At 39.9% G+C, this 72089-nt stretch overlaps 1 protein-coding gene across 1 annotated transcript; it reads right to left on the minus strand.

Annotated features, from left to right (window-relative positions):
- Positions 1–25733: 25733 nt before the first annotated feature.
- CAND1 (cullin associated and neddylation dissociated 1) lies at positions 25734–53400 on the minus strand. Its single transcript, XM_065743298.1, has 15 exons — positions 53227–53400; positions 49881–50024; positions 36833–36987; positions 35325–35448; positions 34663–34919; positions 34476–34581; positions 33816–33961; positions 32948–33240; positions 32137–32278; positions 30056–31549; positions 29189–29284; positions 27800–27969; positions 27542–27706; positions 27242–27349; positions 25734–26289 (listed from the first exon to the last, which is right to left on the minus strand). The coding sequence occupies exons 1-15, from the start codon at positions 53292–53294 to the stop codon at positions 26065–26067; spliced, it is 3693 nt and encodes a 1230-aa protein (XP_065599370.1). The 5' UTR covers positions 53295–53400; the 3' UTR covers positions 25734–26064.
- Between the last annotated feature and the right edge of the window lie 18689 nt (positions 53401–72089).

Below are 72089 nucleotides of genomic sequence, written 5' to 3' on the forward strand. Positions count from 1 at the left end.
ACATTGACCGGTGATGCCCATGGGACCCGGGGTAGCACTGGCCTGATGGATTCATTGGGTACTGGTACATCACCATACACAGAATCATAGGAAAGAATCACAGAATCATTAAGGTTGGAAAAAATCACTAAGATCATCTAGTCCATCAACCCATCACCACCATGTCCACTACCGTGTCCCTTAGTGCCACATCTCCATGTTTCTTGAAGACTTCCATGGACAGTAACTCCACCACCTCCCTGGGCAGCCCGTGCCAGTGCCTCTCTACTCTTTCTGAGAAGAAATTTTACCTGTGTTATTGCTTGAGCTCAGTGTTGGCAGCATGAGCATCTCTGTACTGAAAGCCTGAGCATCCTGCTTTGCACCGGCCACACACAGCCCCTGGGAGCACAGATCTGCACTTACCTGACCTGCTTTCTAACCACCACCAGCCCACACTCCAAACACTTGATAGGTTTTATTTTCCTTCAGAAACAACATCAACTTGATTCTGTAAGGTGGCATGTCCCAGTGCAATACTGTACCTATCTCTTCTAATCAACAGATATTTTCATAGAGGAGGTGAAGCAAATTAGAACAGTAATTAACTGAGAAACATTTTTAGTTGTTCTATCAATTCCCTATGCACTGGACTTAAATTGTTTTCTGTCTCCCTACAAAATTACACGTACTGCATCAAAAGTAAATACGTAATCTAATATTCTAGTTGTGTTTTTAGATAAACATCATAGCTATAAATCATTTTAATGAGTATATAAAAAAGAAGCAAATACCACATTAACTTTTCATTGCCTTTATAACATTCCCCATGGACAAAGCAATTCATTTACGAATATAGCAGCCCCCTCTATTCTATAATGTTGGTACACAGAGGGATAAAATAATGTAGCTTTGGGGATGGTTAAGGTCTTTTAGAGTAAGAAATGGCCATGGATTACCAATCCACTGCTTGTAAAAGTAAAGGTTATGTATTGTAGCAAAGAAGACTGGGAAATAAGTATGAGTAATTTGGTCCACTCATTAAAGGAAGAGGCTTTCTAAATTGCTGTTCTTACACAGTAAAGGTTTCAATCAGAGGAAAAGTGATCAGTAGAAAACTCTGAGGGAAGCAGACTTCTCTTGATGAGCCGTTACTCTAAAGACTCTCCTGTTACAGCCACATACTCAAATACATCCAAAAAATCACACTTAGGCAACCTAAGCATCCCAATGGGTGGCAGCTTCTTAAGCAAGAGTAATTCAGCTGCTATCAGAAGTGTGGCCATATGCTTATATAAAGAACAGAAACATCTGGGGAAAAATCATGCTGTTCTTTAACTCAACAGAATTTCAACCTTGACTTCAAATATAGTCAGGATTTCAGTGGTATTTTCTGTCCTTATTTTATTTTATCTTATTTTATTTTAGATAAAAATTCTTCAGTTACATAGCAATAGCTTAAAAACATAAACTGTTGGTTTTCTGAGCACATGTTGCTAAAAAGCTTCTCTTTCTTTGGAAGGATGTAAATAAATATCCCATGCAGCCTTCCTACAACACTACCTCTGTTGTTTCTGATCTTACATAATTTCACTGCATCCTACTCTACAATTGATGTTGTACTGTCTTATAGGCAATAGGATTTCACACAGAGCTTTGTGGTAGCTGAATCAAACAACAGTGGTGAAGAAAAAACCTTCTTCCAGCGTATCCTAATTTATTACTCTTGACTGAAATGGTTTAGAGCCATCTCTGAGCCACACAACTAGTAATTCTCTGCTTCACAGACAAGACATATTTTCCTAGACATAAACTAAATTATTTATATAATGCATAGAGCGTATGAGCCATCCATTACCTGATACCTCTGAAACAATAGGATGGAAAGAAGCCAACATTAATTGATCATCTAAGTGTCCAGTTACCCTGTGCAGGCAATTTATGTCAGATGCTATTTAATCACACTCTGAAACATTTTCAAGAAATAAATTTTCCATATTAAGGAAGGCGGTTGTCTTTGGGAAAACTATTGATGTGCAGTGATTTTCCAGCTACAGCACTTGCACAGGACACGAGCCAAGTTCCTGTTCCCAACAAAAAAAAATAGGGTGGGTACCCATGCCCAGATGCACTTGGTTATAGTGTTAATAGGACACTGCATAATTTCTATAAAGGTATAGGTCTCTCAGATATATCAGAGCTGCCTTGGCCAGACCCAGAAGAATCAGTAATCAGAATTATTGTTGTTTTGTGGAATCAGTGGCCCAAAACCCACCTTCAGCAGGCTTCTCCACTGCAGCACCTGCCTCCATGGGCAGGTGAGTTTGCTGGCCTTGCTCCCCAGGCTTGGTGGCCACCAGCCAAGCAGAAGCTCCTACAGCTGAACCAATCATAAGCCAGCTGGTCCTGTCCCTTCTGATCTCCTCCCTTGTGTCTCCACCCAGAGCTTCTGGACAAAATGAGCTCCAACAGCACTGAAGTGTCACCTTCCTGTCCTGTGTCATAGAGTCATAGGGTTGTTTGAGTTGGAAGGAACTTTTAAAGTTTGTCTAGTCCAATTCCCCTGTAATGAACAGGTACACCCATAGCCAGAACAGGTTTCTCAGGGCCTAATTCAGCCTGATGCTGAATATCTTCAGGGATGGGGCATCCATCACCTTGCTTGCCAACCTGTCCCAGTGCCTCACCACTCTTCTAGTAAAACACCTTTTCCTTGTATCCAAACTAAATCTCCCCTCTCTTAGTTGAAACTATTTCCCTTTACCACAGCAGATCCTGCTGAAGACTCTGTCCCCTGCCTTCTCATAGCCTTCGTGTAGATACCGACAGGCTGCTCTCAGGTCTCCCCGAGCCTTCTCTTCTCCAGGCTGACCAGCCCCAGCTCTCCCAGCCTGTCCTCACAGGGGAGGTGTTCCATCCCTTGGATCATTTTTGTGGCCCTCTTCTGGACATGCTCTAACAGGTCCACATCTCTCCTGTACTCCTCATCTGGACACAGTGCTCCTGGTGAGGTCTCACCAGTGCAGAGCAGAGATGCAGGATCGCCTCCCTTGCCTTGATGGTCAGGCTTCTTTTGATGAAGCCCAGGATAGAGTTGGCTTTCTGGGCCAAGAGAGCACACTGCTGGCTCATGTCCAGCTTCCCATCCACCAGTACCCCCAAGTCCTTTTCAGCAGGGCTATGCTCTATCCTTTCATCCCCCAGCTTGTACTAATAGTGTCAGTGCAGATCATTTCATCCCATGAAAACATGGTTATTAATCAGTTAATGAGACAGTCAAATTATTTCAGCTGGTTGGAAAATATTTGTTTTTCTCTGGACCCCAGAGAATTTCTCCTCTATCAAATGTCTTGTCTACATTTGAGTATCTGTTTCTCACATGAATGTTCAGGAAATCTTTGTTTTCCATATCTCAACTTCCTAAGGACAAATTGCCTTTTAAGTTTTTGGCCTTCATCTCAATTTTGTTCATCTCAAAAGAATTTTTCCTTTTGAGAAGCCAGCCTTGGAGCATTTGTCAAGCTGCTCAGTAATTAAATGTTCTGCACAATGGAAACTGGGTCATTGGGTCAACACTGTGTGTTTTAATGGGCACTTACAGCATGTCCATGGATTTATCTGGTAAGATGCTACAAATTGTATTTTCTTACTGCATGTAGAAGAATGCAGAAAAGTCTGATCTGTTGCAACTGCAGTGTGCACAGTCAGGTGGCCTCAGCAGGAGTGTCATCCCAAACTATAACACATGAAAAATAATTGCCCTTCTCTGGGTTTTCCTCGCTGCTCCACAGGACACAGCTAACAGGTCACCTTGACAGTCTGAATATTTCCCACTAAGCCTTTGCGTTGACAAACTGGTAATTCCGAGAGTGCTGGTATTCTCAGCTCCACTGTCCCTCAGCACACACTCTTGGCACAGCACAGCAAAGACGTTGGCCATGCTCCAGTGGTGGGCAGCCTATCTCCAGAGCTGCAGGGGTTTGCTGTGAGAACACCACTTCTCTTGCTCAGCCTGATGCTCAGCAGTACACAGGGTACCCCCAAGTGATGCACCTCCTCATCCCCACGTCTCCCTGCTGCTCCCAAAATTTGTACTAACTGAGGATCTGCTTGCAGCTCCTTTCAAGCCTTCCTGATACCAAACTTCACATGTTTCCTGTCATTGTTCTCCAGCAGACAGGCTGGGGGGCTTTCTGTCAAAATGACTTTATTTTCTATTTTTAGCCTGGGTCCCTGGAGACACAGGTCTTGAGCAACCATTGCCCTTGAGTAACTCTGCTATTTTTGCCCGTATGCACTACAGCATCTTTTGAAGCTGTTAGTAGTTTCAACTGCCTTTGACAGGAGAGGCCTTGAAGATATTAAATTCCTGTGAACTTCATGAAAACAGGCAGCCAGGCTGATCCCAGCAGCTGTAAGGCAACAGGAATTCAATTATGGTTGCAAGCACCAGAGGCTGCATGTGGGACATGGTGGCTGTGGCAGCCCCAAGGACTGGGACTCTAAGGACCCCGACTCAGACCTTTCCAGGTGCCCCAGTGCCATGCACAGAGGCAGGGACAGCTGGTGAGCATGGCTCAGCTACCTAAGTAAAAGACAAAAGATTGCACAATACAAAAGCAGAGTACCACAGCTCCAGTATAGAAAAGCTGAGTGTTATTAAAAAGTACCACAGTATGTTGGGTTTGAAGAGGTCTGCAGTGAGTTGAACCCATGTCTGAATTCTTCAGCTCTCTTACTACTTTGCCATGAAGTCAAATGCACAAATGTCCTTGTGCATTTAGTATAAACTAGGTTACCCAGGTGTCAGACAACACTCTGGAGGTAATTTCCTTCCATCTTCCTATCATCTCCAACTGTTTATCAAGGCTTCCAATGACATATAAAAATAAAAAGGTGAAATACTATACCCACTTATACCCACTATTGTTTAACAGTTGACTTTCAGACAGAATTGTAATGGCAGATCATCTATTCAATGGGTACTTTTTCTTCTTATTTAAATGTGAGCTGAAGTTCATGCAGGACTGGTGAAGAGCCATGAGTTGAATCTTCTCACTATGCAGAAATATGAACTGCAGACAGATTCTCATCAAGCAAGCCTGAGCAGCAGCCACCACAGGACACATGAGTGCTTCACAGAAGTCAAGCTAAGGCTCAGGACTCCTAAGCCACTGCAACCCTAGCTTCCCATGGCAAGTTCCAATCTACATTCGAAGTGTGCTTCTACTGGTCCCTACTCTGAGAGGACAAAGTGCAGAACTGCTTAAATTGCTTCTGCATGGGAGAAATCCTAACAAGTTTGTAAAACTGCTATTGAATGTGTGGTGCCTCTGGCTGAGACTTTCTAAGTTGTTTGTTTCCTGCACACGCAGAGAGGGGATGGGTAGGTCAGTTGAAAGCCCTCTCTTTGCCAGAAAGGACATTCTGGACCTGAATTGCCCCTCAGGCATGGTGAGACTCCTCCCTCTCCTTCAGTCTATCAGAGAGATGTGGTGGAGAAGGTGAATGTGAGTATCCTGCCATGTCCCTCTTTGGACACTGAGGCAGGTTGTGCACCCTTCCTCCTATTCCAGTGTCTTACTGTCACTGTGCATCCTCCTGGCAAGGATGCAAACACAAATCCAGCAGGTTTTCAGAAAGGAAACCAGAGTTCACATTCACTGTGGCACCCATGAGCAAGGGGAGGAAGAGTTTAATCTTCACCCCTTTGCTTAGACCTGTCTTTTGCTACCTCCTCATGTCCCATTGAGCACCAGGAAATCCCAGTGAGTGGGTGTCTAACTACGTAACCTACATCTGGTGCAAAATTATTTCTAAATTTTAGTTTTTTCACACTCCTTTCTACAGCAGAGGAATTTTCATAATTTAGCAGGGCCTCCTTATTTTTGCAGGAGAGCCCAGCTACCTAACTGGCAAAATAGAGGGCTGTTATAAAACAGAAGAATAACTGCTTGATTGCTTATCTCAAAGATAATTTACTCTCTAACTAAAGAGGCATATAACTGCAAGATGGGAATTTATTTACAGTTCATGCCTGACCTTTTTAATGTCTGGTAAAATCATGTTACGAAACTGTTTGAAAATTTATTGTCCTCATTTAGCAATGCTGACATTTTGTGATTATTGGCTCTGCAAAACCTACTGACACTGTCAGGAAAACAAAGTTCAGAAATTGCTCCCAGGGAAAAACAAATCCTGATTTTTAGAGTGTGGAACACTAACACATGTCCTTTATAGCATATTTTTAATATCCACAAAAAAAGAAAAACAAGCCGCATAGCAAAGCTGAAAAAGGAAAGGAGAAAAATACCGTTGATTAAATGCAAATCAGAACAGAGCTTCACTCCCAGCTGGTCAAAGTCAATGGTAAAAAGCATCATCACTCCAAAGCAAGGATGATCACGATGATGAACGCTCAAAGACCTGTTCTGTGCCACTTGGGTCTGGTGGCAGGTGGAAAATGGCTCAGAGCAGTCCAGCTGGCAGCAGACCAGCCACACGTCAGCTCCAGGCTCATGTAGGCACTGCAGGCGATGTACCTCAGCCATTAGCACCTGTGACACTTCCTAAGTGTTCCAGACACACTAGTGGCCCCACTTGCACATAAAGGGCTGAGGAGGGACCCACAGGGCTCTTCACATTGCCACTGGCAAATTATGTTTTCTCTACACGAGATGAGGAGGTGCTCCTCAACGGGTATCTAGCAGACAGCACTGATGAGGTTAGGTCACTGCACGAGTAAAATGTCCATAAAACTGGCAGCAGGTAATAGCTTCACTTGGCACTCAGAATGCTGTTCAGAAGGCCTCTGCCAAGATACTTTAGTTGTGTTCATGTAGAGCAGCAAAACATTACTGCAACACAATCACTTGCAATGTTTTTAGAAGGTGTTATGTTTTTTTCCTGACCTCTCATTCTTTATGTGTTACCAACCTTACTTTGAAAATCCTTGCTTTTCCTCTTAAAATTTTCTGCCTAATGCTACAAAAAATGTAGGTTTAAAAACATGAACAAAATTTTGTTCAATAGTAAAAATCTAACAGCTGCATCAAAGTGCCCTTAAAATTTAGCTTGATATTGATTCATAAAACACTTTCCATTGAAGAGACGACGTGCTAGACCTCAGCTCTTAGAATATGTGTGATGGTGATGTATCAGGGATTAGCTATGTAGCCTTGCATGGCTTGTTATGGGCAAAGACATAGTTAGCCAACTAGCTTTGCACTGGAGCTCGTGGATTTTTAAATATGCTTATCTTGCTATAAAACCTTTTAAAAAATCTTTAAGGATTGTTACTACAAAATGAAAAACAGGTAAGAACCTTTCAGTGATTTCATTTCTAGAATCAGTTTGCTATGAGAATTGCAAACAAAAGCACAGGGTACACCGGACACCATGGCAGTACGTGACAAGAAAAATGCAAAACTCCACAAGTAGAAAAACTGTGCTTTACACTGGTGTGGAAGTTCTTAAATACTGTTATTCAGAGCTAGTCAAGCATCTCAGTGATTTCATTGAATTACAGTGGTCTTTACTACAGTTCTTTTGTAATGACTGGTTTAACAGCAATCTTACAAAGTGTATTCACTTATCTGAAGTCCAGTGGTATGGACTCAGCTGTGCAACCAGTTCACTTACAAGCCGAGATGTTTTAAGTTAGGCTGTCCTTGTGTGTCTTCTTCAGGCTTTCAGGAATTCATAGTGACTCTTCAGTTACACTTATTTTTGTGTTGTTACTTGAGATATTATGAGACTGCCTTCAGAGAAGATTGCATCTGACTCCTGTGATTTTGACATTTTAATGACATTTTAATACCTCTCATTATTGCTCCCCAGATCATATACATTAACGGAATTAATTCAGCATGTTAAGCAGATAAACAATTTATGGTAGTCAAAGAATATAAAGAATATGTAGAGAAAGAACATACTCTGTGGTATAAAACAAGTAGCACCTCAGTTGAAGTCTTGGTCAATTGAAGTGTCTGTGTCTTGGCCAGGTATTAGCTTAGTTAATGGAAATAAGAAAGCTGTTGAAGTGGCAATCGTGTGAATATGTTATTTGAGAACACTGGTGCTGTAACTGCTACAGAGGTTTCTGCTGACCCTGGTGTAGGCATTTTGACTGCTTGGTGGCATTACTTCAAGCTAGTTATCACGGGTGTGCCAAAGAGTCACTCCAAGGTCCATTGAGTCAGTATGTACTAAATAATGCAACAGCTGAGCTCCCACAAAATGGCTGGGTAGAAATGTCTAGTTTAATGTGGCTGCAGTCACGCAGCACATTTCTTTTCTTTGTTTTTGTTCTGTTTTGTTTTGTTTTGTACTCGTCCCTGTTACCAGTCCCTGGAGAGATGCATTGCAGAAGGAAAGTGTAGGAGAATGGCTTTGGCTGTGCTTCTGTTAGCTCTGCCCTCTGTCACCTCTCTCACCTCAAGAGATGGGCACCATTTCTTTTGCCCGTCTTCTAAACATGATGTGTTGCCACTTCACAGTTCAATGGTTTGAAAGAAAAAATATCGAGGTCAAAAGAAAACTTAAATTCACTGAAATTGTCCCCACTAGCATGTAACCACCTCAACAAACTTCTCCAGTAAATGCTGGAGAGTAACCACTACTAGTCATGGCTCACAGCAATCACCCATGCAGGGCCAGGAAGGGATAAGATGTGCCCAGAGGTGTCCCAGCTGGTCCTGGTGGGCTGCCAGGCCTCCACAGGTCATCAAGAAGCCTGAGAGGCCCTGAAGCCTCCTCCCATTCCCATTCCCACAGGTCCAGCAGCACAGCCAGCCCTGCTGTGGGTGGCTCTGGTAACAGCCATGCCCTGGAATGAAATGAAATCACTGATCCCTCAGCTGTGGCAGGACCTGAAACTCAATCGCTTCAGTCATGTTTCAGTACTCCAGAAACATCTACAGCCTTTAGCACTATTTCTGCCTCCCTCCCCCAGTCCTGTGAGCTGCTGCAAGGGCTATTGACTGAAACCACTGAGCAGATTTTATTTGCCTTTAGAAAATTAAAAGGCGAAGGCGTCCCTGTACTGTAACAGCCATAGAGTGATTGAATTAAAATGCAACAGCAGCTAAATAATTATCACGTTACTCCATTAGTCCACATTCATAAAGCAGAGTCATCAGCACTCAGTGACTTCCAACAATTATTTTAAATGTTTTTTTTTTAATGTGGTAATGGGGAAAATTTATGGAGTGTTTCTAAAGCAGCTTGTTTCTGAAGGATTTATTCATCAGCTCTTCATTTATTCCTGTATTAACATTTGCAAGTCAGCTCTTAAGGAAATTTTGCATATTTTCACTCATAATAAATAGCATTTTAAGATATGAGCTGCAAATGACTAGATGTTGCTCAGAAGGGAGAAAAAAAAATGGGTAGCCATTCAAGATAAATGCCCGAGTCAAAACTAAAATCAGGTTCCCATTTTCAGGGAATACGGCAAAGGGATTTGACATTTTAATGCTAGGGATGGATTGAAATGCAAGCAGGCATGAGCAAGCAGACTTCTGTCCATTTAGTTACCCTCAACACCCCAGAGTGATCAGAGAACCTGATCCACATATGGGATCTGTATGCTGTGTTATTGCTGCTTTTGAAAGAGTTCCTTCCTTGGCTCTGGTAAAATAGAGAGCAGTGCAGCAATTGCCAGCCCAAGCAGGCAGACACAGCTGCTCCAGCTCTGCTTGGGGCCATGAGAAATGAAGCAGAGCTCAACCAGGGCATGAAGTCCCAGGCACATGCAGTGTGTTCATTGGTTACCGTTGTTGCTCTAGGGCCAGGAAAAGCTGGGGGTGACACTATTGGGCCAGGAGAAGGTGGAGGTGACACTTATGGCTTATTCCTGTTGACTGTTCAGGAAGTTCTCCCAGGCATGCTCAGTGCCCGAGGACCTGAAAGCGCACAGACTGCATTATTTGCTTATTCTCCCTGGTGAATGTCCTAAATGAGCCAATGAACTGCTAAAAAATGCCTGGAAATGAGAATATCTGAGAATAATGGCAGAATAGCAGACTGTGCAGGGAGGTGGAGCATTCATTCCCAGCCGCCAGGGGAGGGTGGGAGAGCGAGATCCTCACTAAATTTTCAGTCAGTTCGAAGATATTTTCTTGACTATTTTTTTTTCCAAAGAGGTCAAAAGGAGAAAACTAGCAATTATGTGTTGCAAGAGTGCTAAAAAATGAATGCAAATGAACTTTCTGAGGTCTTGATGACAAGGGCCAGGTCTTCCAGAACAGCTGGAGGACTCTTGCTGGTTTACAGCACACAAAATCTCTTCACAGCCCTTTAAAGTTTTTGTAAAATAAAGAAACTGCAAGATATTTCAGTTGTGCGCTCTGTGAAGACCCAAGTTAAGGAGTTGTCTTAAAACTGTGTGCTACAGATAGGCAGCATTAGAGCAATTCCCACATTATACAGCACCAGAACACTGCATAGAGAAGAGGTACATAATGCTAGCTGGTATCCCACACCAGTGGCTGCTAACTTGTGCTGCTACTGCCTCTTAACCCACCATCCCTCTAATTAGGAGAGCCACGGGAAAACTTGCAGAGGGATCAGAGATGTGGGAAAAGCCCAGTAACTTGAATAAGCTGGGAAAAAAACATGTAACAGGACAAAAAAATTCAGTGGTTCTTGCTGGATAGTAAGAAAAACAATGCATGCACAGAGGCAAAGACAAGTTGTAAACAGGCAGCACTAAAATTCCAGCTTCATATGTACATATGTTGTCATTTCACAAGGCTCACTCACTCTGCACTGCTCTCCACAATAATTGCTCCTTTTTAATGACAGGAACACAGAGGCAATATTTTTCCCCACTCGATCTATACACTGCACTCCCTTTAATTAACTAGTGCCTTGAATGAGGAGCGCTTGCACTTTGATGAGTAAAAGTTTCAGCAGAAATTGAGTTGATGAAATAGACACGAAGATATATCCCAAGAGCATGATTTAACACGTTGGCATTAGAAGAGACGATTCTGAATCTCAGCATTATGGGGTTCATGCTCTTATTTTCTATATCCTGTCTCTGAAAGACAAAACTGGATGGGGCATTTGGGTTTGAGTGTTCTCTTCAGAGCTTGATCCCCATCCCACTAGTGATTGGTTTGGACATATCTCACATTTAAAGGACCTCATCCTGCATTTGTTATCTTGCATCAGGCAGTGCTCAAACAGGTAGAGGTAGGCAGTAGCCAGGCACGTCTTGGACAGGTGAAGCAGACATACATTGTAAATATCTCCCCTATTTCATTTATGCAACAAAACTACAAGGGCTGATTTTCTTTTTCTTCTTTTTTCCTTCAGTCATTTCATTTCTGCCAGAATATTTCAAGTTATTAATTTTAGAAGTGTTAGAAGAATTTGTCATCTGTGTTGATCAAAAAGGAGGCGTTAGTTTGGCAATGTGAAGTCTCGCCTATTCAGATTTTCTAAATCAAATGTTACTTTTATTCTATGAGCCAACAAATCCCTGACTGAGTTTGACATGCATTGAAATACTGCATTACTCTAAGGCCAATGAAAATCAATGAACTAGTTTTCATAAAATTAGGAATTTGCAGTTTTGGGAAAAAGAAAACAAACTCTCAACACTTTCACATTCAGCACCCCGCAGCTGTCCACAAATACAGTAGTGTATCTGAATGAATTTCTCTTCATTTGTGGTAGAACAGGCTCTATTTTTTCTATATTTCTAATGCACCAAAACTATCGACCAAAATCTCAAAATAAAACATCAAGAAGAAATATTGACTCAGCTGCTCTGAAAGCCTGGATTCCAGTGAGAACTATCATTTGTGTTTTATTGCTGCTATTTATGCCCACAACAGAAAACTTCAAGTATATTCTGCTGTGTTACGTCTGCTGTAGTGCAGGATCCTTATGGCTTTGTCTACAGCCAAATAAGAGTTACCAATGGCTTCTGAGCTCATGCAAAACCCCAGGAAGCTTTTAATTGTTCAGCATCTGATCAGATAGAGGGGCTTGGTCCAGGTCCTACTTCAGGCATATTAGTCACCATTCTTCATGACAGATAAAAGGCATATTCTCTATTTTCAAAGTATTTTCATTCTTTCTACAAAATGCACATCTACAAATGATTGTGTCATTATGAAGAACTAAGGATGAAGAGCATGTTAATAAATCATGGATGTCATTCATGGCATAGAAGCGATCATAACAGGCTCAAGCTCAGCTAGAAGAACGTGACTGAATTTTGTGCCAATGAAAATTTAGAAGTCAGGTGTTCAGAAAAGTGACAGTAGTAGCAACTGGTGCTGTTTTACGGAGGAAATTGCAAGGTATAAGGTCATTGCAATTCAAAGACTTCGGTCAATCTGGAAAGATGTCAGGTGATACAGATTCGGGACCAGCCTCTACTTCTCTTTGTCTGACAGTCATCAGCCTCGTGTGCAAGTGACAATGTGCAATCCCTGTGTGGCCTCCATGCCTAGCTGGTAAAGAGAAAGTAGGGCGTTATTTCAGACAAAACGTGATGGAGTCCCTACCACTGTGGGGAGTGTGCTTGGTTCTCCCCACAGGCATACCCAGGAGCAGCACACAGAAACATCCCTGAGCTCAGCAGCAAGGCAGAAAAAATGAGGAGGCTGCAACACAGTGTGACATTCAAATTTAGGAGAGAGAGACACACTGAGGGTGGCAGAGTCTATGTTGTGAAGGTTTATTTACATTCAGCATAAGTGACAATAACAAAAAGATAGACCCTGGCAGCGAATGCTAATCTATATCCCTCAGAGGTAGGAGCTGAACAAGAGCAGGAGATAAATACCAGTAATGGGGTTTTATGTTATACTTCTTGTAACTATTTTCAGTATTGTAATCAAGTACTCAAAATCCTCTGTGTCATTTACCTCTAATTCTAAAGCTTTCTGGTAATATACGTCACACGTAAGCATTTAGCTGGGCAGTGGACATGCTGTCAGCTGCTCTGCTGGACTTGCAAGGCACAGGTTGAACACAGTGCAGAGCTGATGACAGCGGGGACGTACTCTACGGCTGTCAGGCATCCTGTGAATGATCGCTTGCCTTCAAGGCTCACAGTTCTGAAAATAGGTGGTGGGCTAAGCAAAAGCTCAATATAAGCTTTATAAGCACTGATTTGTTTGTGGCCTGTTTGTCTTGGAGTTCTTTTACCTCCAGAGTGAACCTGCGTTCCTACTTTTAAAGGAAATGCACCTGATTTTGAACCAGCTTGCTCTTCACTGAACACCAGTGAGTGGTCCTAGTTTCCAATGGGAAGGGTGGATCATACTCCGTCCCAAAAGAGAGCCTCCTACATGGATTTGATGTTTAGTTTTCCCCCTGTTTTTAACTGTTCTGCCTTTTCAGGAGCAATTAGTACTCATAGGACAGAAGTGAGATTACCCCTGGGATATTCAGAGAAGCTCAAGTCCCAATTTCTTCATATCCAGTATTTGGTATTTAAATAAGGACGTTCAAACAGAGTTCTTGTAAGACACACTGGGGGAGATTCACCTGAGCATAATCTACAACCTCTTGTTTAGGCCCCTGAAGGTAATGTCGTGGTCTGAATCAGGCAAGGAGCAAAGCCAGACTCACGCTTCACAGCATGAAAGTGATGGTCTCACCACCAGCTGCAAGTTTTTTTTTTCCTGGAGCTTAAATGTGAAGTCCTCTGGGAACACTAAACCTTATTTTAATGTGTAAAAATACATGAAAATGTATTGTCCACAAGTAATAATTAAGAGAGAGGTTTTGTTTTACTTCCTATTCACGATAAAGAGGTTTCAAAGATTATTCTGGATTTCCAGTTTTCCAGCAGAAGCAGCAAGACAAAAATATCGCCCCTCTTCTAGTATTTCAAGAGCCTTTGTGCAATTAAACACATGATAATGGGACAACTGTCTCCCAGCCATTAGCAATACTGCCACACAGTTAACCTTTCTTACATCAACTCCCATATCTGGCTGGTAGCTGCTCACCTCGCTTGTCATCCTCAGGTTTTCTCTGATAGCTGTTACTATTTCAGTTATCAATTTAAAACAATATTTTATCACCAAAAGTTTTTGTCCACGAAGTGCTAAAATCCAGCATTTTTTTTTCTTTAAATGTTGACAATAAATAAGCAGCAAGTTCCTGACTTAGCAGGTGTGGCAATATCTCTTATGAGCGACATCTGAATGAGAGGCTTGGCCCTGCATTCATAATTCACTTAAATGAGCAATTTGATAAATTCCTATCAATCAGCTGTCTGAATTTTAAACAATAGCCATCTGAAGTGATTTTGCCATATTACAGGGAGAAACTGAGCAAGGAAATTGCACTAGTAGCTCTACTGATCAATACTTCCATTACATTAAGTAATAAAGAGCTATCTGATTTTTGTGTAGGAAGCGATTCTTTCAGTTTTGCCATTACCTGCATGTAGATTTAATTCTGGACAGGACAGTCAGTTTTCACTTCCAGTCACATAAAGGAACGCTCGTCAAGAAAGGATGTGTGTTCCTGCTGGGCATCAAATTGACCATGTGTCACAGAAGGCCAGCTCCTCTTGGGCTCTGTTACAGAGAGCATTGCCTGTGTATCAAGGGACATAATCCTTCCTGTCTTCTCAACACTGCTGAGTTGCACCTGGAGTGCTGGTTCAAGTCCCAGGCTCCCTAGTACATGAGAAATATGGATGTAGTGGAGATAGTCCAAAGCACCACAAAGATGATTATAGGCTTGGACGTGCAGCGGGTGAGGCTGAGAGAGCTGGGGGTGTTCAGCCTGGAGGGAAGAGCTCTTAGGGTAGATCTCATCTGTGTGTATAAATGTTTGCTGGGAGGAGCAAAGAAGACAGAGTAGTTCCTATTGACAAGACAAGGGGCAATTACCACAAATGAAAACAAATGTTTTTAATATTTATTTACTTATTTTATGGTGAGTGCTGTCAAGCACTGGAAGACATTGCCCAGAGTGGTTTTTTGGTCCCACCCTTAGAGATTTATTCTATAAACTCAACTGGGTAAAGCTAAGGGTAATCTCCTTCAGCTGGTCGTGCACCAGGCAGAGGGATTCTTTCTACAGGCATTGCTTTGCATCAGGAAACAAACATCAGAGAAAGAAAAAGGCAAAAGAGGGAAAAAAAAGTGAGTTTTTCATCTTAATAATCAACACTTCTGGGGTGGAGTCCACAAACACAGTCTTGATTAACACTAGTGATTACACTGACATCCAGAAACGTACATCAGAGAAGATTTGGGGGTATGTCTAAAAGACTTGATGCTCCACTGTGTCTTAGCCCAGCTTGTGTGGGCCATACCAGGGGCTCTGCAGAGAATTATCCTTGGTGTCCCATTTCCAAAGGATTCTATATCACTGGTGCAGGTTGACCACCTTTTGTGGTCAGCTTTAAACCTGGAGGTGTCAGGGAACACCCCATCTCAGAGCTTTATTAAACCCCTGAAAGCAGTTAGCTGTGGCTCTGCAGCAGCCTCACTGTTTCTCCTAAATCTTCCTCTCTCCTGACAGTAACTCACTCCTTAATTCCAAATGCTTCAGATTCCCTCTTAAAAGATAATCTTAATTGCCAGGCCAGTGCTGCACAGCTGATAGAGTGGCACAGGCTGTAAGAGCTGAGCCAGATATAACCTCTGCAGACACAGCATGGGAAACCATAGCTTTTTTCTCTAGCTGGTACAATTCCTGTAACTATTACGAGGTGAAAACAAATGGCTTATAAAGTGTGAAATAATATGATTTGCAGAAATGACCAGCTTGACTATCATGGAGAAGCAGGGGCCATTTGCCACCCGTTAAAATACACTGTGTGCATTAACAGCCTCTATGGCCACCCTGAGACATAATTTGTTTAAGGACACAACAAAGTTAATCTGAAATGGGTGTACTGACTAGTAGCTGTCAATATAAACTGAAATAAAATTACTTCAATTTTGCATTTTTTCCCCTACCTAGATAAACTAATAGGATTATGTACAGGAGAAATCAGAACTGACTGATTCTGTTGCTCCCTAGAAGAAAGAAAAGACCCTGAAAGTAGAAGCCAAGTCCTTACTTACAACCAGGAAACCTCAATTTGGGCAGTAAAGCTTCAAAAACCACAAATAAAGGCTCATTTGGGGGCACGATGATGCAACATAACCTCTGCTGGTACAGAAGCAAACTTCTTTCTAAAGGCTGTGATGCAGGCTGTGTCAGAGCATAACCACAAAATAGACTGTTTTTCTCATCCATTATAGCAATTCCAGTGTTCCCAAGTGAAAGGAGTAGAGAGCCCGTAAACATGTCATCAGACCAGCAGTTATGTCTGCTCCATTCAGTTCCTAGCTGAATCGCATTCAATTGTTGCCACTGGTTACCAGTAGGCACTGTTTCAAAATGAATGAGAGTTACTAGAAAAGAACTACAACTTCAAATAGATTCAATTCCCACTTACTTTTATCATTATGTGAACTTTATGAGAGGTTTCTTTTTGTGTTGCCAGATAGACTATTTTCAAATGAATGATATATGAGCATTCTAGTATTCGCCATGTCACACAGGACATCCACCTCTACAATAAGAGGATACATTTGAAGCCCAAAAGTGTTGCTCAGTGCCTGTTTGTACAGCTAAAATTGCAGTTTGTGCTAGTTAAGAGTCCTCAAGCAAGGCTTTATGACACCCCCTGTAGCTTCAGATACCGTGCTTCCTGTAGAAACATCATACACATGCTAACAAATTCAGAACCACTCTGTGGTAAGTACAGATTAGTTAGCTAGCATACATTTAAAAACAGGAATCTTCTCCCTTTTTGAAATTCAAAATGTTCCAGCTGGTTCTTTTCCCATTCAGGTTTGTGGCATCTGTTGCCTCTGTCACCAAAACTCGTAACTGAAATCTGATTAAGGCCAAAATACCAACTTTTAATAGCAGCTTAAGCAAACTGAGCACTAGATCATCCAAGTGGGTGGACAACCTAAGATTAGAACCATTGAATAATTAGAGTTGAGAGGGACCCTTGAAGGTCACCCAGTCCAACCCCTCTGCAGTGAACAGGGATGCCTACAGCTCAGTCAGGTTGCTCAGACCCCCCCAGCCTGACCCTGAATATCTCCAGGGATGGGGCATCCACCACCTCTCCGGGCAACATGTTCCAGTGCCTCACCATCCCATTATGAGACTCATAGAATCATAGGGGTTGGAAGGGACCTCAAGAGACCATGGAGTCCAACCCCCAGAGGGTTTTCTTGCATGCAACCTTGTAACATCCCACCCATAATGGGAGGGAAGGGGTGACCAGCCAACTGCAGTGAGAGCAATGCAACCACCCCTACTCTGAACTAAACTTCTGGTGATTTAATCTGCAAATGACTGACCAGTAAAGCTGAAAACACAGCTCAAACCCTGGTTCGACATGTTCTGGTTGCTCACAACACATCTACTTTGAAAAGACTCCGTGTTTTCCGTCTTTTAATACAAGCTAGCACACACTAAGCTCTGAGGGAGAAACAAATTCTGTGAACATCCAGAGATGTGCAAAAGTCAAATGTGTCAAGCTGTGTAATGTTTCCCTAGAAGTTCCCTGTGTTATTTGCCACCAGTAAGCGAACCTCCTGATTTAGGTGAGACACAGTAAAACGAGGTGGGGATCAGAGACACATCCTACTAGGCAAGAAAACAATATCTGCCACAAAAGCCTGCCTTCACATACCTTTGCTGTAGAAGCAGTATTGCCAGGGAACACTATGAATGCATGTGAGGGCATTGCAACAGTTCTGGACTCAGAGACTGAACCAGAGTAAAAACAACAACTTCAGACAGCACAGACCAAGGAGATTCCTCTGCAGGTGAAGATCATGTATAAACATGAAGCTAAAGATGGAAGCCAGTACAGGAGGAGGCAAAGCCTACTGAGAACATGGCTGCATTTGCAGGCAAACCATGCTCAGCAAGATAATCCTGGCACCAACTGCATCATCAACAAATAAAACAAGCTTCCACCAGACATCTAAATGATGACATTTCACACAGCAGTCTCCAGGGAGGAGCTGTGGCATGTTGCTGTGCCCACCCCTCCATTTACATGCCGTGGAAAGCAGGCCTCCAGCTCCAGGCATCACAGCTCAGCTACTGCAGTACACATGGACAGATCATTTGATCTTCAGCCTTCAATCCCAACTACAATATTTTGCTTCCCACAGAAGGGTGTTTTATTTATTTATGAATAAAAATCTGACATCGATAACAATTTATTCCGTCCCCTCCCCCCAATAAAAGTAAAATTAAGTCTTTATTTCCTTCAGCTCTTATTGAATGCTACCCAAACAGCAGCACCTGCTAGAGCAGCAGCATTTACTTGAGTACTTCCAGTCTGGTCCCAACCCTGCCAAACAACCTCAACAGCTTTGTGAGCTCCTGAGGCTGCTGGTAGTTCACACATGCATTCTCACATACAACTGCCAGGGAATATCTGCCTCAGTTGCACTTACAGTTGTGCTGCAGGTTGTGGTTCATTAGAGTTGTGAGGCTTTTATTGAATGATTTCCTCCTTTGAGTCAAGCCTTCCTGCAGTGGAACCCTCATCGCATGGCATAATAGGATATCGAGGTTGGGAGGGTTGTTGAGGTTCTTATTTGTCTGTTTTGTGGTCAAATTTTAAATCGGTGCCTAGTGGGATTTTGTTAGCTATCATATTAAGAGAGCTCTCAGTAGTCGTGGTAACTTTGAAATATAAATCAAAAAGGCATCTTTCTCCATTCTCTCCTCCTTTTGTTTTCTTCTTCTCGATTGCAGACCCAAAAGGCAAACCAGCTACCGAAACACCTCAGCTTCAGCACGTTTGGGTAAGAAATTCATACACCTACTCTGAAGAAGGCAAACTACCGGCACAGCAGTGTGCTCACCAACCTGCTGCCAGCTGTGCCAGGCCTCTCATCTCAGGGCCACTGTTCCCCGCAGCTGCCTGCTGAAAGGTGGGATGGGAAAGCACGAGCAAGGGAGAAGGTGGGAGCACAGCACGGAATCCGTTTGATGAGGCACACAACGCAGCTCAGCGTGGGACAGGGCTCCCCACAGGACGCAGGTACCGCTGGGCACAGGCTTTGGCACTCTTTGCCGCACAGAAGCGAAGCTTAGAAACGACTTGTGACAGACTTAAAGGAGCCTTCAAAGCTAGTCAACCGTATCAGAAGTCTCCCGCACCTTGTCAAGAAAATAAGATTACAAAACCCATCCCAAACCCATCCTCCAAATACCCGCGATTTCTCACTCGGTGCCGGGCACTCATTAACGGGGCTGCGGCGCCATCTCCTGGAGCGGTTGCTTCAAAGACCAAAACATTGAGGAACGGCTGAAACAAAAACCCATTTTCACACAGCAGCGTTCAGAACATGAAATATGGGAGCACGGATTTAATTGGCAAGCTAGTATTTTAGTCCTACAGCTGTGTATCATAGCAGTACTCTTACCTGCTTGGCCATATTCTCAGTGTGCCCTGGATGTGTCATTAGGTGCATGCGTTTTCATTATGGGGGCCTGCACTCATTGTTCTGAGTGTATTAACGCTATTTGTGAATTATTCTGCCGAGTGGGACTGTACCCAGCAGCACACATTACCACACACATCCCTAGAGTTGTTAGATGGATACATCTGACAACTATATTTCTATATACAGCTACAGGGTTAAATACTTCCGCTATTGAAAAGCATTTCCATCATTAAAACGTTTCAGGGCATGATATTTAAGGTCTACCTAAAAAAGAGGCAAAACTACAGTTATTTTTATGATCTAATCAATGCAACCTAATGGTCCCAGGGCCTCAGGTCTCCCTCTGGAGACATGGTGGTTTCTACAGTCATTGAAATATTATCCCCGAAGCTGTCAGATGAGTAATACGGGGCCTAACACCGTGTACACAATGCAGCATCTCACTTTTGAGTGGAAAAATAACCTTCAGCACTGCACAGTATTTACCGATATATAATAGCGTATTTACTACCAGAGCCGGGCGGAAACATCAGGATTTTTCTTTAGCAAAGGGCAGCGAAGACAGAGTGGACTGCTGTTCATCCACACCATCAACCAGCTGTAAGAAAGGATCCATCAGAGGTGCTCCTGATGCCTTTCTCAAGTACTGCGCTTTTAATAAACCCATTTCCACTGCTTTGTCAAAGAAATAACCGGACTCAGAATGGGGCGCATTAACTCTGACATCTTTTTAGTCAAACACGATTCTGTGTGCAGTCCTCAGACGTTTCCTAGGGCTTCTCTGCTGCTGCAAGATTCGCTTTGTCAGAAATGAATTGTTTTCATTGCTGTAGGCTGGACTCTGGATAAAACTACAGAAGAGTACGCGAGATTTAATCAAGGCAAGCAAGACCGGGTTTGCAGTGACATAAAGCAAACAAACATTTGCAGTAGAAGATGTCCTCGGTTTATAAGCCTGAAGTGCATGTGTTTGAACATTTCTCTCGTAAACAAACAGTGCAGCAGCACACACTGTTGTGACATTTAAGACCAGCTTTGTAAATAAAGGCTTAAATCTCCAACTGCATTCTTTACCTTTTCAAAGCACTACCCAGTTTACTCCTTGATGAGTTCCAGCATTAGCTGTAGTCTACAACAGCAGGAGGTCACTTTCTGAGAGAGAAGCTTATTATTATTTCTTAAAGCATAAACGTTCTTGATTTCAAATCACATCCACCCAATTATCAAATAAAGGAGGAGGACACAGCACAAATACCATTCCACTCGCTGTTTCTGAAAGCGGGAAGTAGGAGGAGCACGACTCCATTTCTGCAGAATGATTTAGTTCACACACTGGAATCACACGAAGGTCCCAGGTGTGTTACACAGCAGCAAGTTTCCCTTGCTGAAAATGGATTTCCCTTAATGGAATCCTTAAAAGTAGGATTCTCTCAGGGTGAAATTTCCAAAAGGTGATCAGTGGAAGCAAGCAGCTTTTTGGAATTAACCTTCCCTTGAAAATGTAATTCTATGCCTAACTAAAAGCACAATTAAAGAGGCATACCCAACATAAAGGCTACTGCACAGGCCTGCAGATCACCATGAGTCCGCTATCTCAAGGAACAAAGCTCCTTTACACCTACTTACCTGCTGCAAAATGAACCGAGTGATCAAAAAGGCATGACAGAATTATTTTATGCACCTTATTTATCCCAACTTCCAGTGGCATCCACACACTGCAGGCCCTCACTCTGTATGTAACAGGCGCACAAAGAAACAGCTCTCAGCTTCTCTACTGTGTACACGTACCTTCTTCATGTGACACTGGTAAGCATACGAATACTACCTGTACTGCAGTGTCAACCTTTGTGTTGTTCTTAACCACATGATTTAACTCTCTGATCTAGCACCAGGTATTAACAAATCCTACACTGATGGGAAAAGAGGAGCTGTGTCTGATTGGCCCACAACAGGAAGCTGGAATCTCTTGAGTAATTGCTGCAGGTTTTAAGAAGATGTTTATTGCTTCTCTCAACTGCAAGGAGGTCTGATCTCACAGAGACATAGAGGATTTTATCATGTCTGAATATTTTTCCCCAGATGTGTATCCCAGAACAAGGATATTACTTTGATCAAATAAAATCCATGATATTCTACAGTGTTCTCAAACTCCTCCCTAAAGAAGTGCCCAAATCTGTCACTGGACCTCTCTTTTCCTGTTCTTCCTGTTCTATTATGAAATACATGGGGAAAAAATAAACCCAGTCAGTTGTCCCACTGCTTCTGCATAATTTCCAAACAACCACTTGAACATGAACTCATTCTCCCTTAACCAAAGACAACTTGGATATAGAACAACAACTGCTTTTGATAGCCAAAGTATGAAAAGTCTCAGAGCAACATAATCCCTAATGATGCCAGAGGCAGAACACAAAAGAATGTTTGCTTTTTTTAAATATCTGCATGTTCAGTTTTTTTCTCTCAGTGCTATATTTCAGCTGACACTTGTCCTCCGATCAGTGGATGTGTAGATCTCAGAGAAAAACCTTATTTCTTCTCCACTTCAGAGCTCTTTTGTTTGTTTTGGGGGATGGATGATCATTTGCGAGAGCAGTTTTATCCTCAGAAAAGAACATTAAAACCCTATGCATGGAAGAGAATCTGAAGAAGCCTAACACCCTACAGAAACAAAACTGCCCAGTGCTCACAACATCACCACTTGCAGAAAACTGCTGCTTCAACACTGATTATGGAAGATTAACTCACTTCGCTGTGGTCAAGAAATCTGATTTCCTCCCCAAACAACGAAGAATGAAAAACCAATACTGATGAAGAAGCACGGTCTAATGTAAAAGAATATTTTGTCTATAAGCCTACAATGAAGAGCACCGGGGGAATGCTTGCAGACACAAACCCTGCCTGTTTGTGTTCAATAGCACAACAAGCAAAGCTTTCCATCCCACATCAAAGAGTAAGGACAAGAAGTAACGAAGTGACTGGTAGTTTTAATTTAGAAATAAATTTAGAAATGATTAACAAATGCTTTTTATCTGAAGTTTATGCCAAATGGGAAATAAAACCCAGAGGACGCAGGGTTAAATGTTTGGTATTTATCAGAGAGGTGAACTTGTCAGTCCAAATGATCAGGATAAACAACAAAACCAAAGCATTTCTAAAGTGACATCTTACTAGGATCTTTGAGTCTTCCAAGGGGAAGAAAGAAAGGCAATATACCCATAGACACACACAGCTGCTAGAATCACTGCTACCAAGCAATGCACCACAGCAGGGTGAGCACAATCCTGGCGTTACTACTGAGTTACATTATGCCAAATACAACAGTCACACAGATCAACTTTTAAATCACATTTCTAATTTGAGTTGATGTTAAAATAATCCTTCATCGGAAAGAAGTGGTACCGCTTACCTGCATATGAATGGACCTCATGCAAATGGGAGTTTTATTAGAACTTGTTTTGTTGACATAAATACAATCTGAATGCAATTCAGCTCTGCCAACTGCTATCAGAGGTAACACTGACAGATATTATCAGTTTTAACTGCAGCAAAATATATATATCTAAATTTATATACAGAAATACGTATTTCTTTGTATCATGTATAATATACGTATACTTATAAAAATGACTTATTTTAAAGAAAACATGTCCTTTGCAAGGATGGCAAGATCTTTCACAGAAAAATATGAGCACACTGAACAACCTCCTCTAAAAAAAAAAACCTTAATTACTTTTGAGATACAAAAACTGTTAACAGCAACCATGGCCAATCATTTCTGTATTATGGGTGAGCTTACTACATTTTCTCAATTGCTTCTATGCAAAACTTAAAAACAGAGAAAATGAGAACCACACCAGGAATCTGTAAGAATTCTGCCTGTCAGAATTTCAGTTTTGTACTTCAGCTTCAGACATTTATTGTTTAAAAAACAGCTAGAGGTATTCCTGGTATCATCTTTAACAGAACTGCCTGAACCGAATTGCACTAAAAGCATAAATACATCAGATTTAGTTAAGTAAACATATTTGACACACAGTGGGGGAATAAAATAAAAAACAGTAATAATAAAAAAAATCTCCTCTCCCAAAAACAAGCACTTAGATCAAGCAATCCAGTTAAAGGCAATGCAATCTGAACATGTCACCTAGTTCGATTTTATAAAACTAACACATAATATCAGAATTATGGTACAGTTATAAATCTATCTTCCTGCTTTGCTAAAATAGCCAACTGCTACCTGGTGTTAATCCTATCTTGGAATTTCTATAATTTACAGAAGACAAAAATCTATTTATTTCTTTTGTAAATCAAGTTTAAATTCTTATGTTCCCACCTGTTGCGTCAGTGGTCAAAATAAAAAGTACTCTCCTGCAAGAACGCATTTACTACCCAACGCATCTCATCCTTTCCTTTTGCCCTTCAGGGAATATGATTTGAATTCACAACACAGGCATTGTGGAAGTAATAAACACACACGTCTCTCAACTGTGAGTCTAAGAATCCCATTTGCTTACCAGTCCCCTAGTCCTTTTACATCATTGAGCCTCACATTTCATGTTTATCATATCATTCTCACACTTCGCTCTTGGTCTATAAAAAAACTCAATTTAATGCACTCTGAAAACTTAACACAAAGGAAATAAGATTAATTTGTTGACTAATTAGCACAACAGATTCTTAATTAGTAGGCCTGTACATACTGCTGTAATTGAAGAGGATGATTTATACAGCAGGGGAGAATGCACCTAATTCACAGTGCATTTCTACCATATGGTTTCTCTCTAGAATCATCCCATACTTCTTCATGACATTCAGATATGCTGGTACATTTAATTTCATTTATTTCTACTTCTAGAAGACAACTGATACATAAGTATGAAGACTTTAGAGACAGAGAAAGCTACAATTTCAAAATCTCTACAGCGTTAGAACTGTTATTACTGAATGAGTTCATAGACTTCTTCATTCATGTCTTTAGTTGAAAGTAAAAAGCACCAATATCTCCTCTGCTTTCCTCAAGCTGTAAGCGTGAAGAACTTGCCCCTGAACTCCAATGCTCATAAGAAACTCCCTCTGAAGACATATGCTTGTTTAGTCCTGTAGCAGCTTCTGCTACAGAATCAAGTAACAGGTTTCCAGAAATTTCAGCTACTAGTTAACTAGAGGAAAATCAAACTCAGATCTGACTAAAGACAACTAAACAACTGTATTAACTAAACAATGACAAGACTCAAACTGAAGCAGTGATTCTATTAAACTCCAAAATCCAGTTTATTGAAGTACTGCCAGCTACCACCTTCTGGTCCCCTTGTAGATTATCTAAGCATATTCACAGCAGGTTTTTTCCCTTTCAGCTCGCTTTCTAACATTTCTGTCTCTCTCCAGTCTTACGACTGCTCTGTGTTTCCTGTCTCACCATAATACCATACAACAGTAACAGCAGTGTGATCTACTGGTGGTCTAATATGCCAGAAAACATTCTGATGGGCACAGAATGATGCTCTGGCAACGCCACATATTTGTGCCCTAATAAAAGCCATTCCATGAAGAATAGGAGGTAGACTGCATTGAAGAAACCTCCTTTCATGCTTGTATTACAAAGCATGGATTCAAAGAGTTGAATCCAGAGTTCTGGATTCAAAGAGTTGAATCCAGAGTTCAGCAGCCACTGAGCAGCTAAGTGTTCTCTGCTCAATTTACCTCCAGCTCATCCTATTTCCCTCCGATCTTCTGTTTGTCCACCTCATTTCCAGTGGATTCAGTCTATGAGTTTGAAAAGCCATGGCAAACACAGAAGCTGTCGTATTTGCTGTGAGTACATCTGCAGGGTCATACTATTGGCATTTTAAAAAGCCAGGTTAAGACAAACCTTATGTTCATCCCTTCCTATGTGAATGTTCTGTATTTTAAGATACCTGAAAACTGCACTGATACAGGAGCACTTATTTTAACTTGTATAACGAATAAACTGCACATGCTCTTTTACAGACAATATATATTTGTAAACTTGTTCATGCAAAATTAGTGTGCACATTGGGGATAAAAGTTTTCTAATCCCCACACCTTAAAAAATGACATTTATGTCTGCTTCTTTTTAAACTGTGCCGAAATCCCCTCTAATAAATCTTACACAGGATTTATCTGCCAACCAGACCATTTTATGAAGCTGAAACAAAAGTTAGACAAAAACATGGTGCACCTGGATGCTCGATTCCACCTCCCCCACACCTCTTTGTTGTTGTCTACAAATAGAAAGAGCAAATAAAAGAAAGAAAAAAAAAATCATGGTCACAAAATTTTAACGTTTTAATCCTAAATGTTACAGGGAAAATGGATGTTGGAACCTACTTCCATACACCATGCGTCAACTTTTTAATTCCCAAATGTGGCCAAATCCACTAAAACGAGAGTGGTTAACAAACTCTGGATTATGGAAATACATTTCTGAAATAGATGCTAGAAAAGCAACGATGGGAAAAGCCAACTGTCTCCATAAAGGTAAATAAAGAGAAACAATATGTAGATTAGATATTTTTTTTTCCTGTTTCTTACTCATAACCTGTCAATTCAGTGCATCTTATGGTTCAACATAATGGTCCCTGTTTTGGGCAAACATTTAACTAGTGTCCATAGATTCCAAGTTAGTGGATGATGAATCTTTTTGGATACTTTCAAAGATGGCTGCCAGCTCAGAGTTAGAGCTTATCTGTGACTGGAATTCACTCATTAATGGACTCTTCTCTGCTTCTGGAATGGTTAGAAGTGCTGCTACTGCCCTCATTGCAGATCGTTTCAGTTCATCTTGCTTTTCAAACTCCTGTTTCACTGAATTTGCCTTTACCTAGGGAAAAAAGTGAAAATGGTTGAAAATGTTGCTCAGCTCTCCCTCTACACCCACCTTAACCCACACATCTTATAAAGACCTATTTCCTTTCACACTACTGCTTTGGACGGTTTTCCCAATAGCATATGCTCTTCAAAAAATCTCTACAGTATAGCACACTTTTTATTAACATTTTAAAAACAGACCACACTTTAACACTGTAAACAGAAAAATGCTCTAAGTTACCAATTACCAATTAAAAATTTTAGCAGCTAACATTATCACAATACTTCCAGACTCTGGAGAACAGAAATTGATCAAAAATATTTTATTAAAATAATTGATTAGCCTTCTGTTTCATTTCAGTGGAAAATTATTATTAGTAACAGTAAAAATTCTTAACAATAAATATAACAGATTACAGTAACGGTAACAATAAAGATATATCAAGCATTAAATCATACCAGAACACATAGCTGGATCAGGATAAGTGAGAGTAGGAGACCAACTGTGCCAAAACTCAAAAAAACTCATATATAAATGAAGAAGGAAAAAAAGAAGAAAAAAAAAACAAGCAAGAAAACAGCACCACTTTATGCTACCTCCATCCTTCATCACTCAAATGTTTGTCTGCAAAAACACGATCTTGAGAAAAACTCTCATAATTCTACTTTCACTGTTTATAATGATATGAGACTTCCAAGTTGCTGAAGTGGCAGCTAGATTTTTGAGAAACAAAAGAAATGGCAAAGAAACATCGACCATTTTACTCTTCAATTTGTAGTTTAAGGAAAAGTAATACGTGTATAAGGACCCATGTATTTGTATCATTCTGCTGACTGCAGTTTGCTAACTGTTGGTCAGGACATGCTGCAGATTACAAGAAGCGTTCTTCATACACAAATTCATTTATAATTTGTAAGACAACACAAGTTAATTAACAAGCAGAAGTTTAAATTTAAAACAATACCTTAGTTGTACATGTAGCACGCAAAGGTTCAACAAGCCTATCCAATCTTTGCAGCACTGCACTTGGACAAAGGGTAGACAGTCTCACCAACATTAAAAAGGTTAGCATCTAGTTTGAGAGAAAACCAAAAATCAGTCATGCACAGCACACTGAGTTATTTCCTACAGCACTGCAACCGTTAATAGCAACACTTTAATGACACTTTACATAATGAAATAAAACATTCTTACCATTTCAGTCTACTCACTATTCAAAATATTTAGCCTAATTCAATGCTTACGTAGCAAAACGACAGCTAACCTTAATGTCATAGTGATCCTTCAAGCCATCTTCAACATGGTTTAGGAATTCAAATATATCTAGTCTATCCAAACAGCTATCCAAAAGAGTATACATGCATTCAAAGGCAGCTTTCCTAATGTCCAACCCGTCATCAACTGTGTGCTTAAATGGTCCCATTTCCACCTGTCACCAAATAAAAAACAAAGTTTAAAAACCACTATATTTTGACAGAGTCTACTTATGTTAATCTGGTCACATTTTTCTTAGTTAACATACCTCTCTGATTAATTCCTTTCTGACTTTTGTTTCATTGTAAAGATGAGGAAGCACAGTATCTAAGAGGTCCCTTATTAATGATGGTTTATTGTGTGCAGCTGAGTTAAATGTCACTAGGGCTACTCTCCTGACATTGAGATCCGGGTCTTCCAATGTTTTCAAAAAATCACCTGCAATTGCATACAGAAAAAAAATCAATAAATTTCTAAGTTTCCAGAAGACAAGCCTACTCAGTATGTATTAATGTAACAAGGCCTGGCTTCAAACGTTTTCACATTAGTTTCCAGAGTTCTGTAGCATTGCTTTGGTAAAACAAATGTCTGCAGGAACAAGTATTCCCCACCCAGTATTTAGCAAACTACCAAGAAGTGCTGAACCTTTAAAAAGGAGAAAAACGGGGTATAAACAAAGAGGCATCTATACCCACGAAATAAAAAAGTAACAAAGACCAGAAATTAGAGATTTTGGAAGTAGTAAATACCAATAGCTCATTTACTGTGTTCAATATCCAATAAGTATTTCCAAAACAAAAGAGGTAGTATAGTATTAGTGTGAGGAAGATAGTAGAAGCCCACAAGCATAATGCATCAACTCATTAATGTATTATTAAAAACATTAAAGCTTAGCAATGAAAATAAGGTAAGAGTTGACACTGACTCACCATAAATAAAAAACTTGCTCCTCACAAAACTATTTCTAAAGTTGATTCTTTTTACCTCCAATTAGATTTAGTGGCATACTTTCTAAACAGCTTTGTAAAGATTTTCAGGCAATCAATCCACTGTAAAGCTAACGTTCACCACAGGATATTAAAGAAATCTACAACACTGTCACACGAATAAGACAAGCTCAGAAAGCAAAGCTCTATCATACTGAAAGCTCTAATCACCTTATCCATATATACAAGCTTCCAATAACTTTCAGACCACAAAACATTACAGAATGACAAGGTCCTAGATTTACAATTCATCATCTGATAATACTCTGAATTAATATATGTATACATATTTTAAGACCAAATATTTCCAAGACCACCTTTCTGGGTAAAGAAATACTCTTACTGATTCAATTCAGAAAGATCCTGGAAAAAGAAATAATCTCTTAGGTACCATCTTTCTAGAAGTCCTTGCTCCTTGTATTCTTTGTCCATTGCAGATTCAATTTATGCTACTTTCACCACACAACTTGTACCATTCCGAATTCAAATAGGCTAAAGCTAACAGAAATAACTGTCTCCTAAGGAAACAGTCTCAACAGTGAACATAAGCAGCTATTTCCAGTTCCATCCACAAAATATCTTTTTTTTTCTCTGAAGATACACAGAATACATTTTAAATGCCATCCATCACTTGAAAACTTAGCATTTGTCACTAGAAGCAAATAACTTACCTATGCAGTTCTTCAAGAGAGGGTCTATGGGTTGCGGATGATCAGAAATAGTGAACTTAACAGCGGTCACCACAGAACTTCGAGCATACGAGGATCCTATATTATAAATAAAATAATCACTAAATAAAATTGTTGAGTATGCAATAGTTAAAACAGTACAACTACAGAATTTAAATCACACTTAAATCCGTCCTTTGTAAGCTTCTAATATTTTTACACAAAGCTGAGGAATAAATGCTACTTATTCCTGGTAACGCAATGTTGCCTCCACAGATGTACTGGTGTTACATTTCAAACACTGAGACACAGTATTTGAAACAAATCTTTTCTGCTCCAGAAAACTGAAGTAATGAGCCTACTTTCACACTCTTTTGATTTATCTCAGGAAGCCTTAAACAATCCTCCCCTTTAAAGCAGAAGGACGTGAAGAAAACACAATGATACAGTTCTTGATATGACTATAACTCATTAATCAGTTTCAACTTTCCTAGCCTTACAAATTTCACAATTCTTATTTGAGAATTAGGAATATATAAAATGTTAATGCTCTGCAACTGATCAATCAAGCAGTGCTGTCCTTTGCTGCCCATGCTCTTCTCATTAAGTTTATAGTCTTGTTAAATATAACATTATTAAACAAAATATCATACTCCGAAAGCAGAACATGAAAATAATTCATGCTCTGCATGACTTACTTTCTCCTGCCAAAATGGAACTGAGTTTCATATTGTTCTTGACAGAGGGTTTTGGAGGGCAAGAAAACTTCAGGAGTACTACAGAACTTAAGCAAGTCATTAAAAAAAAAAACACCTAATTTATTAATAGACAATGCGAGGACATTTTCTACAATTTACGCATACAACTCACCTGATGCCAAGTATCCTTTGAGTCGTGGAAGCAGAGTCTCTGGGTCTATTAGAGTAAGCTTGCCCAAGCATTCAGCAACAACATTCCTTGTACCCTCCTCTGCACATTCGCAGTGTTTCAGGAGTAAGGCCCAGATGTTCTCAACATATGGTTTGAGACCGATCACTGATGCAGAGCTAATTATTTCTTTCAAGGAATGAAGAAGAAGGTATTGCCTCTTAGGCTGGCTGGTAATTTCTTGTAAGACAAAAGGCAGATACTCAGGAAGGTTGCCAACACTAATACTGCCTAATGCGTAAGATGCTGCTGATTTGACTTCTTCACTAGGAGAAGAGAATGCTTCTAATATTACAGACTTCAGCTCAATTTGTCCACTTAAGTCAATGTGATGCCCAACTTCCCCAAGAGAAAGCAAAGCCAAAAGCCGAATGGAATCCGTGGACCTTGAGTTCTTGACATCTTGAATGAACTGACCTACCACAGCTGGTCCCTCCTTAGGGCATGCTCGAGTAAGGGCAGCCACACATTTGGCAATGGAATAATAAGACTGCTTGTGAGTAAGTGCTGTGCTCTGAGAGTACACTGGACCCGTTAACATGCGCAGTAGATCCATATAGCCTAAATTATTTGTACCAGTCACAACCAAAGCTTGGAAAAATTCTAGCATGGCACTAAGTGCTCCGCCCTGAAGTAAAGGCGATCTCACCAGCCCAATAAGTTCATTGAGGATGGACCCACTAATCTTTGACAAGGAGGAAGGATATACTTTAGCAAGCGTTGTCAGAAAACTGATGGCCATCTGTGATACGTGCATATCACTTTCACTAATAAGAGGTGGAAGCTCATCCAGGACAGCATCAATCATGGCAGCTGTCAAGCTGTCACTGTAATTCTTAATTAAAATATCTAGAGCAGAAAGAGTACCCAGTTTCAAAGCCCGTTGGTTCTTTCTCAAAAAAGAAGCAAGAATAGGAACTCCTTCCCCCAGGACTGGTCTCAAATCTATCTTCAAAGGAGAACCAGCAATCAGTGTCATGGCCTTCACTGTAGTTAACCGAGTGATTTCATTCTTCAGTCTCTCTAGGAAGATCTGAAGTGTACTAGGCAAGTCTGCACCCAAGCTGTCACCAAGGCTACAAATGATTTGACCCATGCAAGATATTGCCCTTTCTTTCACCTCCTGATCAATGTCAGCAGCCTTTAATCTCTTGATTGTACAAGTAAAAAGATCTTTGATGTAAGGAGTAGCATCAAAGGAAGAAGGCTGGTCTAAAGGACGAATGACTTTCACTAGTTGTTGAGTAACCAAAAGTGCCTCTGATGTAATCTTGTAAAATGGATCTCCAACACAAGCTACAACTGGAGGCACCAGAGCTTGAACATGAGGGTGAAAGACTTGGGGAGAATGATTGCAGAGGATCACATACAAACAGGACAAAGCATCTATCTTCAGATTAGAAGAACTTGATTTGTCATTCAGTGAAAAAATTATTCCTGGAAGAAAGATGAAAAAAAGTATTTTTAGATTTGGTTATTTATATTCTGTTAGAACACTTCAAATTTCTAAGGGAAGGCAGCTATAGTGTATTAGGTTGGCTGTAGAAAAACATTTACTGAATGCTTCCCAAGCCCCTTTCTCACCATTTTATTCTAACAGTTACTTTTCAAACTTTCTCTACACAGAGGACCTGGGCCATCTGAAGGTTTGTGATGTCTTTTTTATTATAAAAGGAATCTGAACCTTTACATTTTCCAAGACTGCTTTTTCCTTTTTATACTTCAAAATTCATTATCTAAGGCACTAAAAGCTAAAACATAGGCAACATTTTTTGACATAAAAAGGTAGTGTTTGATCTCACAACTGAAGGCAAATGACCTTTTCACTAAAATATAGAAGAAAAAAATCTCCATCTTATAGCCAGCCCTTGTTTTCAAGAGTAATGGAAATATATCACTAAAATATTTATATGTATTTATACATTAGCTGATTACACTGCCGATTTCAAATATAAACAGTCAAGATTTTTGTTTCATATGAAAGCTCCCTGTAAGCCTTTAGGTTAGTGGTATATTTTTCATACCTGGTACAAGTACAGGAACATGTTGTGTTAGGGCTCCAGGTAATACATTTACTAGCTCAGTCAGCATATTAAAGCAACACTGACGGGTCTTCACACTTTTCTCCTTCATTTGTTTGTGCAAGGCTTTAACTATGTTGGGAACCTGTAACATAGTTACATCTGTTAATCAATTCAACAGCTGACATTTCTTTCATCTGTCATCACTATTTCTAATATCTCCAAAGAACCAGAGTTACTGGAAATAAAGATTAAAAAAAAAAAAAAGATTAACTAAAAAAAATAGTACAACTTCAAAAGTGAGATGAAACAAAAAACTACATTCACATTAATAAAACTACGCAGAGAAACAACTGAGAAGTCAGTCAAATAATTCACTTTAAGAAAAGGAAAATGCCATTTGTCAGCACTATCCTTTTTATTTTGCAAGTAAAGCATGTTATAGCAAATCAAGTTTTATCACAATTAATAGAGGTTTTGCCTTTGTTCTGGGACATATAAAATAACTATTTTGCTTTGGCAATGTGGTTAAATTACACAGGGGATACAACTTTCAGGGGTGACAATAAACATCTGAAGTCAGAAAAGCGTATGTGCCCAAGCCAGTAATTTTTATTTCCATGACTGGAAATTAACTGCTGCACTTTTCTGGGCTGGTACTATGTGTTGTGCTCCCAGAACACAGTACTACAACCTGTAATCTACATACAACATAAGTATAGCATGGCATATTTCAAGAACTATCAATATGAATAGGACATAACATCAATGTGTTTTCACAAAGTTAAACAAAAAAAAAATATCACAGAATAACCTGACTCTGAAGCATTGTCAAAGGTGTCTCTCCTTGTTCCATTGCATCGGGATCACAAAGCCAACTTTGCACCGGTCGAGTTTGTTTTAGAAGAGAAAGATAAGCATGAAAAACATCTGCTTTAACATTTTCTTCACGTTCTTTGAATCTGGCTATTAAAGCAGGAGATACAGTTTTGTAGAATTCTGGAAGCATTTCGTGTCGTGTGCTAACAACAGCATCCAGACATTTAGCAGCTGCACGCCTTACTTTCCAGCTCATGTCATCATCATCACTATATTCATCATCGCTCCCTTGAAAAAATAAAATTATGCAGACGTTCAAATCTAGACAATCAAAGCATCAAAGTTTTACCCTAAAGAAAAGTACTGAGTCTTTTGCAATTTTTAACCCATTTGATTTTATGCATTAAGTAAAATATTTCACAAGGAGTGAGAAATCTTCCCCACGTCAAACATGTATTTTCATTTCATTAACTGACATATTTTTCACTTTAGATCTATCATACTACGTGCTGTTACCTTTTACTGTCTTTTATGCATTTTAAAATATTTATCTTGTACTTACGTTCAACCCTTGGATTTATTTATCTTCAGCAGTAATGTCTAGTACTTTTATTCTGAGAAATGAGTTCATAAGTCATGTTTATAAACCAATATAAATATCGAATTTGGAAGTATACAAGCCATTCAAATACTGGTACTTAGCAGCAATACCACCTGTTTCAATTTTCTCAGGCCTCTGCCAATTCTCAAGACCTTTCACTCTCCCTTAACTTTTTAATTCTCAATGCACTACATGATGTTATGATGTGGAATACCAATACCAAAAATCATAAAACCATGAAAAAATCAGAACACAAATATACCTTGATCATCATCATCACCACCATCAGCATCCATAGCATTTTCATCTTCATCTTCATCGTCATAATTGTAATTTGGATCATAGGTAAGATATTTAAGACAAATATTTATAATAGTAGATACATGAGGATAAACTTCTTTAGGACATCTACAAAGTACAAAAACAGAAGTCAGATTACCTAAAAGAATTAACATATTTCTGCCTAAAAGACTTAAAACTACAGACAGTACACTGAAGATATCATAACTGAACCAAGCACCATCAAATGCATCCATCTGAATCTGTAATTCAGAAAGGACAATTCTACTATGTAACCCAACCTACTAGACTGAATATTGCAGAAGAGCAAGACATGCCTTCAAATATATATGTATTTTTTTCCTCATCACTAGAGGACAAGAATTATTAGAATACCTCCTCCCTCCTGTGTGCATTAGTAGCACTGGCACAGTAGAGTTTATAACACACAAACATAGCCCACTGCTTAACAGTTGAAGTATAACACTGTTATAGGAAGTTTCAGTTCAATATATTGCAGAAATATTGAAATGAAATATGCAAAAATATTTTACACCAATGAGACTACCTTCACAGCTCAGAATCAAACAGCACACTATTAGATCTTAAGAAAACTCAAAATAAGTACCCAAGAATTACTTACCTCCTAACAAAGGATTCAAACGCTTGAATGCAATACTCTCGTAGTTCATCATCATCTACATTACAAAACTTTACAACCAAAGGAATTATTTTCTCAAGATATTCACCTGATAAGAGAATATTAGCAAAGTAATTACTCTCATCTAAAGAGCCTTCACAGTTACAAATAATTTATATATTTTTCTTACCTATTCTATGACCTGCTTGCCTACTGATAGCAGCAATACACTGTATATAGGTCCTAGTTGTTGACATGGAATCATTTTTAGACAGCTCTGTCAACAGATGTTCAATGAGGTCAACAAAAACCATATTGCCACAACTCATAACCAGGTGACCGAGAGCAATGATGGTTCTTTTCCTCACAGCAAGTCTGGGGCTAGTCAGCTGGGGGAGCAGACAGGTCAGAATTGAAGGATGGAAGTTAACAAGCAGTCCTCCTTGCCTTAAAACAGACAAAACACAAACTCAAACCAATTGAATCTAGATAACTTTGTTCATATACTCTACCAGAAATCCTTTAAATATTCCCAACACACCACACAGATTCCAATTAAGTTTTTAAAGTTTTGTAACTTTTAAAAACAAGTTTAAACTATACCTTCCAAGCAATAAGCATTGAAAATTAGCTTAAAATTACAGTTATCAGAAAATAAAACAAATAATCAGCCTTCTCGATCAACTAATCTTCAATACAACCCACGTTTTTATTTTAAGTAAGGTTTCATTTACACTTAATGTCTTAGCATACTATTTCACTTAAAGTAATTGTTATTTAATATCTTGAAAATTAGAAAGTTGAAGGAATATTTACTGGCATTCAACAGCATTTTGGGAGAAGGATGTTTACCTGCTCAGCATATCAGCCATGATATCTAGTGCCTCCAATTGAACAGACACATCTTCCTGCTTGGCTATAGCACTAGTGAGGCGCCCTGTGATCTTTTTGCAAACATTAGCTGCTAATGCAGAACCTGAAAGTACAACAAAACCTCAGCATTTCCATAATAAGAAAATACAATTATTAACACCAGTGATCATTCCTGTGACTATGGGAATCAACTTGAATTTAACATGAATCAGCTTTCCCACCCAACAAAACAAGTTTGAACAGCCAGCTTCTTCGTTAATATAAAGTATTATGCTCTGCATTAAAACTGAAAGACTACCTATCTACCCAGAAACATACTGAGTGAGATGACTTCAGTTTCATAACATGTACATAACAGAAAGAAAGCAATGGAAAGCAAAGGTCAAGGTAAGCGTGGAGCAATAAATTGAAGGACTATGGGTAAAAATTAAGAAGTAACTAAAGGAAGCACAGAAATAGAGTCACTTCCAAAAAAAAAAAAAAAAAAAACAACCCACCAAGATACAACCATTTTACACAATAAGCTACTTGAAATACTGCCAAAAAAGCATTTTATGTGTTATAAAATTGAATTTAAAATGTTTCTGCTACACCTGCATGGGTCCCTCCAACACACACAACCACTCAGCATTGCTCAGAGTAATTTTACAAACCAACTCCCATTTCCCTATGGCTAGCACTCATCTTTGTCTGCATAAAGGGTTGTTTTTTGTCGTTTTTTTAAATCATACTTTTGGAATGTAGATGTGGAATTAATGCCATTCCAAACTATATTTCATATATTTATTTTTAAGTTTATGCATCTCACTACTACCTGATTAACAGATAATTATTTACTTGTGGACTTTCAATGAAGGATGTCAAAATCAGGGTATTTGTATTGCTTGTTTTCATTTAAGCAGTGTCAGTCTCTAAAAACTGCATTTCCAAAGTCCCCTTCATCAGCTTTATCTTCTAATTCATACCCTACATACAATTTCTGAAATCCACTTGAGTAAAAAAGTAATACCATTAACTGAAGAGCCGTTCATCATTAGCAGCTCCTCTGGAACAGACTGCCTTCATTTAAAACTACAAGTAAGCATTTCAGTAACTTAACATGCAATTGTTAGAATCATTAGGTACATTCCAAAACACTTAACCTAAACTGAAGCAAAAAAATTGATCATTACAGAAAAACACATGAGTTCAATTAATTTAAGAGTATTCTATCAATCAAAAAGCAAGAAGAGGTATAGTTATGAATACAGCCCAGAAATGTTCCACCAGACGATTATTAAAACAAGCTTTTATGCTCAATTTGTTATGCCGATGTTCCTGTAACAGAAGTTTTTATCCTGAAGAATTGCATTGGTGTGGGAAACTTCAGTTTTTCAAACTGGCAAAATTCTGGAGTACAGAACTTCTAAAACTAGTACTACAAAAACTACTACTACAAACTAGTACAGAACAAACTAAAAGATAATCTTGAATACTAAAGATCTTACCACTGGAAGCTGGGGGGAGTTCTCCAATCACAGTTTTAAGGCCAATACTTGAAATGTCACGTAACTGTTCTTTATCTGAAAGCATGTTTGTACACAGTGTATCTACAATGGTCTCCACTTGATACTCCTTCACTTTGCTCACCAAAGGGCCAAGGCTGTAGAAACAGAAGAAAGGTAATACATATGCAATGATAAATAAAAACATCAAAATCCTTCATTATTTCAATATTCTGTTTGAAGTCGTAAAGTTAAGATTAGTTTCGGTAGCAACATAAAGTAAATGTCTTAAATCTGGCAGCCTTTAGCTGGTTAAGCTGATAATCTATCCTTGGATCTAGTAACAAAATACAGATTTAGTATATCTATTTTTTAATCTAGTGATGGAAACAGTTCTGCATGACTGCTCTGCTTCACACTTCCAAAACCTGAGTCCATCTTACTTCATCACGCTTAATGCTAAGGTTTACAAAGTTAACTAGCAAAAGACATCAATTTATGTACTTATTATCGCTGTCCTCGAAGAACAGACAAGTAAGTAAACCTTTTTACTACCACCTTTACTCTACAGAACACTTGGGTTCTTTCTGACACACTCATTCTGTCATAGAATGCCTTAAAAGAAAACAACAGTGAAATGTAAAATGAAAGTATGGTAAGTCTTCATTTATAGAGACCCTTACAAACACCACAGCTGGAGGAAAGAAAGAAAACATTAACCTTCCAGTGACATTAAGTCATTCCAAATACTTTGAGGATGATGACAATTGTTTCCCCTCATCAAACACTCCCCTTTGTTCACAGCACCAAGCTGCAGACAGCCTCCTGATGCCTACTTCATTGCTAAGATACGGCATCCTTCACCAAATTCCTGACTCTTCAGCCAACTTTCACTGTCTCTCCATTGTTAAAACACCCCATTCCAAAAAGGAAGCTATGCAAAAAAATCACTGTGCCTTATTCTGTCTTTATTTCCTTCTAACACAAGCAAGCAAGCCTTTCACTTCCTTCTTGAAGCTCTAGGAAAGACACAAGAGCAGGACTTCGTTTTTATTGAGTTGCGTAGGAAAGTACACACACCTTCCCTCTCCTGCAAACACAGTGCTGATCTGTTAGAGAGGAGACCTAGAAAATCTCAATGAATACATGACTCACTGTGGCTTAGAGGCCTCCATCCATTAGTCATCATTTTGTACCAGTATTGAAAACATTCCCATGATCTTGCTGTGCTAACACATTTTCTTACGGTGTTTCATTACTAGACATTACAAGATTTGTAAGCAATGAATGGCCTGAGGCAAGAATAGAAATGGTAGTTGCAAGGACCACCTGAAGAAAACAGGAATGATGAACTAAAAGGATAGCACAACTGTAGAATTAACAGAAACACAGATGTACCTCCAGGTAACAATTTTTCCTTCCATCAAAATTAAAGGGTTAATGGATAGTGTTGTCCTTATTTTGTGCTAGGCATTCCCCTAGTTACAATTTACCACTGCTCCAGATGTCTCACCAAAGAAATCCCACAGTCTGATTTGCAACAGCACGCCAATGCTTTTTCACCTACGACACACGCTTCACGTTACACACATCACCATCAAATTCAATTTTGACCATGGTAAGAAAGGACAGAAGGCCTTCATGAGATTCTACACACACTCTCAGTGCAAACACTGATGAATAATGAAGCCTGATGACTGTGCTTTGGTATGATGGGCTCACCTATAGCAGTTATGGTTTCAAGGAGTGGAAAGATGTGCAAGGTCCATAATTTTTAGGAATAATTTTTCAAAGTTTGAACTCTGGCCCTACACCCTTTTATTTTGTGAAAGTGAGGATGCAACTTGAGGTCCCCAAGACCAAATGAGCCTGTGGGATAGTTCCATCTGGGCCGTGCTCTCCTGTGCTGCCAGGACAGTGAGTAAGCGGCTTCAAGAGCCACAGCAGCCTCCTGCTGCAGCTGACAGAGCCAAGCCCTACACACCAGAAACCATCCCCATTTCTGCAGCTTACAAGGAAGGAGATCAATGTACCCGCCTTCCAACACTGCACACAATGAGACAAGCAACTTACAAACCAGAGATAGAAAGCAGAAATATATGGAAATAAGCATACAAACACATGAAGAAAAAGGAGCATATTAAAGCCAACTGCAAACTCATTATGTTAGAAGAGCACTAGAACGTGAAGCCTCCATGTAAACTAAGATTCTTCTACACTGAACTTTAATATTGCATACACCTGCTTTCCATTAAGGTTTATTCTACCAAAGCTAACAGAGAGCAACATGATCTCTGCTGGGTTATAGTAAACTCTGATTCTGTAGAGCTGAAAGTAAACTGAAACCTTATAAGAAAAATGAACAAACTTAAAATAACCTTTGCTTCCTCACAATATTAAGTCTTCAAATCTACGCCGCTATTTATTACAAGTACATGAGACTTCTTGAGGCTGCAGTGATTTAGGTCCATAAAATCACTGAAGTATTTGAGATTCATAGAAGCTTTACAAATAATTCTGCAGTCTACTTGTAAAATAGATTAACATATTTAACACCAGAACTACATTCGACTAGAAGTATTTGTCTAGTTTAATTTCTCATTAACCCTAAAAGGAGCACTTTGTGGAAAGGTGGACTGTCTTCCCAAGTTTCTTAAAAAAAAAAAAAAAGTAATATTTACAAAGCTGTGATGCACTATTTTGCAATTCAGTGTTCATTGTTTGGAAACCATGCTTATAAAACAGTTCAGTCGCAGGCTGGTCTGATAAACAAGGGTAAATCTTTAGCTTTGCTTTTGTAAAATGCTTTGAAAGGCTGATTTGGAGAAAAAAACAAAAACAAGCTCAAGACACTGGGAAAATGGTGGGACAACAACTTCAAACTTAATGAAATTGATTGTACAATGTAATACTGGAGTTACCAGATTACAGTGCAGAGCTAGAACCCCGATCAGCTAACAGCAGTATACAGCTCTAGTAAAACGAGGATATGCTGTATATTCCACCCTAACTGTACCACACTACTGAAGAGAAGCCACCTGGATGCAAAATATTTCCTTTCAGCAATTACAGCAGGAAAGGAAAATGCGTTGGTTTTATTTCCTAAGATACCGAGAGCAATTTTAAATTAAAAGAACAAGTTTCACATAAAATAAATAAATAAAAGCACTGGCACAAAGTCAGCTGCACAAAACCAGAAAAGAAATAAGCAAGCAGAAATTCTGTCCAAGCTAGCAAGATACTAATCTCTTCATAAAGACTGAAAGCAGACAGTTAAAAACCTAAATCAAGTTCTGCCACACAGGCAAAAGCTTACTTTAAGCTTGGGACTTACATCAACTAATTCCCATAGTATTGTGTTACAAAAACCCACAAATATTTTAAGACAGAAGAATCACCCTTGAGTCTTCATAATCTAAAGGAAAAAGTTACTTTATACGTACTGAGCGACAAGCACACAGTGTACAAGCTGACAAGCAAAACAGTCTTTCTTCTTTTACTGGAAATGACTCTGGAGTGCAAATCCAGCTCCCCAGGAATGCAGCTGGATCCTGGGTTCACTGCTAGCTAATAAAGCTGCCAGGAGGGCAGTTGTACAGGAACTTGCAGGTCACTCATCACCACTCAGAAGGAAAGGCTTGAGGCAACAGCATTCACCATAAGGCACTAAATAAAGTTACCTTAGGAGCTCAAGACTGTATTTGCTAAGAATGAGAGTAAGATAGCCCTAGACTTTCATTACCTTGCTGGTACTGCTGGGGAAAAACAATCAAACAAAAAAATCCACTTATTTCTGTGTTTTTTTTTCAGTAGTGGAGATTCTAGGATGTATAGCTTAATTCTTAAGTGCTGTCAATAAGGAACTGTTTCGTGCTATTAATTTTACTTGTTGACCTGTATGTGCTTTGGATTTTCTCACCCACTTTGAAACGCCACTGGGCACCATACTGAATTCACTTCTGAACATACAGTCTAACAAGAAAATAAATTTATTCATTTCAGAACTGCGTATTTTATTGACTACTGCTCCTGGATAGAGCTGTTGTCCTTTTGACTGCAAATGGGGAAAAAAGAATGGTCTGGTCAAACAGCTTAAAAGAATCTACAGGGTAAAGAGAAACTCAGGTGCTTCAAGCTCCTCTCAAATCCCATCTTCTGTCCTGTCTCAGAACACCAGGGTTTCCATTCCTTTTACAGCAATGGCTTCCCAACACATTCCAAGTTCCCTACACCTTTCACACATTTTTTTGCAGATGTTCTCTTGGTTATTTCAAAGCCACTCCTCCCCACTGTATAGCCCAAACCACAGGACGACCCCTAAAACCATGGTTCCACCTGATCTGATCACCTATTTTCTCCAATCCCAAAATAAGATAGTGCTCCAACAGCTCAAATTAAACTTCTAACTGCAGTTGTTGGAGGGGGGTAGACTAGGATTCAAACTCAGAAGACAACAAGCCAGTAATTCTGGTTGAACTCAAGGGGCTTAGACTTCAGTTTTCACTCCAGGACAACTAGCAGACATGACTATCTGTATGTGAAGACAAAAATACAAATCTTCCATCCCCCAACCTGCTCTATGTGCACCAATGCTGCTTCCCTTCTCCTCCATGTCAAAAAAATAATAATCACTGTAACAAGAGTTAACTGTCATCAAAAATTCTCAATAGAAACCTAAGGCAGCAAGCAAGCACAGACAAAGAGATATTACATAAAGCAAGTCTGTGCGGTCAAGCATTAAATGTAACTTACTATTCAACAGTAGTGATAGAGTAATATTGTGTCACTAGTGGTCTGCCATTGCCAAATCTCTCAGGGGCTATTCCCACAATGCCTCACCCTCATGATCTCAAAACAGCATTTGTGTTTCAAGCACAGCACCAACACTGAAAAACCAGGAACATGCAATTCCCAATTCCAAAGAATCACCTTCTCCTCCACACGCCCACCTTCACAAACTGTAACCTGCTTGGTTTCTTTCTTTCCACCACCAGTACCTTAGTTAGGCCATAAAATCTGCCCAATAAAAGGACATTTTGGGATTTTTTATTTTGTTATTTTTTAAGGAAAGGTAAAACATTTACAAGAAGCATAAGCTGAAATATTACATTCAACTAACTCCAGTTTTACTATAGCACAAATCTTGAAACCAATTTGACATTGAGGTCAACTCCTCCAATCAGACCACAGACAGCTATCAAACCAATGCCATAAATTCTGCAACTTATTCTTTATTTTGCAGTGTGTTTTACAGAGACACAGATATTTTAAGGATAACTACACTGAGAAGAACGAAATATCTTTGTACAGTGCTTCCAGTAGATACTGAATACAGATAACCTCAAGAGAAGCATTAATTGAGACAATATTAATACATGATGAAGATACACTTTACGTGCACAGAAACAAAGATGCAATGGAATGGTTTCTCACCTGCTTCAGCACATGTACACCAACTCCTGCAGAAATGAACAACTCCAACTGAGCACCCTTTGCTGAAAAGTTAAACCCAGGCCCTTCTCTGGCACTGCCCTTTAATTTAGGACAAGTGGACCGTATGGGCAACTTTAGGTTCCAGCTAACTATCTCCACAGCTACTAAACCCTGGACAGCAGGGATTTAGAAGACCATACCTACAATCCTAATCTCAGCATGTTACTGCTCCAATCAAGTTAACTGATCAATACCATTTCATTAAAATTATTTTTGGACCCTGATACCAACGATGGGCATTTTCCCCTAACAGATGGGATCCTGGTAAGCTTGCACACAATTACCTGCCAAGACACAGATTATTACCAAGAATTTTTTCTCACACAAACATACCAACCCATTCCTGACTGCATTCCTGAAAGCTGAAACATTTTCTCCAGTTGTTCGAAAAGATCGCAGGTTTCTTCACAGTCATATTCTACTCTTCAGCCAAGCTTTCCCTCAATGTTTTACCAGCACATCACTGGTTTCTCTTCAAATACATACCACTGTCAGTCAGCAGCTACTGACAGCATCAACCTCCTATTCTGCTCTTGCTGCATAGTAAACTGTTTTGCAGGCAACCCAAGCAAAAATCCTCCAGAACAGCAACAATCACAATTCCAAGGTATGACAACTGTCCACAGTAGTCCGGAAAGTGGGAACTCTGCCATTTCAGTTAAAGTGCTGCAGTCCAGAAAAGTGTTACTGCACAACCTACAGAAACCACTTCACATCCATAATACTTCATGCTCCAACAGAAGTACTGTAAATAGAAGCGCTGGGAAGTAGAAATGAACAGATGTACAATTGTGGAAGTACATTCAGTTAAAATTGAACAAGAGCAACCTTTCAAAAACACAGCTAGCTTTCAGAGTAGCAATCCTGGAAGTCAGCAAACTCACTCTCTATTAAAAGTAATCTGGTTACTGAGATTCAAGAAGCAACATGGTCTCTCCTAGAAAGAGCTTATCTTCTGCTTCTGCAACAACTTGGGCAGCTCTCCTGAAATACACCTTCCACATCTGTCCTGGTTTCAGCTGGGATTACGTTCTTCCTTGTAGTTGGTATAGTGCTGTGTGTTGGATTTAGGAGGAGAATAACGTTGATAACACACTGATATTTTAGTTGTTACTGAGCAGTGCTTGCACAGAGTCAAGGATTTCTCAGCTCCTCCTGTTGACAGCAGGGAAGCTGGGTGTGCACCAGCAGCTGAGAAGGGACAGAATCAGGAGGGCACAAAGGCTGTCCCATACCATATGGCATCATGCTGAACAGTAAAACCAGTGAGAATTGGCTGGGACAGCAGGCGGCTACTGTAGAGGGACTGTCTAAGCATCCACCATTGGGTGGTAAGCAACTGCTTTGTGTAGCACTTGATTTGTATATTCTTTTATTATTATCATTACTGCTGTATTATTTTCTGTTTCTGTCCTATTATATTGCCTTCATCTCAGCCCACAAGTTTATCTTTTTTCAGATCTCTTCTCCAACCCATTGCAGTGGTACTGAGTGAATGGCTGCATGGTACTGAGCTGCTGCCAGGTTAAAGCACAAAAGCATCTTAAACATCTGCAGCTGGTATTACCCTCTATACATCAATGATTTTGAAAGACCACCTCCACCAAAAACAGTTGCTTCATAAGTGAAAAAAAATCTTACAATAATTTAGGTGTTTTAAGTACTGAAGAACTAGTGAATTCTTTTAAGTATGTTTATATTGTAAACGAAAGTTAAGAGAAGCTAAAATAATCAGAGAAAAAGCTGGTCAGCTAGATCCTTTAGATCAACAGTTAAGTAAAGTATAGTTTAGTGACCACAAGATCTTGCATGGAGGAAATGACGAAGCAGGACTGAAACTCCAGAAGGGCTGTTTGACAACTCCTGGGACCTACTTGAAGGAATCTCACGGATGAAGGAGCTTTACAGAGCCAGTCAGTATTCAAGCATTACCTCCTCCAAGCTTAAGACCCTATTCCTAATGAATTAAAAAACAAAAAAATAATCAGGAGTAGTCAGCGTAGATTCACCAAGAGGAATTGCACTGAACTAATGGGGACAGCCTTCTGTGACTGAATGGCAGGGTAGGTAAATGAGGAGAGCAGCATATATCATCTATACTGAATTCAGCAAGGCTTTCAACACAGTTGCCCCATAGGAAGTGTGGGCTAGATGAGCAGACAGCAAGGCAGACTTGAGAAGAGGCTGACCAGCAGAGCTCAGAGGGTTGTGATCAGCTGCAGACCAATTGGAAACCTGTAGTAAGCAGCGTCCCCCAGGGGTCAGTACTGAGTCCAGTCTTGTTGAACTTAACTCAGCAATGACACAGACAAAGCAGCAGAGTGCACTCTCATTACTTTTGCTGATAATACAAAACTGAGATGGAGTGGCTGATAACCTACAAGGCTATGCAGACATTCAGAAAGAGCTGGGTGTGGAAGAATCTTGTGAAATTCAACAAAGGCATGTGCAGGGTCCATCACCTAGGAAGACACAAGTCCAAGCACCATGGCAGGATGGGGGATCACATGCTGGCATGTAGGTCTGCAAAGAAGGACATATGGGTCCCGTGCATCACAAACTAACCATGAGCCAGCAGTGTGCCCTTACAGCTAAGAAGGCTGATGATACTTATCCTGGGGTACATTAGGAAGAGCACTGCCAGCAGGTCAAGGGAGGTAATCCTCCCTCTCCACTATGTCCTGGCAAAGCTGCATCTGGAATACTGCATCCAGTTCAGGGCTCCCTCATACAAAACACATGGAACTCCTGAAGTGAGGACAGTAGAGGGCTACAAGGGTTATTTGGGGACTGGAACAGCTCTCTTATGAAGAAAGGATAAGAGCTTGGGACTGTTAAGCCCGGAGAAGATCAGGCTAAACATCAGTGCATGTAAGTAACTTATGGGAGCAATGCCCACAGTAATACAAGAAGCAATGGGCACAAACAAACAGGAGGCTTTCTCTGATCTGTGCACTTCTGTGGGTAACAAGAGTGCTGTCGAAGGCTGTTCTGAGAGGCTGAGGGGTCTCCCCCTTGAAGATCATTCCAAACTGCCTGGGCAGCCTGCTCTGGGCAGCCCTGCTCAAGAAGAGATTGGTCCAGATGATTTCCAAAGGGCCCTGCCAGCCTCAACCATTCTGTGTGGTTCAGTGTATGAGAAATGCTTATTTGCCAATGTTTAAAGACCACAAACCACTTAAGTGATATCAGTCATTCACCCAAACGTTTGAAATTAGTTGCTGAAAAGTGTTAAATTAGACTTTGAGTTAGCATCTTCATTCCTATTTATGCAGCTTATTAGTTCAATGAAGTCAACATACCAACTAGGAAATACATTTTAAAAAATACTGCCTTAAGCTTTTCTGGCTTTTCAAATCAGGAGATATTACTTACAGACCTAATTATTAGCCCCCGATTGCCAACTGCACTTATTAGAAAATAAACTATAACTTTCTTTCATAAAATCAGTTATGAATATAAAGTGTTTGTACTTATGCACTTAAGATATCTGGAGGCAGTTTCCTTTGTTAAGGTTTTGTCTTGTTTTTAAGTGCTCTTTATCTTTTCCTTTCCTCTAGACAATTCCATTTACTAGTAATTCATATCCAGCTTCTCTTAAAGTCAAAAATTTGTTCAGCTGTATATGGAAACAAAGGAGGCACTGTCACAGTTGCTTCTAAGTCGAATGCATTTGAAAATACAGATCTTCATAGTGTATCCTCTTTATTAGAGAGATGGACATCATCTCATAACCAGCTACAGTTGAAGTCAGCATATTTTAGTTGTCAAATAAACACATTTACTTATGAGGAAGAGAAAAAAATCGCAAATGAAAAAAAATGTATTTGATTGAAATCACCAATAAAGTATGATGTTTAACAGTGGATTACTACACATCCAAAACACTTAAAAGCTGCTGAACCAGATCAGCCACACAACATATGTGCATCATCCTGTTCACATTAATGACTCACGTTTACAGCTTCAAGCAGAGTTCCCTATACTGAACTACTGCCCAGAGAAGTCACACTGATAAATGCAGACAAACTACATGAAGGCAAGAGGACTCACTGAAAATGATTATTCTGATGCCATGGTTTTTCTTGTGTGATTTGAGATATGGATATAAGTGTATTTGAATGATTACTTATTTCAAGTTTCAGGAACTATTTTAGTATGAAGCAACACAAATTTATCAGAACTAACTTCAACAGCAGAGTATCCATCCCATCATAAACAACGGCTCAGAATGAGAAGCAGTTCATCCTTAAACTGAAGCACTGAACATATGAACTGAACAGTGTCAATTTGAGCCATCAGAACGTTGCTAATAGTGAAGCAGAAACAGTCCAGCTTAGACTCAGGCACACCATTCTGCTTGTCTATTCAGATATACATAATCTTGAATAGAGCTACAGGCAGCATAACTATCACCACCATAAGGTACACAGGATACCATTTGCACTACACACACAGCCTTTAATTGTTAATGCTGCAAGAATGTCCGAAGTGTTTTCTATGCTGGTTGACTGTGAAACAGCCTATGATTATCACACAGAACAAAGAAGCTCCTTCAGAGTAAAACAAATGCGAAAAGTTTTAAATGCTCTTAAGACAGCCAAGGTAAAACAAAAAACAAATAAAAAACCCTGACCTAATTTGCAACCACTGTTTGAAATAACAGGAGTTTGAGTACAACCCTTTCTCTCCCATTGGGTCAAAGCTTCGATCCTGTTGACTTTTACTGCTAGAGTACTAAACAGTTGATTACATTTTGTTTTTATTCAGAAGTGAACAGCACAACTGTCTTGCAAGGTAGCTATCCAACTATCCATAAACTCAAGTTGTGAACCAAAATCCAACATATTTTACCCTATCCAAAAGCAGTACAATATAATTGAAAGGGTCAAGAACAAAAACAGCATGTGCTTGGAAGAGATCATGAGAAACAAGTTAATTAGCATTTTAACAAAAAGTGCACTTCCTATCTAAATGTGAAAGAGATTAGTGAATAAGGCAAAACTTACGTGTTACTACGCTCGACTAAGAACTAATGTTGCTTTAAGGCTGCTCTGAGTAATTTTATATCTGCTCTGTTCAGTGACCTCAGTAAACAAGCCTTGAAAGAACAGTTTTCCTTCAAGAGATTCTTTCCTGTTTAAGAAGTAATCAATACCATTACCATTCAGTGTTTCCACACACCCAGCCGGAAGAGGAAGCCTCCCTAACAAATTGCACATCTTTCTTCCTCAAGAAAAGGGCTGTCTAAAACACAGATTTAAAGGTACTAAGGTTCCCATGTGTCTTTAAGACACTCCTCTGAGAGTGAATCTATACTTGAATGGGTCATCAAGCATCAGCTGATTAAAGTTCCTGTTGATAGTCTCTAAAGAGCACCAGAGCATTTAATTTAATAAGGTAATCTAAACAGTTTACACTTTCCTCCACTGAAAGGGAGGGAAAATATCCAACAAGGAAAGAACAGAAACCCAGAATACAAAGTCTCCTGTCAAATGTAACATCTCAACAAATCACATTTCCATCCAGTATTATAGTGGAGGGAAGATACTGCAGCACCTTCAACTGTCTTAGGAAAACTACAATTTAAATGTGCCTCAACCTCTCCCATCCTTTACCCCCAGCTGTTCTACCAATGCTTATTTGACTGTAGGAGGAAAGAGCTAAGAAGAAATCTAACTCCCCAAACCAGTCCACAACAAAATCAGATATGCAACAGTGCAAGAAAAGGAACAAGGAAGGTGAGAATAACAGAGCAGCAGCAAAATTATCTTAAATGGGCTTAAAACTGTAGTTTAACAGTACTGTGAGTCTAAATTAAGGCCATTTTAGAGTGTCCTTCCCTTGTCCCTCAAGCATATCTGCAAGGGATCAGGACCAGACCAAGAAGAACTAGCTGTGTCCAGGAATTTATACGTTCTAGATGAAGGCTCACAATTTTCACAAAAACTTTTATCACGTTTCTAATTCCCTCACAAGAAATTTAATGCTGTTCTTTAACACTACCTGGATTTTTTTTTATTTTTTATTTTTTTTTACTAAAAGTATTCTAAATGTTAAATTGATTCTTTCATTTTAATTAAATCCAAGTATTTTCTTGGTGCGTCAGAGTGAACTTTAAAAAAAAGGAAGATGGTTAATAAGAGAAGTACAGGGCATGCCTACATGCATTGGCAATCATCTATTTTTTCCACTTTCTTTCCTTTGCAGTCTTTCTTTAGTGTTTTAATAAACACTACTTTAGACTTTAGTTTCAAAGTTCTAACCTTGCCATTAAAGACTGTTACATATACACTACATGCATTAAATCTGAACTTCAGGTCACTTCAAGCGTGCATTACAGATGAGTACTGCACATATGTGGCAATAAGTTTTACCACAAAATGTTACTTCAGTAAAAGACAATTATAAGCCCTAGTCAAGTCTCATAACAATCTACTTAGTACTTTTCATGCATGCATCTCTTCTGAGTACAGGCACTCTGTTTCAAAGCCACAGAACATAAGCCATGCTACAAGGGATTTTGACATTTCAGAAGTTCAAATGCAAGAGCAACATGTTATTTTGTGCTAGTTTCTCTCTGAAAGGTTTTGGTTATCATCACTTAAAAATATTTCAGAAGGTGATGCAAATACTTCTAAGTATAGAAGCAGAAGTATGAACAGGCTTTAATCTTCTGCTCTGATAGTCTGATGGCATCAATTGTAAAGAACAAGCCGAAACAGAGAGAGCCACGATGTGAAACTCCTCTCCAAAGCCATCCCAAGCTCTTCCCACAGTACATTTACTTCACTACATGCCTCACAAAACGTAAAACTTTCAGTAGCTCAGTTGGAATATTTCAAGAAAAAACGAAAGTAGCTCATGAACAAGAAACAATCTGAGGAGTACTAGGAGCTTCTCAACAGAGATGCCCACCTGAGAGGGCACAGAAAGCCAGAAAGATTGGTGTAAAACATTCTAAGGTAGTGAGTCTTCAAAGAGGTAGAATAGCCAGAAAAGCCACACCACAGGCAAAGTTAATCAAGAGGAGGAAGAAAGGGTACCAAAGCAACAGAAGCCTCTGAAAAGCAAGTAACTGCACCCATGATCCCATAAAATATTTGCAGTTCCTGTAGAGCACGTAAAACCACATGAGCATGTGTACGTTAATGAAGAGGCAAGTTCCACGTATGATAATCAAGGCTGTGCATTTACCTTATGTTTTTATTTCTCCTTGAAAACTCTCCAAAACAATTTCATCATCTACCTTCTCACAGCCGAATATCATTGCAGCAACTACCCATCAACTATCATCTTATAAAATCTATTTAGTATTCAAGATTCATCGAGAACAAGCATGTTAATCATACACCATCCATCAGCAATGACTGTACACCGTATTTGTCACCTTAAATCCAAAACATTAAATTGCAATGCCAACAAAAGAAGCTAGAACTAAGGAGGATAACCTAAAAAGGTTCCTCTGTGGAAAAAAAATAAATCTATTAATTCAGAACAGCAACCTTTGTTTTTCAGTCAACAGAAATTCTTTACAACACAGAAAAAAAATACATACCATTTGACAGCTAAGTTTTGCACCTCACCATTTTTATCTTCCAGTAATTTCAAAATCATCTTCACCACCTTTCTTTCACTGTCATCATCCAGCTTGATAGAATCTTTCTGTAGTTCTGTCATTAAGTCATTAGTAGCCATAAACCTGACAAAAGAGAGCCAGATAATTATTGCTAAAAGAACGGGTTATTCACAGTGCTCTACAATTCAGTATTTTCAGTTTCCGTCATTTGTTATCAAATAAACCACAGCATGTCATATTAGTGTTATCTACTCTGTGATGCAAGTGGTATTTCTTCAAATTATACAGTAGATAAGAAGAAAATACAATTTTAGAACAATTTAACTTTTAGTTAAGTTTCCTTGGTGAGGACAGCTCCACATTTTATGTCTACTGTTTACACAATGCTTCAGATGCTTTCCTCCATTTGAAGTACTTCTCCCATTAGCTCCACCAATTTTGTAAGCTATGCCAAGTTGGTAGAAGTCTCCTCTCTACTCTGAGGTATTAAATAACTACTTTGAAGCAAAAAGAACAATCCGTTCTTTCAAATATTCTCCCCAAAAATAAGCCAGACATTAACAGAGAAATAGAGTGAAACTATGATTTATGCATTTTCTGTTTTCTTCATCTGCCCAGACTGGTTTGTTTATAATCCAGACAATGGCCAATGGCGTTTATCCAGTCCCCGATCCAGCGTGCAACATTAAAGTTTCATATTAATTCTTGAGATCAATCAAACAGAAGAAGCTTTCATACCAACTAATTTAGTATTAAATTTCACCGTCACGCTGACCAATAGAAAAACATACTGAGAAATGACTTTCCAAAAATATTGCTTTTATGCCTCATTTCTTTTCTTTCTGAAGTCTGTTTTCCAATCTGTTCTTCTTTCATATGTGTTCTTTCTTCTCAAGCAAAGTAATAGAGATGCTGTACCCAATTACAGTTCCCAGGGGCTTCACTACCAACCTCAACCAAATGCCCAGACAAAAAACAATTTACAATTATCCAGTTAAGACTGACATTTGGGCTTGAGATACTTAAGACTCAAGCAGACATCTCTGAAACTCAGGTCATACTTGGAAGGTTATCTCTGCATATGGACCTGCTTGATACTTGTTTTATTACAAACAAAAGCCAAGACTTCATAATCTTAACGTGCATCACAAACACCAGATGCCTGTGTTGTAACAGACGTCAACTTCTTGTCTTTTAACACAGCCATTCCAGGCTAATAGTCTTAAGAAGTTTCTCTCTAAGATAAGTGAAGGCCTCTGTCATTTTCCTTTCACTTCAAGAATCCAACTGAAGCAAGCCTATAGTCAGAGAGGAACCAAATGCTTGTATGATGCACGCGAGTGGCACCAGCCGAGCAAAGAAAAAGGCTACTTGAGAGGTAAATGTAATGGACAAATAAAATGGGAGTAAGGATATCCAAAGTTAAGCAGAACTGGAACTCTTTAAGTCATCTCCACCTTACTGGTCTATTTACCTTCTTTTCTTAAACCTTCATAGCCTCTTATCATGTCCTTGGTCAATAGCCCTTATTTCCTAGCCATTAGCTCTCATCACCTACTTGTGACAATTGCCTAGACTCAGCAGAGCTCACACATCATCAGTTCATCAGCACTTCTGCACTGAAGTATGTAACAGGAATCCTCCTGGCAGACAATAAAATAATAAAAATACCTACATCCCACAGTAGTACGGCTGGGAGAACCAACTTTAAATCGAAGCAGCTGCTATTTAGAAATATGATTTTGAGTAGTTTAGATGTAGCCTTCGGTCACAATTGCTTCCTCCCTGAACACATCAAAGTTCCCATGGTGCAAAGCAGCAGCACCTGTGTAGCTTCTCATCCCTTGTGCACGGAGCAGTCACACTCTTCCTCTGTAAAAACAGCACTCCTCCCACAGCCCCAAAGTAAATTCTCACCTTTCATTGCCTCCCATTTAGAACTTCCGTTTCTGGGCAGTTTCCATAAAAACTTAGTACAATGCTAATGTAGCCAGTTTGTAAAGGTCTACCACCACTCATTTTTATGGTTTGTAATGCAAATTCTAATCTAGGTTACTATGTTTTTTAATAATTCAGAATTCCAAAGGTGTTCAAAGATCCTGGAACAGGTAATCTGTTGAACATGACCTCCAAAAGTTAGAACTCGCTTTGTACTTGCTATAAGTTGCTTGGAAAAAAAAAGGGCTTGCTACACATACATCAAACAGGTATGGACCCGTGTCTTTTATGTAAAAAAGTTTTAAGCTCACTGAAAAAATAGAAGCATCACAGCATTTCCAGAGATATCCTTCCCATGAGCACAAAACGCAAAGTTCAATTAACCACACACACACGCACACAAAAAAAAAAGCATAGTAAAGCTAAAAAATATTTGGTAATATTCAGAACAGAAAAAAAATATATATACCAATTTTTCAGTATAATTGAAAGTACTCTGGCAATTCTGAACTGTGTTTTCCAGATTAACCAACTTTACTTCCCAAGTTCATAACCTCAATGCTGCAGGTAGCCTATCACAAAATTCAAAAGAGGTGGACATAAAGAATATACACAAACGTGCCCAGCATTTCAACAGCAAAATGACTCCAAATCCATCTCTATGGCTGTTTAATCATCGCTGTTTTCTGTTAGATTTTAATAAGTTAACAAGAGATCAATTTGGATGTCAACAAGCTCTTGAAACTCTAACCTAAGCACTGCAAAGCTGCAGCAATGAAGGAAAGCCTAGGGAGTTTTTCATTCCCTTTCCCTGTCTGTACTGATGCACTCCCTTTAAAAGCCAAAAGCTTCAAATATATATTTCTGGCAACTCAATGCAGGTGAAGAAAAATTATCTTTAACCTAGCGCTTTGTTAGAACTGTGCAAATGTCTCCATGTATTTGTTAATAAATGATCTCCAGAGGCCTGTTCCAGCCCGTATGATTGCAATGCTATGTTTCATTTTCTGGTTTGCTTGTTTTTTCTTTCCATTTATTACAAACTAACCAAGTAATTAACTAAGCACCGCTCTTGTGACAGATCCTAAGCTCAGAAATACATCCCCGCCGTCCCCGCAGAACTACACCGGCTTCTCGGAGGCGGCACCAAGCCACACAAGGAGCGCATAGCTCCTCTGCTCACAGCTGCGGCAGCCGAGGCACGGCGAGCTCCGGCCTAGACGGACTACTGCGTGGCTAACGGCAAGGCCCGGCTCTGCTCGCCCAGCCCTCCGCCCCACGCAGGCCGCCTGCGGCCCGGCCCTGCTCCTCCCACGCCCACGAGCAACGCGCGGGGCCGCTGTGACGGGCTCGGATCAGCACGGCCTGCGGGCGGCGCGGGCCCCACCTGAAGTCCTTATCGCTGGACGTCATCTTCTCCAGCAGGTTGGAGATGTGGTACGAGGCGCTCGCCATGTTGACGCCGGCGGCCTGCAGGAGAAGGAGGAGAAGAAGGAGAGAAGGAAGAGAGGGCGGCGTCCTGCCGGCCTCGCCGGCTCCGCTTCGCCCAGCTGCTGGGGACGCTGCGGCTGCACGGGGGCGGACGGGCGGGGCGGCGGCCGCTCGCGCTCTGCGCGGGGTCAAAGGTCGCCAGGGGCCCTCGCGCCGCCGGCGCCGCTGATTGGCTCTGCGCGAGGGCGGGTGGCGCCGCGACGTACGTGGCGCGGAGCGTGCGCGGGAAGTGGGACGGGCGGCGGACGCCGGGTTGAAGGGGACTACGCGTCCCGGCGTGCACCGCGCCCGACGCACTGTCGGCGTGCTGCAGGGAGATGGCGGGGCCTCGGAGTTTCCGTTCGGTATCCGAGTGCTGAGCGGTGTGAGGGCGTCTGGCAGAAAGTGGCGATGTGAAAACGCGGTAGTCCTGGTTGAAGGAAGGCGTTTCTGCCTGTCCTGGCTGTGTAAAGCAGCTTCGAAATGCAAGTGCTTCTAGAGGTTCTGAAGGTTTTTTTTACCCATCCCAACGAACAGCCAGAGACCCGGCAGCAGCAGCAGCCAGGATGAGTACGTGGACTCGTCCCAAGAGCTGTGTCAGGGTTACGTGCTGTGTGGTCAGTGCTGTGCCCAGCACACTGCAGGGGAAATGCACTTCTTCGTAGTCAGCTTGGTTTATCTCGTGGCAGCCTTATGGATTTTCTGAGCAGCCTTTCCCAGCAGCTGAAAGAAGGCCTGTGTTCCTTACAGGAGCTCTGAGGGAAAGGTTTTAGAGCTCCTGGTCGACAGTAGTTGGCCATGAACCAGCAGTGTGCCCTGGTGGCCAAGAAGGCCAGTGGTATCCTGGGGAGCATTAAAAAGAAGTGGTCAGCAGGTTGAGGGAGGGGATCCTCCCCCTCTACTCTGTCCCCGTGGGGCCGCGTTTGTGGTACTGTGTTCATTTCTGGCCTCCTCACTTGAAAAAGGACCAGGCTCTTCTAGAAAGAGCCCTGCGAAAGGCTACAAAGATGTCTGGAACCTGGAAGAACTCCCTTATGTGGAAAGGCTGAGATCTGGGGCTGGTCATCCTGGAGAAGGCTGAGGGGGGATCTTATCACTGTTTATAAATATCTGAAGCATGAGAGGCAAGTGAGTGGCTCCAGGCTCTTTTCAGTGGTGTGCAGAGACAGAGCAAGGCGTAATGGGTAAAAACTGCAACACAGGAATACAAACATGAGGACAGGTTTTTTTTACTGAGAGAGTAACAGAGCACTGAAACAGTCTGCCCAGAGAGGTTGTGGAGTTTCCTTCTCTGAATTCAAGACCCAGCTGGACACTTTTCTGTGCAATCTACTGTGGGGAACCTGCTTTACCAGGGGATTGGACTCAGCGGTCTCCAGAGGTGTCTTCCACCCCCTGCAGCTCTGTGATTCTGTGAACAGAAATCACAAGTGGCTCTGTAGTGACCTGCCATCCAGTCACCATGTACAAACAACTGTTTTGGAGCATACAGGTACTATAATCTAGCTCCTGTGCTGGAAAGAGAGCTCAGTATGTACTGGTTCTATCCCCAGATGCAGCTTGGTGACAGGTCAGTGCTATGCAGCAAAATGGGGGACACATAGGAATGAGATAGGTGGTGTGGGGATGGATTGATGTCATCGCAGTGGGATGGGATCTGAGGATGGGGTCAGGGAGGTGGCCGTAGTCAGAGGGAGGAAGAGGATGTCCCAAGGAGAAATGGAGGAACTGCAATGAAGGGAAACTCTCAGGAGAGGTGGCTCTTTCGAATAGGCCATCCACTCGTTTGACTGTTTGCATTTATGACTTTGGTGCTACATGAGGATCAGGTGGTTATGGGATGGTGAAAGATCTTCATTAAAAAAAAGTGCTGCCTGCATGGTTACCATGATGCATTTTACTGGGTAAGCATGTGAAATAATCCTATTGATAGAAAATGCTGTATTATAGGAGGGGTCCTTTCTGTCTGTCACTGCTATAGAATAAAGCATTATCAATGTTCACACTGGAAGCAGATCTACTCAAATTGTGAGTTAACTTTGTAAATACTTACTGTTTCAAGTCAGACAATAAACCAAACTACTTCCCACTTTGGGAACTCTACAGACATTTACTTATGACAAAGTTATTCACATTGAGAAAAAAAAATCAGTTATATGGAACAATTCTATTTCAGTTAATTCTTCCAACTGATACATGTTTTTTCCACAGTGAGGTTATATTCCCCAGTTTCCATCCTGGAGATTCTAATCCTGTCAATTTTCTCATTTCCAGAGGTATTTTAACTTGCTTATTTTTCTTTCTCAACTTTTTTTTTCCTCTTTGTTCCTGTTGGGATTTGGCATCCTCATGCACAAATCTCTTCCTTAAAGGTTCTTCAAGGACCGGAGAAAGATAGAAATTCATAGCATAAAAGTCATGTCTCCCTTCTTCTCAAAGAGAATAATAGATGAGAAACAATTTGTATATCCGAGGATGATTTTAAAAGTAGGAACTTTTTCTTTCTCTGGCTGTACAAGATGTAAATATAACTGATGGCCTCTAGCACATCCAGGATGCTTTGCGATCTTGTTCATTTTTAAAAAGACTTTAAAATCATTCAGCGTCCCTCAGCCAGCTTAGCTTACTGCTGTTTAAACCTGGTTTCAAATGACTAGTGTGCAGGCCATCATGGAGGAAGTCAACGTATCTTTCTGTTCAAGTACGTTTATTACAATTGGGATTCAGTTATAGTAGACGCAATGTTCCAGAGGAAGTTAGACACAGATAGAGGCTAATTGAGAAGAGATTTTTTCCAGCTGATAGCAAACAGCTTCACAGATGGAGTGGTACTCCTGATCTGTTCCCTGTAGACATGCATATTAGATGCTCTTGGTTCATTCACAAAGATAGCTGAAAGCTTAATTAAATGCTGGAACCTGAAAGGATTTATCTTCCTTTATACTTGCAAATATATTCCCTAAATGCTGAAGATGAGAGAAGAGCAGTGTTCATTTAGAGATGCATTCACAGCACCAGAATTTGAACCCTCACCGATTTGCTCTTTCACTTCACAAGGGGGGTTGTGAGCCCACGATTTACAGAGGAAACTGGGAATGTGCTGCATGTTGATATATCAGCATGTAAAGAGCTATAGCTTCACTAGGCTTAAAGGGAATCCTTTTGGATGACAAATTTAAAGCTGGTTATCAGTTTTTACAGCTGGTTTTGGGGAAATAAAAGGGAAATTGCTGTTCCAAGTCAAAAGCTTCTCACTGCTGTAAGCAGATATTTTGAGCCAGAGAACCTTACAGTCATGGTTTATCACTAAGATAGGTGACTGACTTTGTAGATCTGAACTTTGAATCTTGACAAAGACTGGAAGAAAGGCTTGGAAAAATTTATTGGATGATTATAGTAACAAACCACAGATGGAATAAAATAAGTGATCCCAACTTAAATATGAAAGACACAGAAGAAGGAATGGTGTGACTTAGAGTAAACAAATAGGAGTGACAGTATTCCGTACATTAGACCAGTCATGTGGTTGAATGTGTGTTTCAAATGCTGTAATGCACTATTCAAAGCACTGTGTTTCAAGAGATGGAGAGGGATTAGTTGTAGAATGAAAAACTTGGCTCTGGAATCTTAATCATAACTTTGCTCTGCTAAGATTTTTTTTAATTTCCTCTGCTTTCTCTTTTCCTTATTTTTGAACTTAGATGACGTTCCATAGAAAATTATAGCAATTTCTAAAGTAGGGCACATTTGAAACTAAAGAGATCATCAGCTTACTTTCACCTTATAAAACCAAAGTTTTAGTTGTGTTGTTTGTTTGTTTTCTTAAAACTCAAGATTTGTTCACTTGAAACTTAAGTAAAAATCTGAAAGCAATTTAAAGCTTTGATGCTACTGTCTTGATTTTCAAGAGCTGTCAACATGTATTCACCAAGGGGAAATCATGCTTGACCAATAGGGTGGCCTTCTATGAGGTTATCACTGGCTGAGTAGATGGAGGGAGAGTAGTGGATGTTGTGAACTTCAGCAAGGCATTTGACAATGTCTCCCATAACATTTCTGTTACGAAATTTAGAAAATGTGGGATAGATAAGTGGATGGTGAGGTGAATTGAGAACTGTGTGACTGGCAGAGCTCATAGGGTAGCAGCACAGAGTCTGGTTGGAGGCCTGTAACTAGTGGTGTTCCCAGGGGTCAGTGCTGGGTCCAATCATGTTCCATCAGTGAACTGGATGGAAGGAAAGAGTCCACCCTCAGCAAGTTTGCTGATGATACAAAGCTGGGAGGAGTCTCTGACACATCCAAAGGTTGTGCTATCATTCAACTAGACCTGGACAGTTTAAAGAGTTGGGTATGGAGGAACCTGATGGGATTTAACAAGAGCAAGTGTAGAGTCTTGCACCTGGGGAGGAATAACTGCACACATCAGTGCAAGTTAGGGGATGACCTGTTGGAGAGGATCTGCTCTGCTCTGCAGAGAAAGATCTGGGGGTCCTGCTAGACAACAGGTTGGCCATGAGCCAGCAGTGTGCCCTTGTGGCCAAGAAGGCCACAAGAAGGCCACAAGTATCCTGGGGAACATTGAAAAGAACGTGGCCAGCATGTTGAGGGAGGGGATCCTCTCCCCCTCTACTCTGCTCTGGTGAGGCCACGTTTAGATCTGTGTACAGTTCTGGGCTCCCCAGTTCAAAAAATGACAGATATCTCCTAGGAGTCCTGCAAAAGGCCACAAAGATGATAAAAGGCCTGAAGCATCTCCTGTGTGAGGAAGGGCTGTGTAACTTGGGTCTGCTCAGTCTGGAGAAAAGAAGACTGAGAAGGGAACTGATAAATGTTTGTAAATATCTTAAGGGAGGTGGGAGACAAATGAATGAGGCCAGGCCCTTCTTGGCGGTGTGTAGTGACAGGACAAAGAGTAATGGCCTAAAGCTTGAACATAGGAAGTTCTGTACTAACACAAGGGATAGCTTATTTAAGTAAGAGTGACAGAGAACTGGAACAGGTTGCCCAGTGAGACTGGGGAGACACCTATGGAGATATTCAAGACCTGACTGGATGCCTACCTGTGTGACCTATTGTAGGGTACCTGGTTTAGCAGTGGGGGTTGGACTCAATGATCTCTTTGATGTCCCTTCCAACCCCTGTGATTCTGTGATTCTCACTTAAGAATGTTTCATTCTTGGACAATAGAAGACTCTACTAAGGTCAGGCTCACTTCAGCCTCCAATAGTCGGCTGTTGGGATCCCTCTGTCACTCCAGAAATACAGACAAGTTCTGCCCTTTTATAACCTAATGACATTAACATACACAGTACACCAGTATCCACTAGAGCCTTGTGCTCCTGTGGTTCTGATGTGCCAGGCCATTGAATCCATGTAATACTGTAAATCCAGTTGTCCCTTTCCTATTCCTGGCTAGTGAGGCAGAGCCTCTCTAGTCCTGATATGAATATTCTTTTTGTAAATGTCAAGCAGAATTTCCTTCATTAGGGTCAGAAGTACCATCAGCCCTTCTGCTCCCTCTAGTCACCTTCCCAACAGAAAGCAGGGCAGTAGTTTTTCTAGGGGACCCGTTTTGGGCTATTTTTCCTTGCAGTTTGAATATCTGAACTTCTAGAGTTGAGGTAAGTTTGCTATCGCACTTTTGTCAGGTTCTTCCCATGGTCATTCTGGTAAAACTACAGGGTGCCATGTGCTGTATGTCTACAGTGTCTCTCTCTTGAGCAGGAAAATACTGACTTAATAGCTGACATCTGTCAGTACAGCTGAGGAGGAAGATATTTACCTTCTAGTTGCTAAACACCACACAGCTATTTGCACTATCTGTGGTCTACAGTTTTCAAACATTCGCCACGCCTCCACAAGTAAAAAATAATATTAATCTTTCAAATAGAATCTAACTTTCAATATGAGACAGAAATGTAGATTCCCAGATGTTTATCTCTGTATTATTTTCAAGCCAAATGAACTCAGCTTAGAGGACAAATGTGGGTTTTTTTCATCATTACCACCTCCTCTGAAGATTAATCCAGGTTGGTTTTCTTTTTGATTGACCATGTGCATCATCATTCCTTATAACTCTAAACTTGTAATTCCTTCAGAGCAAACAGCTTTCTTCATATGATCTTAGCTATGCTTGTCCTGAAGACACTTGTCTCAAGTAAACTTATAAGCACTTGTTGAATTGTAACTTGTGATGTTAAACAACATTGTGTTTCAGAAGTACTTGAGTACAAATTATGTGAAGTTTCTTGACTCAGACTTATTAGAGCCAGAAACAGCTGTGCTGTGCATTTTATTTGTTCTGGAGCCCACACGTCAGGAACACCTTGACTGTGCAGATCAATGATTCAGAAATGTATTAAATTGCTTTCAGTGTTTTTATACTAATTACAATATAAGCCAAAGGTTGTCAAAGTGGACGTGAAGACTAAACTTTGCCATATTGTCGTGTTTTAGAACACTGCTGTTATTGTGGTGATTCTTTCATGGGAGTTCTTCACTTCAGGAGAGTAGAATGTGCTGCCTCCCTCATGTGTGAAACTAGCAGAAACAGCAACGAAGATGGAAACATATAAATATTCCTCCATGAATCAAGGTGACTAGAGAGGTCTAAAACTAAATCCGAATGAATAAATTTAGGGAACAGAGTATAACTTGACTGAATCTAATTTTCTGTAGCTAGATTGACTCATCCAAAGGATTGTCTAAGGTGAAGTGACTCAGTGACACTCTCCTCTTGCAGCAGATAATGCCAATTGCCAGCCTACATCATTTGAGCAGCTAGCATAGTCCACTCAGGATGCATCGGTGTTGGCTACCACAGACTGACTCATGTTTGGGGCTTTTTATGCTCTGTGGATGTTTCACTGAATGGCTGTATTAGTTGGCAGCTTGCGTGCTGGAGCTGGGTGGCCTCTTAATGTATGATGTTTTCTTGTAATTTTGCTGTTTTAGAGTTGAACTCAGTGGTAATGACTTACATACTGTAATACAAAGTTTCACAGCCAGAGAATCTAAAAATTAAAAGCTGAAAATCCCCAGCTCAAGTGCAGATTAGGACCTGCCTTTGTAGTTTCCAATCATTACTTAGTTTTGCAAAGAGAACAGTGGCATAGCACTGTTACAGACTGAAAAACGGTAAGATTACTTTTGCTGTTTGCACTACAGAGCTCCCACTGCTTCCTTCATAACCTTGAGTCATGCAATACTTTGAATCCAAACCTTTAAAAGGAGGACTGATAAGGTCCATCTCGCAGAGCATACCAATCTGCTCACTTGTGAGAAAGCTGCATCACTTCCTTCTTATCTAAACTTAGTTAACTCAGCCTAGCTTGTTTGAGGCAAGAACACCTCAACTTTGCACAGTCAAGGTTGCTGAAGGAGCTAGGCTCTCCAAATATGACCAAAATCTATTGAACCTTGGGGCCCAGTTTATTTCAAGATCGTTTTCCACTTTGAAAAGTCGTTAACTACATGTTTGTATGCTGTAATGTGTTAACATTGAGAAATAGATGAGAATTCTTTTCTTAAATATTATTGGGGTACTTGTAACATTCTGGAATTAGTAGCCACATACTGCAATAGCTGGCTATAGGCTGAGCTTAGGAGCAAATGTTTGAACTTGTTAGAACCACCATTAGAATTGTTAAACTTGGGTATATTTCTATTTCTATTTCTATTCTGTTCACAGTGAATATAATTGAGTAGGACTGCCATGTGTTGGTGGCTCATTTGTGAATTTATGTGTGTGAATTGCATGTACAAAACAAAGTATCAAAAGAAGCAAGAGTGCTGGCCAAGAATCTCATATACCTTGTGTGCATCATTCAAGCAGGAAGAGGCTCTGCAATTAGTTATAATAGTTTTGATATAATTAGATGCCAGTAAGAAAAACATATATCAAAGAGAGTATGTTTAAATTTCAAAACAATCTTCAGAGATACCTCCTGTTGTTTTGTTATCTCTCTGGGAGTTAATGATGCCAGTATTTTACACTTAGAAGACATTTTTAATAACTTCTATCAAAAAGTCGACCCAAGCTGCTACAGAATAATCCAGAGGATGTAATTAAAAAAAAAAAATCCACAAAACTTTTCCATCTTTTCATGCATCAAAATGTTGAGTCCTATTACATAAGTGCTGTCTGTCACAGTCAAGGTGATGCACTTGATTTTAATATACATATTTTTTATCATCTTTGTGGTATCGCCAATTTAAGGGCATCATTTCTTCTCTGTACTCAGCTACAGTGACACTGGATTATCACTCTGTTCTCTTATCGTGCCGCAGAGGCCAAAATTAGACTATTTTAGAAATTCTTTATGTTACTAGCCAGTTCTTCAGAGAGTCTGGAACTAATATATTTTAAAAGCAATGTCATTTGAAAGGATGAGATGCAGAGAGACAATTGTCTATTCACATTCCACAAGATAAAGATGATTTTGTCTCTCAGTGATTTCTGAGAATACCCTCAAACTCTGTTCCTATAATATTTCTGGATGGTGCAGTGCATTTTTTGGCAATAGAAATAAGTTTGTTTGTTTGTTTGTTTTGTTGTGTACCTGATGTCATCATTTATGCCCATGCAGCCTCAATGTGAAAAAGCTTTTCTCGTGGCATTTTGCAGTCAAATGTCTCAGTGTGGTCAGTGTCACTGTCCTCAGCTGTGATGGACATGGAGGTCAGGAAGGTGAAGTTTTGCAGCCTGACCGCCATCAAGCAGTCATCAGTGTGGGACTGCAGGACAGGGCCACTGTGCAAGCAACAAATAGCATCCCCTAATTTCTTCTCTCCCAAAGTCTGTGCTGCCAAGAAGCAGAGAGACAGACTGAAAAAATCTGCTAGCCTGAGTTGTGGCTAAGTAATCTTTTTGAGATGCAGGATGTTTTTACTTCCACTTTACTGTTTTGATTAAACCATAGAGGTTCATTGCTCTCGGGCCCTCTTCTCATGTTGCTTTCATTCCTTGTGCTCCCTTTTGCACCGCTTTTTACATGGTGTTAACAGGGTCATACTGCAAATCCAGCAAAGGCCAAGAACAGCATGATCTTTGTATTATGTTAAATTTGCTCAGCATCAGCTGCTGAGACTGAAAGAGAATTTTCATCATCCCTTCACAGCCTACAGTAAGGCATCTGGCTGCAAGCCTGTGATAGCATCGTGAAGGAATGCTTTCTACATGCTTCAAGGTCAGCCTGTAAATATAGTTATTTTATTGCATTGGAACTATCCAATTTTAGTCAAAACTCACAACCAGGACATTACTAGAAGGGCAGGAATACCTATGGGAGTAATCGTTTTTGTTCAGAACTGTCTGACCACGAACTGATGGCAAAGAGTTTTTGTTTCAAGAAGTCAACTCCAAAATTACATTTCTGTGTGGTGATTCATCTAGGAGTGCAGAAGTGCAGTACCTGCAGGGCAGTCAGCACGTATTGGCAGCGATCCATAGTTTTTCATACTTTTGGGAGATCAGTGAATTGTGTAGCATGGTTGGGTTTAGAGAGCCACCTTGGTTGATTGTCTTAAATATAGTAAAGCACTTTGTGAGGACTGATTGAATGCAGCATTACATCCCTTCGATCCTCTTACACTAGCGACCACCGAGGTGTCCATTTAGATAATTCAGAATAAATTTGCTTCTTTCAGTGATTATTAACAGAACTGGTATGAAAATCCATTTTCATGTCCTTTGTTAAACACAGACCAAAAAAGCAAATATCATGCTGAAATATATTCTGACTTGTGGAGAGGGAAGAATAAAAATTGTCACTCAATGTACATGTCTTTCAGAATGAAGCACTGGGTCATTTAGGGGCTACTGTTAGAAGAGAGAGGAGAAAACAGCTGCGTGCTGCAATTATTCCTACATTTCCTACCAAATAGAAAGACTCCTGTAAAATTGTTCTGTTTGTAGTTTCTGCCTCAAGATAACTTTTGCACCTGCTGCTCAAAGATTAAACTACATCTGTTGGAATGAAACTGCCACTTGGGGTAACATTTGTTACCAAATGACATTTTTTGTTTATTTGTAGGGCTGTAGGGCCTACAAATAGGGCTGTAGAATTAGAAATTCCCTCTCTTAGTTTTGATCTTTACTGTAGATCCTCGCCGTAGAAGTAGTAGATTTCCCATCCCTGGAGGCACTCAAGGCCAGGTTGGATGGGGCCCTGGGCAGCTTGAGCTGGTGAGTGGCAATTAGCCCACTGCAGGGGGTTGGAACTAGATGGTCTTTAAGGTCCCTTCCAACTCAAGCCATTCTATGGTTCTGTGATAAAATAATTTTCTGGCGCAGCTGAAAATGCCAAGGCTTTAGACTTTTTAGCAGGAAAAAAGGAAAAATTGAGCATATTTTCTTGTAGATTTCTCTGTCGTAGTATACTTGTATAATTAATGCTTCAGCCACATGAATAATCTTATATTCACTCAAAAATTACTTAGGTACTCCAACCTGATTGTCATTGCTAAATATTTTGTTCTTTCGTGATCATCTCTGCTGAGTACTTCACTCCCTGACACCACAACCCCTTTTAATGGCACTGTTGTTAAACCAATCCTTATGCCAAGCATCAGTTCAGCATCCTTCTTAATGTGTGTAAAATATAGGATGAAAACAATAACAAAGTAAGAACTGTGTCTTCTTTTGAAAAATGAAGTTTATAAACAAATATTCCTCAACATATGTATTTTAAGCATGTTTGCAGCAAGCTTACAATGTGGATGCTCATAATGTAAAATGATGTTTCTTTAAAGATGACAGCTGTGGTTCTTTAACTTTGTACAGGCTGTATTCCAGAATAATTTCTTTGCGGAGATGAGCTCAGTAACATTTAAGAGTAGTAAATTAGAGAATTATCAACGTTCACATTTATTTATTTAGAGAATTAGCCATTGGAAATATATCTGCAGGGCTTGGAAATCATTTAGTGTGAAACTGACTAATCAGAGCCTTTCAGAAAAGAAAGCAAAGGAATAATGGCTGAATACACGTCACTATTTTTAACAAACTGATGTGAATCATTCAGTCTCTCAGTGTTGATTCTGTAGTGATACATTCTGTTTTGACGAGATCACTCTTTCAAGCTGTCTTTCTTTTGGCACTTGCAGTCAGTGGCATATAGAGCCTAGTAAGGTGCAGCTTCTGATTCATTTTCCCATCAGGGAGTAAAATATTTGTGTAAACAGAATCAGGTGAAGGTTCAAAATGGAACCTAGTAATTCACTGTTATATGATGTTAGTACCCATCAGTAGTTATCATGAAAATCTAATGCAATGGATTTAGAATGTATGTACCATAGTTCGAGTTTCATCTTAACATACATCATATTTTTTGCTGAATATAAGTGCCTGAAGAACAAAGCTACACTTCTAGAAACAGGAGAAAAACAGACCTTCAAAAAAGCACCTGTTCTCTGGATAGAATATCAAGAGTAAGAATTTCCAGGGTATTTCCAGTGATTAAGGAATGCAGACAAAGTGCAAAAGAAATGAATGATACCCAAAATGCTGACTGATAGCATGAACTGAGATGGAGCAATCAGATCTTCTTGGGACTTTGATTCCAAAGGATTGTTTCTTTACAGTAGAATGAGAAAAATGTAGCAATAATAACCTACAGTTTGAAACTGGAAGATGCAGTGAGAACAATATTCCATTTCAGTTCATTTTTCCATTTTTCTCTGGAGATCACTAAGTTTAACAGCAGCTGAAATCAGGTTGTTATAGACAGTTATTGTTTCAGCCCTCATCACTATTTTATTACTTGCCATCAATGAATATTTTCAAACAGCACAACCAGTCTTTAACATAGCTCTGCTCAACTGATGCACCAAAACAAGCTTAGAAAGGAAATTTTGGATGATTATTTAATAGACAATTATTTAAATAAAAGAAATAGTTAAAGGAAATAATAAAACCAGTGTGCATTGAATTACAAGCAGGAAATAGTTTCTTTTTGCTAACAGGGCCACCTAAAAATAAAGAGTCAAAGCCGTGGGTGTGTTTTATGTCCAACTGATGCTGACAGAGTGAAAGTTCCCCATATGCAAGGTTGAATCATACTGTGTGCCACTTTTCTTTTGCCTGTTAAAAAATATTGTGGTTCCAATAATAAAAACATTTTCACTCCAATGCTGCAGCTTTATTCACGTCCCTCTAAACAAAACCCAAGGAGCTGATGGCACAGAAGATACTGGAATTATATATCACATCAGCACAGAGTGATCTAATTTACTCTGATAGAGAAGTCCTGAAGAAATGTGCTGCTAAGACGATCCAATCAGCCAGGGTTTATTCTTTTCCTCTTCTAATTTAGAAAGCAAAGGAAAAAAAAAAAGATCTGAAAACTAAATCTGTGCCCTCCAGAGCATTGCCTTATCACCAAATCAGTCACAAATGGAATGCAGAAGTCTTTCAGGGCAAACAAGCATTGAATCTACCCTGGTGTTTTTATCTTCATTTTACAGCTTCAGTAATATTTCAGAGGACTTCATAACAAACCTGCAAAAAAGGAGAGGTATGGAAATTTCACTACAGTTTTATATGTTAGCTGCAACAACAGCTCCTAAACTGAGACCTTCCACTCTAATGGTCATAAAGCAAACCTATGCCTAAAGAGTAATGTACAAAAAATCTTACTGACCTACACAAAGTGTAGCAGAATGCCTTCAGAATTCATTTCATAGTGTGGTGTTTCTGATATTGATAATACAACCAGGTCGGAACATCCATATGGCTCAGTGTGTTCATGATTGGGTGTGGTCTCTTGTACATCAACATTTGTGACTCAAATCCAAAATAAGTGAATACAACGGTGATTGAATTTTGTTTCTGCTGTTGCCGAATTGGTCTCACAGTTCCTGGTAAACAGACATTATATCACCTTCAGAATATCTCACCACAATTGTCACCCTTGGAATCCTCAGAGAAAGACATCATATAGACTGGAGCAGGAGTGAAAAACAAAATTCTCATTAACTCTTTAGTTTTTTCCCCTTTGTATGATTGATTCGCATTAAGGAATTTGGCCTGGAAGAAGAGCAGAAAACGCCTTGTAATTCTTCCCTCCTACAGCTTTTAGTAACAGCTTTTTGCTTAGTCAAACTTGGTCACTTTTGTTGCAGTATTATTGAACATTAGAAAGGCATTTTTTTCTCACTAAATGAGAGCTGAAAAGCAGCAACTAAGGAAATTAAAGCAGAAAATCTATTTTTTCCACTCAAGAAAATACATTTCGGATTTTCATTCTTCTCCATTCTGTCTTGGAAATAATTTATTCTTTATTCTTCTGCACTGGGCCATGGAATAGGAGTTCAAGAAGCTTTTGGATAGTGCTCTCAGACATGGAGTTTGATTTTTGGTTGGTCCTTTGTGGAGCCAGGAGTTGGACTTGATGACCCTTGTGGGTCCCTTCCAATTCGTGTTATTCTTAAATTCTGTGATTCTATGAACAGGTCACTAACCTGCCTAACAACTTTAAATTTATTTGGTTTCCTGTTTCACTGTAGTGAAATTCAAGTGGGCAAAATACTGCTTCTTCCTTCCACTTCATTTTCTTTGGGAACTTATGGGAATACATGAACTAGGATTTTTCTCTCCGAGTAGCAAGTGGCAGTTTAGCTGTTAATGGTATGAGATTCAGATTTAGGACCCTTATTACATCTGCACACAGTCTTATTATCCAATTGTATTCTGATTTATGTTATCTGATGACTGTGACCACATGTGGGAAGTTTTAAGGATATTTTTACTTACATAACCATTTAACATCCAGCAGAAAGTACCACTGTGAAGTTACTTGTTCATTTTGTGTTGCTTGTTCATTTGTTTGCTAATCATAAACAAGAGAAAAATCCAGTTTCTGCATCTCCACCTCCTGTTTTAGCTGCAACATAAACCATGTGGCTGTTAAGAGACAGGTCATGTGAAGAACATGAAAGACAGAGCTATGCCTAAAAGCCTGGCGGCAGTTCAGATGCCCTTCTAGGTTTTGACTTGGTACTTCACTAGGAGTGACTCTTCTTAAGGTGTGTTAAGATTTTCTGCTTTTCCCTTGACCTGTTCAGTCTTGCTCTCACCTATGTTAATGCTCTTTTTCGAATTCATAACCTGGAGGCAAAGTCCAACACTTTTCTAGCTATAGAAGCAAGTATATTACTCATTGTATTTGGAAGATCTCTTTGCCAGAGATGCTCACGGAGAGAGATGTCAGCCAGAGTGGCATTCCAGGATTAATTAAAGAGTTTGTCTGCCAGACATTCTTGAAGTCTGCTTTTTCTTGTCGTATTTTTACTTTCTGGCATGGAGTAGTATTTCCATACTTATTAAATGTGCACTGATAATTACACGCAAAAGAGCAATTAGTGGCAGACAATTTAGTGGCGAAGAGTTTATAATTTGGTTACCATTCTGAGATGAGTGAAAGTGATGACAACTTATTTCCAGCCCATTGGTCTTCTCAGCTGTATGAGGGATGGAGCACTATAAATAGAAGAAAAACTGCACGAAATGAAACTTCATTTCAGTGATATTGTTTAGTGGAGCTTTGGAGCTTCCAGCTGAAGTGGCCATTTTTAATTGCTTGTTTCCCCAGTTTATCTTTGTGCTAAGCATAAAGTCATACCTGTGCAGTGAATAGTTACCTAAATGGCAAGCAGTCTGTCAAATGTTGCCTAAACTCAAAATCTAAATTCAAGCCAGGGACAGGTCACTGCTCCTCAGTGTGTACTGAATGACCTGTCCGCATGCTGCCTCCTGTTCTTACTACAAAATAGTCCGAGTTTCATGAGTTAGCATAAATTATGTTCCTTAGTCAAAAAGGTAGCTGAGATCTATAGAGGCATTCTATAATTGTTTTAATAAAAACTTTAATTATCTGTCTGCAGGAACATGGTTATTCTGTTCCAAAAATAATATTGCAATTTCAAGCACAGTCACTAGACCAGAAAATGCAGAATTCCAATCAATCAGCTCATATCTGAAAGAAGGAAAAGATTTGATGAGTAATACAGAGAGCTCTCTCTGAATGAGAGGATCAAGAAAAACGTTTGAATATCTCTCTGATCATGGACTCACCAGGAACCAGAATATCTCACTTTTTTGACACTCTTTTCCATTTGAAACATTTCAGTCCATTTACATATGGATAAAAATATGCATAGGCACTGCCAATTTTAGAAGAATTATTCTCAAGTTCCCTTGCCCCCTGTGATGTGCATCAGAGAAAAGGTTTGAAAATGATGCTGGATAACCAGGAAGAATGAGAATGCCTGGAAAAGGGAAGACATCATCCCAATCCATAAGGCATGATTTCTTTATAATATTTAGATATAGTACTGTTGGTTTTTTTGCCTTGCTTACATTCTAGATTTGCAGTGTCAGTCCTCTAGTGTAAACCTTGCTATCTCTTGTCAACGGATCAGCCATCCCACCAAAAAAGGTGCAGAAAAAGGAGTGCATTTATGATAGAGTCATATCAAAGAAATGTTGTACCTGATCGTATTATAGTACTAGGAAATAAAATACAGATAAGGAACCAAGTTCAGAGATCCCTCTAAGACAAGCAGGGAACAGAATATAGTAATGACAGTTTTAATGCCCTTGCTCCTGTAAAAAACCACGTAGATGTCAGTTGTCTATGTCAGCCTGAAGACTTGTAGTGGCACCATGCCCTTTTAAATACTGGTTTAAGGCTCACATGAAAGGGATTCTGCTGTCTAGTGGTGAACCATTTCCTTTTGGATGCACCTGCTGGGTCTTTCCAACCAAGTATTGACCTAATCAAAACTCACATAGCTTATGAGACCTGATGTGACTACGGCCTGGCAGGTATGGCTTGTAATACTTCAGAACTCAGCAGAATAAAATATGCCCACTTTTTATTTTAAGCATCCAACTCTGAGCGTGCATTATGATTCATTATAAACAGAAGAGGTTCTGTTTTGAGGCTGTGGTATTTTTTACATTTATTTGCATGTTTAAGTAATTTTTCCATCTGACATAACAGGAAACTTGTTTTCCTTACAGTTCAAGTGTAAGAATGATGAAAAGCATCCTCCACCATTTATCCTGGATATATACAACCGTGGCTGCATAATGAGCTTTCAAGCCAAAATCAGGGAGCCTGGGAAATCTTTTATACAGCTGTACCTGTTGCACTGAAGTACTATAGATCATTGCCTATGCTGTTCTTATGAGTAGTTTTACAGCGTCAAAGGGCACTGGAGCTTTCACACCTATAATCTATTGCATAACTGTAATTTTGGGCATTTGATTTAATTCCTCTGAAATCGACGAGCACTTTTAATTTGCTAACCATAAACAAGAACAAAAAAAGCCATCCAGGCAAGTTTGTTTTAAAGAGAAAGGGCGTGTTTCTTTAATAATAATATAAAAAAAAAAAAAAAACGACAAACACAGTAGCACAATTAAAGCATTAACACCTAAACAGAGGCTAGCAAAGCACAGTTAGAAAGACAGTCTAATTTCTATTTTAATAGAGCCTCCTGCCCTGCTGGATGGAGTGTTCTTGCTAGAGAATATCCGTGTTCCTCCCCCCAAAATTCTATCTGTGCATAGAAAAAAAGGGGAAAAAAAAATCAAAATAACAGGGGATCGTGTGGGCATTGAAATGCTATGACTTCTCTGTCCTAGACTGGGACAAAATGAGTCTTTATGATAGATTGCAGGAGTCCATCTGGTATGTGTGAGGCTGACAATCCTTCTCCCTTTTAGGGGGGAGATGTCTGTCTTTCCCCCAAGCTCATTCTTCCCTGCCCGGCTGCCTACACATTAATAACAAGGAAAAGAATCCATTCAGTGATTGATACCAGCTTATGCTAAACAATGTCTCCTCCTGTTTCCGATAAACATGTCTGTTCAAATAGATTATAGTGTCTCGGAGCATTCAGTTCCCTCCCAGCCTGCCTTAGATGTCCTTTAGCTGCTCCTTTGTGATGGTAATGAAACTAAACAGCATTTCAAAGCAGGCTTTGATTAGCATGATAACCGTGTAGTAGCTTGATGGCCAGCGTGGAATGATTATCTAGCCTTCCAACACTAACAACTCGAATGTTAAGTTATACAAGCTGTTTAAATGCCTGCGTGTGTGTGTGTATCTATGTATGCATGTGTGTATGTTCACATGATATGTACAGGCATAACTCAGGTATCAATAAAGCCTGAGAAGGTCCATTCATTGGTATCTCCTCTCAGACCACTGTTTTCTTGATGCCCAGGCTAATTGCACCTGTTTGCTACAATATGCCTGGGTACTGCAAATGCATTTAAATAGGGGACAGGAGGTGGTATTGTTCAGTAATTAATCTTACCGTGAAGAGCATCATCACATGCTAGTCAGTCCACCAGGCATCACTGGAGGTGGTGTGTTTGGAAATGGAGAGCAGCAGGTAGAGGGCAGAAAATCCAGTGGCTTGAGACCCATGTATTAGTGTCAATATGCACAGCACGGGCTTAAACTAAAATGCCATGACACCATGAAAATGATCTTCCAAATCAGATGTTGTGAGATGAAGCCTTCAGCTGCAGCAAAGGATTGGATCTCCATCAAAATTAATAGGAATACCTGAGTCCATGCTGAGAGCATGTCCCATTCTCCCTTATAAAATTTATTCCTTCCTTTTGGAAAATAAATGTAAGACAAAAGTTTAATTCTGGCCTGTATCTATCTGCTATAGGTTATGGTTTTAGGAGGTTATGACTAGAGAATGTGATGGATGGTATGGGCTGTAGCCTATTGGCTATTTCACACTTGTTAGACTTTACAATGCACGACTGACTCCTCTTGTTTCATTTCTTTTTTGGTTTCAACTTTCAGTTCCCCTTTTTTAGTTATTTGGAGCACAAACACACACACACGAAAACAAAACAAACAAACAAACAAAAAACGCCTTAATTGAAATAATGTTTCCCCTGGAATTCATTTTTGCAGTATTCATACATATTTTGTCAGCCCTTCAGAATACTGCATTTTCAGCAAGTATATGACAAGTAACATTAGGTCCTTTGCAAATACTTAAATGCTGGAACATGGAGAAGCATCGTGCCTTCTGTATTAAGTGTATGTATCTGACAATCCAAGCAGAAAGCAGGAGATGAGCAGGTCCATTACAGAGGCAACAGCAGGTGAATTGAGCAGCATGATGAAGCTGATCACTGTGACAAAAAAACAGTGTGTCACCTCTGTAAATGTGTTCAGAACTGAGGGCTGTGGTTACCACAGACCATCAAAAACACTTGCAAAGAGGTGTATGTGCTTTATGTCTAAAAATACAAACAATATGAATCCAATACACACTTGGATTTTTATTTTTTTATTTATTGCTTATCTGACTGTTTTATAAATTTCAGTAATGACATTAAAATAGCAGATACAATCTAGTGTGGGTAAATGTAAGCCCAGATACATGGGGAAAACCAGTTATAATTTCACAAATGAAGCAATGGGCTCTGGTCTGACTGTTACTACTCAGGAATTAGGGGGTATTAATACTTGTACTTTTAAGCAACCACTAGCCAAATGCTCAAAACTAGCTAACAGAATACAAGTAGCTACTTAAAAACGTCATGTTGGATGTTGTTTTGGGCAACTTAGTCTAGTTCATAGGTTCATAGGTTCATAAGGTTGGAAAGGACCTACAAGATCATCTAGTCCAACCATCCTCCTATCACTATCCCTACCCAACTACTAAAAGATGTGAATACTGTGAAAGATGGCCCTGCCTATGGCAGAGGTTTGGAACTTAGTGGTCTTTAAAGTCCCT

The sequence above is a fragment of the Cyrtonyx montezumae genome, unplaced genomic scaffold (assembly GCF_038088225.1).
Source record: "Cyrtonyx montezumae isolate F1298 unplaced genomic scaffold, pur_monq_1.0 scaffold_3, whole genome shotgun sequence".
Taxonomy (NCBI): Eukaryota; Metazoa; Chordata; class Aves; order Galliformes; family Odontophoridae; genus Cyrtonyx; species Cyrtonyx montezumae.

Excerpts from the sequence above, each read along its gene's own strand:
- CAND1 (XM_065743298.1), bottom strand. The coding sequence starts at position 53,294 with ATGGCGAGCGCCTCGTACCACATCTCCAACCTGCTGGAGAAGATGACG. Across the intron at positions 50,025-53,226 it reads TCCAGCGATAAGGACTTCAG|GTTTATGGCTACTAATGACT; the intron begins GTGGGGCCCGCG and ends CTCTTTTGTCAG. Across the intron at positions 27,970-29,188 it reads TCTCTTGAAGAACTGCATAG|GTGATTTTTTGAAAACATTG; the intron begins GTAAGTTATTTG and ends ATGCAATTGCAG.